This window comes from Homalodisca vitripennis, unplaced genomic scaffold, assembly GCF_021130785.1.
Source record: "Homalodisca vitripennis isolate AUS2020 unplaced genomic scaffold, UT_GWSS_2.1 ScUCBcl_2714;HRSCAF=7747, whole genome shotgun sequence".
Classification (NCBI taxonomy): domain Eukaryota; kingdom Metazoa; phylum Arthropoda; class Insecta; order Hemiptera; family Cicadellidae; genus Homalodisca; species Homalodisca vitripennis.
This window is the reverse complement of record NW_025778828.1, coordinates 1-65,247: the sequence shown is the minus strand read 5'-3', so window position 1 is coordinate 65,247 and position 65,247 is coordinate 1. Positions and strand designations below refer to the sequence as shown.

Sequence of the window (65,247 nt, the reverse complement as noted above, 5' to 3'; positions counted from 1 at the left end):
ACGAATCTGTAACTCACGAAATGAAAAATTAACCGAATCTATTAGCTGTTTGCTTCTACTTTCTTGAGCTGTCAAATCAATCTATTTGAAATGTCTGTACGAATAAACGAAAAATCTTCTACTCTACAAAATTGATAGTAACACAGTCTTTATCTTTAATAGTCTTTCTTTCCAGTAACAACCAAGTGTAATTTATCATGTTTATTCAATTCTTTAATCTTTTTTTCATCCAAAAACAGTCAAAAATCTGTTCGGTAAGTGTACTTTATAATCTTCCAACTCGGCAATTATTGTAAACCCGAATTTATCTTTCATTTTCTCCAGATTCAAAATTTTGTATTTCTTATTTTCTTCTAATTCATTCAACTTCTTATATTCTTTAAATCTTAGCTCACCAACTTCATTTAATTCCTTTAGTAGCTCCATTTACATAAGAAAAAATTTGAGTGTGTCAAGTTTCATATTTAGTAAAATATCTTTTTATTAAGGAAAAATTATCAACTTTTAAGCTTAAAGTTGGCAATAATTTGAGATAATTCAGTAGATAATCAAGGTTTTTTTAAGGTCCCTACACACTAGTATTAGAGTTTTTTTGAAAAATCCTGAAAATCTACTGAATTATCTCAAATTATTGCCAACTTTAGGCTTAAAAGTTGATAATTTTTCCTTAATAAAAAGATATTTTACTAAATAGTGAAACTTGACACACTCAAATTTTTTTCTATATAAATGGAGTGTGAAAAAATATCATGTCCGTTCTGCAAAAAAGAAATTTTAAGAAAAAAACTATGATCGACATTATGGCTCCAAAATCCATGCCAAAAACAAAGAAATTTACGAGAAAGAACTAAATTATTTGAGGAATTGGGCTAAAGAAAATCAAATTGTCGATCATGAAAAGATGTACGATATAGAAAAATTGCGTGAATTAAAGAAAAGCTTTAACGAAGATAAAAAAGATCTAAATCTATTTAATGATGAAAAAAATTCAATCAATCGCTGAAAAATTGTCCATAGAAACAAACGATAAAACTAAGTCTGAAGTGATCGAAGAAATTGATAAAACTCTTAACGAAAAACCTGAAAATATCATAGATGTAGAAGTTTTATCCTCAATACACGGTCTTTTCAAGCAATACATTTTAACAAACTTGAACGACAATTCCATGTCAATTTACAAATATCTATCATTTATGAGGCCAGAAATTAAAAGTTTAATAGAAAAATTTCAAGCGAATGTTAAAAATATGAAGGGTTATCTCTCTTTGGAATGTGAATATGAAAGAACTTTAGTGAACGGTGAAACACAAACGTGTCCAATGTATTTTTACTATAAAAGCAGACGAAATATTTGACAATAAAACGACTTTATTTCTAAACAATTTAATAAATTATCACATCGAGAACAGACAAATCATCCAAATAGGGGTTCAGGATGGACATTTAAAAGATGCAAACAACTAGTTTTGGCATTAATAAACACGAAATGATGAACGCAGGGATCATATTCGATTTACCAAAGAAAATCAAAGATAAAAAAGCTTGTATAAAATATCAAAAATAAAGATGACTATTGCTTTATTTATTCTATCCGATGCGCTATTGAAAAAAACCCGAAGGAGACTGCGAAGATCAAATCAATATGAAAAATTGTAAATGACGATATATTTTCAGGTTTCGAGTATCCAATGGCCTTATAAATGTATACAATCATTTGAAAAAAAACGAAAAGAGTTACATATTCCAAGTATAAGTTGTATCCTAAAAATGTCTATCTATGTCTCGTACTTATGGACGGGAAAAACTCAACATTGTTCCGTTACAAAATTTCTGATAAAATATGATTGCCGAGTTAGAAATCGATTTATATTTATTGTATGTTAAACAAGATGACAAAATATCTCATTATGTTTTGATAACCGATTTATTTAAATAAACTCGTGAGAGGGTGTCAGTTATCCCAGCATAACGGAAAGAATAATTTCTTTTGTAGAAGAAGATTGTTTAAGCCATTTCTACAAATTCTGGAGAATTTTTAAACAGAAGATCATTACGAACGTTGCAAAATAACACATGAAGTTTGTAAGCCAATTGATGCCCAGTTTCCAGGTCATCAGTCAAAAACATTCAAACCAAACAACATTTACTAATTATCAAAAGAAAATTTTCTCATCCTTACGTTATTTATATTGGATTTTGAAAGCATATTGAGAGAAGATTCCCACATGCAAAAAACAATCCGCCCAAAAAATTCAAAAATCGATCTACAATCAAGATTCAGAAGCATATTCCTTCAATGGTTTTACTCTCTATAAAGATATGTAGTGGTCGGCCTCCGATTGGGTGAACAAATCGCATGTATACAAAACTATCTGTTATTGAGACAAAAAATGTGAAGTCGTTTTGCCTAATGTTCCTACACAATTGTTTGTGAATGAGCTCAATAAAAATAATCAAAATACATAGCTACATTCAAAATTCTTAATTTCTAAATGAACAAAAAACCTATGAAATTGATCCGGAAGGAAGAAGAAGTAGCGTAACCAAAAATTCCAGTATTTGTCATATTTGTGAATGAATGTGAGGGTTTTTGATAATCAAACAAGATAAAAAAGTTCGAGAATCATTGTCACATTTAAACAGGTAGAATATTTAGAGGTTCAGCTCATTTATCTTGTAACTGGAAATCTCACAAATTGTCCTCAAAATATTCCAGTTAGTTTTCTGTCACAATATGTCAAATTACGATACTCATTTTGTACATATAAAAGAATTGGCCTCTCTAAACAATATGGAAATGTTGATTAGATCGCAAAACACAGATGGAAAAAAAATATATTAAATTATTCCGTAAATTCAGGATATAGGATATGGGTATATGAGTTTGAAGATGATAACTCAAGAAAGTTCTTCATGTTTCAATTCGTTAGATACGTTCTAGATTCATGGCCTGTCTATAGAAAATGTATAAAGTTATGCTCTCTAAAAATTAAAGAAAGAAAGACGTCAAAACCTACAAATCATTTTATACAAGGATGGAAGAATACTTGAACGCTCGAATTCTAGAGAGACAACCAATAATGCCGAAGAACGAAATCTTTTAAAATTCTTATCTGGATGGAAAAGGCATATTTTCCTACGAATTTATCGATAGTATTGGTTGAAAAAACTTGATTTACACACGAAGAGCTAAAAAAAAAAAAATTCAAGATTTCTATACACTTTTTAACAGATGAGAGCATATTGAGAGAAAAGAAAGATTTTCAATTGTGGGGGCCCATATTGAGGAAAGGATTTTCAACATTATTTAGCTGTTTTGGAATAAATTAATGGATAAAAATCTTGGTTAATTTACTCAGATCCTCTCTATTTAACATCCAAGATGTTTTATTGCTTTGCTGATTATCTTTTGAAAACTTCAGAAAGAAAACATTTGCTTGGAGAGTATTACACAACTCGATCCACAGCAACATTATCTGACTTGCTCAATGTCCTCGCATGGGACGCTTATGTTAAATATTAACGAAATTTGAGCTTCAGCTCTAATTAACACGATTTTTATAACATGGGTATTTGATGATTGGAAAAAGGTATTCGCGGAGGCATTTCTCAATGTAATTTTAAACGATTCTATGTGTTTAAAGCCAATAACCACTATTTGAAAGATTTTGATGAACGACTCAAAGCCTGGGGACAATGGAAACTATCTGTGGTAACGTTTCGATGCCAAAAAACCTTTATTGGTTACGGGCTTATGCAAAAAATTTACCATATAACGAAATCAAGTGGATGAATCCTAAAACAATACAAAAGAAGAGTGGCAAGAAACAATTTTGGAACTCACTGGCGACGAAGATTATGGCTATATTCTCGAAGTTGATCTTGGATATCCAACAAATTTACATGAACATCACAAGGATTTACCTCTTGCTCCCGAAAAATTTTAAAAACAAGTTGTGCACAACTTTATTAGATAAAACTGAATACGTTGTTCATTCGAGAAATTTGAAATTCTATCTAGAACAAGGTATGATTTTGAAACATGTGAATAGAGTTATTGCATTCGATCAGAAGCCTTTTATGAAAGATTACATTGATTTTAACACAAACATGAGAACCAAAGCTACAAGTGACTTTGAGAAAGACTTTTACAAGCTTATGAACAACTCAGTTTTGGAAAAAAGTATGGAAAATGTGCGAAAAAGATGTGATATCAAACTAGGAAATGAAGAATTTTCAATGAAAACAGGCCAAGAAAACAAACTTCAAATCTTTAATATCTTTGACGACAACTGTATAGCGAGTCACATGTATAAACAAAAGGTTAAATTTAAAAACCGATCTACATAGGATTTTCATTCTTGACCTATCAAAATTGTAATGTACGAGTTTTATTACGATAAATTAAAGAAGTTTGACCCAGATTTGAATCTTTGTTACATGGATACAGACAGTTATTTTCTAGAATTGAAACGAGATCCTTTTTAAAATTATTAAAGAAAATATAGAGGACTTTGATACGAGCGATTATCAAAATATCATGAATGTTTCATACTAAAAATAAGAAGGTAATAGGGAAATTCAAAGTGAGTTAAATAGCGAAGTTTTTAGAAGAATTTTTTGGGATTGAGATCGAAAATGTACTCGTACAAATATCTAGACAAAAATCCAGTAAGATGCAAAGGGATTAAGAGAAGCGTTGTAAATAAAACAATAAATATCGAAAACTTGAAGAAATGTTTGTTCGAAGATAAAGAAGAATTTAGGGAGATGACAGTAATCAAAAGCTACAAACATGAGTTGTACACCGTTACCATAAACAATTTAGCACTGAACGCTAAAGATGATAAGAGAATTGTCCTAGAAAATAAGATTGATAAAGTACGTTATGGCTATAAAAATGAAGCGAAATCTGATTATTAGACGAATTAAATAAACTTGGAAACTTTGATATATAAATGGAAGATGATTTAATTCACTGCCACAAATGTAAGAAAAAAAACGAAAAATATAGATTCTAAAATTGTTCAAACTCAAAACGGATTGTATAAGAATTGCAGAAAAATGTTCAAAATGTAAGACAAACAAGAGTAAATTTTAAAAGAATCCTTATGAAAAACAAGTAAAGAAAGAATCTAAGAATAAGGAAGAATAGAGATTGAAGCTAGAGAAATTCTGCACCAGTACGAAAGGAAATTTAAAAAGAGAAAAATTATAACTTTAGGAATTGACGATTTATGGGCAGCAGATTTAGTTATAATGTCTAACTATTCAGATCAAAAAAGATGGATTCAAGTATATGTTAAATGTTATTGATACTTTCTCAAAATATGCTTGGTCAAGAGCTATCAAAAGAAAAACGGCAAGGATGTTTCAAAAGCTTTCGAAGATATAGTAAAAGATGCTATAAAGATCGGGCATAAACCCCCGAATCTTCTTCATACAGATAAGGGTTTAGAGTTTAAAAATAAAGAATTTTAACGATGTTTTGAGGAAATACAACATTAAGATTTATCATACTGAAAACGAAGAGAAATCAAGTATTGTAGAGTGATATAACAGAACTCAAAAAGAAAGGATGAAAGTTATTTTTGAGATTAATAAAAACTTTAAATGGATCAATATTCTTCAAAAAATCGTAAACAATTATAACGATACAGTTCATAGCACGATCAAAATGAAGCCCAAAGACGTAGATAAGGATGCAGAAAAGGAGTTATTAGAGACCGTTTTCAAGTATATTCGACCAGAAATTCACACGAAAACTAAATTTAAAATCAATGATCATGTAAGAATTGTTAGTAAAAAAACAAACATTTTCGAACAAATATAAGAACAATTGGTCAAGAGAAATCTTTGTGATTTATCAAATTAATAACACAGATCCTGTAACTTATAGTATAAAAGATTTAAACAACGAAGAAATAACTGGAATTTTTTTATGAATATAAATTGAGAAAGTCAAAGCTATAATTTTTTGTATATAAATGGAGGCTCAAAAGAAATGTATAAAGTGTCAAGAATTTAAAGATTTGTCGAAGTTTTCTTAAGATAAGACTAGAAAGATGGATTATACTATTATTGTAAGGATTGTAATAAGAAATATAGAAAATAATTATTTAATAAAATGGAAAAATTAACTTTAGAAGAGAAAGAATGCACACGGTGTAAAAAAGTTAAGATATTTCAAGAATTTTATAATCTCCATTATAGTAAAGACAACAAACAAGCATATTGTAAAGATTGTGCTAAACAAATCTTGCTAGACCAGTTCATTGCGTATGCGGAAGGAAATTCAACAATTCTATAGTCTTAAAAGACATTTACAAACAAAATATCTTAATTCGAATTGTTTAGTAAAATTTAGAAACATTTTTATCGTGTAATTTAGATATTCTATAAATCAGTCGAGATTCTGCCATATTTGTAGTAAAATGATTTCCGTTGTATAAAATATTCAAAGATTCTTTCATTTGGTTGTAGAGATTTATACTATTTGGATCTCCATGTCTTAATAAAATATTTCCATTTCTGGGTAATCAATTTCAAGTTCTTTCAATCTTTTCGGTATTTCTCTCTTTTGAGCTCTGATAACGTAATAAGGATATTCCCACATGTGATTCTTTTTAATTAATACAAAAACATGGTGTTTTTTCTTATCAAATTTTTACATATCACATCTCTCTCTTCATTAATTTTCCATTCGCAATTCTTGATTCTCTATTTTCAAGGATTTCATTTGACCTGAAATTTGTAACTGTTTTATTTCATCTTTTAACTGCTTATTTTTCGTTTTCAAGTTTGTACACACCAAATTTACGAATACTTGGTAAAAATCTAAAACCCAATCTTGAAACATTTCTGCTATCTTCGTTTTTGATTTCAGTATTAAAGAATATATGCCCGGTTCATTAATAAAAAATAGTGTTTTTTTGAAAAAGTTTGAAGGTAAGAACGATTCGTTCCCCCCTTCTGAATTACGTTTTCGAAGCTTTTTTATATTTTTCTTTAACGTGATCTCTAATCGTTTTCATCGTATTTTTAAATTCCAATATTTCTGCAATATCTTTTGCTTTGAACCAAATTTCGTTATTTTCGTCAACAATCGTAAAAATTTCTGTATTATTAAATTTTGAGTTGATTATTTATTAGATCTACAAACTGTCTCCCTTTAGATAGAAAAGAAATTTAACTAGTAATTTTTTTTTGAGAATAAAGCCCAGATTCATTAATGAAAACAGTGTTTTTTTGAAAGTTTGAAGGCGGGGGCGAATCACCCCTACCTTCAGAATGTATGTTTTTGAAGCTTTTTCTATATTTTGGGGTCCATTTAAATCTTTTTCAATCTTAAATATATTGTTGTTTTACTCTTCATTATTTAATAAATTTCCCTCAGAGGTCTTGTATAGTTAGAACGATTTTTTGAATTCTTTTAATATTTTTTTTAATTGGAATAAATATTTGATTTATTCGGTCTTTCACTGATTTTTGATCCATAAGCAACATTTGGAAAAAAGTGTACAAAATTTCAGATTCTTTGTGTAAATGTTCGGTATGATTTTCAAAACTAGGTTCAACGAGATTGCAGTGCACTTCAATTACATTTAAAAAGGTCTAAATTTTTTGGCGTTTATTTCCTAAATATACTGATTTGGCTCAATAGTTTCTTGAACAAACCCTAAATAAATCTATATAATTGCTGAAAACATTATTCTTACTGGTGATTTTATTTGAAAATTTTTTTAGAGAGATATTTTTTTGCATTTCAAACTTGTTTTCGTCAAAGTTTAAAGATTTATCTGTTTGTTTGAATTTTATCAGATAATTTTTAAGGGAATTATTTATTTGATCGAAAGTATAATATCCTTTGTTTAAACCATAATATTTTGTTATGTTTTCTCACTAAATCCTATACAATAAGGAGAACTTTCACTAATATTTATTACAAAATTGTCAGAATAAAAACCGCTTAAACCGATAAAATAATTTGATTTCTTCCTCTAAGTGTATAGGATGTTCCAAGTTTAAAAATAATTGAGAGCTTTCTGAAGTCAACTTGAACAGCTTCATTTTCGCTATTTAATGGGAGAAATTTTTAAAGCAAAAAGATCAGTTTAAAACCTCAAACGTTTGAAGAAAATAAGAAAGATCATCCAATCAGATTGTTAATTGTTGGTTCAAGTGGATGTGGAAAAAAAAACAACTTTATTATTGGAATTTTATCTACAATAGGTTGATTCCTTATTCCAATTTGTATGTTTTTAGTAAATCTTTAGAACAAGACGCATACAAATAATTACAACAAAGATTCAAAAATATTGAGAAGAACTTAAGCAAAGAAATATCACATTTTTATAATGCTTCTGAGGACGTAGTTCCGTTAAGCGAATGTACAACCCAATTCGTTAATCGTTTTTGATGATTGTATTTTGGAAAATCAGGACTTTATTAAGGAATATTTCGTAATGTCTCGTCACAAAAACATATATTGTATCTATCTTTCCCAATGCTTTTCAAAGGTTGATAAACAAGTTATTAGAAATAATTTGAATATGTTGTGTGTTTTTAAGCAAGACGATCACTATTCGAGAAAGATTTACAACAATTATGTGGGATCTGATATGAGTTTTAACCACTTTTAATGAATTATGTGATAACATTTGGAAAGAAGACTATGGATTTTTAACTATTAATCTAACTTTGAAGCACTAAAAATGGTAAATATTTGAATAAATTTTCTAATATAAATGCCAGCTCAGTGGTACTGACAAATCTACTTGATAAAATATTTGTTACAATTATTTTTACATTATTTTTTACTTTTTATTTACAATATGAAAACAACTGAAAAACCGTAAATCTGTTCACGTTTGTGTTTACGTTTCACGTTCATGTTTCACGGTCCGTGTTTACGTTTCACGTTCGTGTTTCACGTTCATGTTTTTTACGTTTCGTGTTCACGTTTATACTGTTCCACGTTCACGTTTTACGTTCCACGTTCACGTTTTCAAAATTTTTCTAATTAAATGGTAAACGTTAAATTCTGAAGAAGGTTAAAAAACTTGATCAAATCGAAATAGAAATTAATCAATAGAATTTAAAGAAACAGATTCGAAATGATGAAAAAGAACTAAAATTTATTCAAAACATTAATCAACCTGTACCTTCTGCAATTAAAAAATGTTGAAGGTAACACACAAAAACGTTTTAAGTGATAATCAAAATTTGATGAATTTGGTTCCAGTTGTACGACAATTGCCGATATTTCAATTCCAGAATCTGCAGTGGAAAAGAGTTTGAATTGCCAAATTATTTCAACATACAAGCAGATAAAAATTCTTTAAAGACAAAAAAATAGAAAAAAAAAAACTAACAACCAATCCACAATCCCCCCACCCCACCCACAACCCACAACACTCACGTCATCTTCACCACCATTAAGACCACGAATCATTAAAGAAGACTACTACCAAAGTTTGAACCACTAAGTCCTGGCACCACGGATAATAATACTTGGTGAAATTGGTAAAAAAATTTCTTCCTAGAGCAAAGGATGATAAAATTGGTTTGAATTAGCGTCGGGACAGAAAAAAGAGAAGTTTTTATGATTGGAAATTTAACCATATATATTTTTGAACATAATGATATCATTATTAATGAAAAAACATATGAAGGACCTCAAGGTTTATGGAGATTATTAACAGACTATGACGCTTCCAAAATATAATTTATATTCATGAATGAATGAATTGGAAAAATATACAGAAATTTTATGGGAATCTGACTCAATTTTTACAAAAATAATGAATCCATCTACTAAGTTAAGCCGAAAGTCAAGTAGAGGTAAAAAATATATGAATTTAATTAAACCAATAGTGGGAAAAAAGAAACAAAGGATCAGGTTGTGCCAAAATACAGTGATTAATAAGATTGAATACAGATAAATCGACGATTTGACAAAACTCGATGGAATTATTATTTATATTTATGCTCAGAGAAGAGCTGGAAATAACATTTTTTTAAATGAAAAAGAAAGCAATTAAAAGATTTTATTACGAACAAACTTGACGAAATGATTGAAAAAACCTGATGGAATTAAATAATTAAAAACGAAATTTTATTGCCGCCAATAAGTCATCTATGATTGAGGGTAGTGGACTTTTGAAATGATTTTTATCAAAAATTTACCTTTTGAATTACACGTAGCCAACTTATCAGTAATCTGGGGCCTGGCACAAAAACTCGAAAAAAGACTAAAAAGAGGAGATCCTGGTATAAATAAATTTAGATCAAGCTGCTATGGAAACACGATATTTTTTATGCAAAACATAGATAACACAAATTCCCAGACATATAGCAGATAAAGTTTTGCAAGAAAAGGCAATGTAAAAGATTTTTATCAAAAGATGCTAGTTTAGTAGGTGAAAGAATTGTTTGCGCTTCCCAACAGCTGGAGCAATGTTTTTTGAAGAGAAAACTAGGAATTGGAATCGAAGAGAACTTGAAATTTTAACTATATAAATGGAGGCTATGAACTTAAATTTCAGCAAAAATCAGAAAGACAAAATAAAATCCCCTTTTAAGAAGAAAATACCCGTTAGTAATTCAATTTAAAATAGATCAACTAAAAAATGGCGAAGATAAGATATTTTTAACAAATAGAACAATACAATAAACCCAAAAACAAATAAGAAAAACAATAAAGGAACCAGAATAGAATTTTCTTATAATCAGTTGAAAGAACTTAAAAATGGTGGACCTTTTGAAAGATTAATTAGATTTTTGGAGAAAATATTCCAGTTGTTAAAAATTTTGTCCTGTATGTTCGTAAAGCAGCTCCAAAACGTTAAAAAAGATGTGGATTTCCTATGATTCGAAACATTTTAAATAGGTTAGATAAAGAGGTTGGAAGATGTTACAGGATCTGGATTAGATGAAAAAACTTTGAATTACTGGAAATCAAACATTAAAAAAAAAAAAATTGAAATCAAACCTTTAACATTCGGGGAAATTGGAATAAATCTGCAAAAATATTAAACATTTTAGAGGAATCTTCATGAGAGATTACATTACTTGAAAAAAGTTTAAGAAATTTTGAATGTGGACTTGTTAAATTTAGAACTCGATAATGGGAAGTGGAACGCTTTTGGATTTGTTATTATAAAAATGATAAGAATGCCCCCCATGTTATTTTGATTCGTATGGAAGAAAATTGAGGACAAACCACCTATAGAATTGATTAAATATTTGAAAAAATCACACGCGTCTAATACAATGATTCTTAGATTCAAGACTATAAAAGATCTCCCAATTTTGTGGTCATTTATGTGTTTTTGTGTTGAATGAACTGAGTGATGGTAAAGATTTTTAAAGAAGTTGTTAACAAAATATTACATGATAAATATGGATTCACAAAATATTTTTTGACGTATTTTGAACACTAATTAAAACAGAAAGTATTTCAAAATGTAGATAATAGTTTGAATTTTGATAGTTTGAGAAATGAGTTTGATAACAAGTTAGAAGATTTATTACAAAACCTTCCAGATTCAGATATGTTTGCTTTCCCGAGATTGAAGATTTTAAAGCAGAATATGATTTACAAAGCTTGCAAATTTCATGAGTTCAAATGAAGTAGCTGATAAAATAAAAACATTGAAAAAAAGAATTTGAATGATGGTGCAAAAAAAAATGTTTACCATTTTAATGTCTCATATCGAAAAAGCTGATAAAATTACTGAAGCGATCAAAAGTGAAAAGAATTATGTTAGTTTTGGCTAATAAAAAAAGAATTGGTCGGTGTTCGACCTGGCATTGACAAACCTGAAGTTGTTGTTAAAGAACAAATTTTAAAACACTCTAAAATTATCAGAAAACATCGATATTGTTTGATTTACATGATCCGAATGTTAAAAATGCCTTAGATTTTAAAGAATAAGGAATTAGCAGTTGTTAGTAAAGGAATTAACTCCATTTGATTATTGTTGTAATGAATTCAATTAGATGATCCTATTAAAATGTTTAATGAACTAAAACAAAATTATGAGAATCATAAACAGCATGTTAAAGATTTTACAACCAGAAGCTCTATGAAAAACTTGATGAAAGAAGTAAAAGATCATTGTCGACGCTGTTGGTGAAATTAATGAAAAGACTTACTAAATTTAAAGATAATTTTGATAAGTTTAGTTTAGAATGCTACGAAAACTTTTGAGAATATTGGTCATAAATTTGTTGAATACAATGATTGTTATGCTGACAAATTTCAAAAAATAGAAGAAAAACTTAATAAGTTGGGAGGAAGAAATCGTACTGAAATAGGTTAATCCGCGGTAGGGTTATTATGCACGATAAATTTTCCCTGAAATAAATGGCGCTCATATATTGTGTGAGTGGTAAGGCATCAAACAGAAAAACAAATGATATAAAATATCTATGCAAACATCAATGTAGTTAAGAGAATACCTGGAAAAATGTGCTGAATGTAACGCTAAAAAGAGCCATATTATAAAAACTTGAAACTTTTTTCTTAATAACATAGAGATGGCGGGGACATTACAGTGCTTTCGATCTTTTTATAATGCAACACGAAAGAGATTTGAAAAAAGAACATTGGCGATGATATTTTCTCAAAAGTATGAATTATCCGTAGATATGATGAGATTATACGTAAAACAAATTGAATTGGTATAAGACATTGCTAAAATAACAGACTTTATCATCAGAGTTCATCTCAAGAAAGATATTACATTATCAATTAAAATATCATATGTCCTGTTCTTTGTCTCTATCAACACTTGAGTATAAAGTTTTTGGATGAAAAAGTTATATGTTATTTCTCCAAACTTCTAATGGCTTTAAGTCAGATTTTAAATTTGAGTTGTTTTTGACAGCAAGCTGGAAAATTTATCTCATTTTGGATTAGGATTTTTTGAAAATGTTACTATTCTCGATCTATAAAAGAGGATTTTATCTTAAGTTTTTATAAGAGACAGACGAGACGATGATGTGATTCTGAAGACTGCATACTGGGAAATGTATTTATGTCTGTTGATGGAAAAATAACAATTTACAGATTTTTTTATTAGAGTTCCAATGATTGATTATAAAACCACGAGGTAAAAATTAGGTTGATTGATGAATATTACAAAAAAGTCAAAACATTGTGTTTAATTTTCTAGATTGGCAATGTATTGAAAACCAAAAAGGTGATTTCCGGAACAACTTTATTCGTTCCGATATTATACAAACATTTTTATAGATAAATATCTTCAATCCTAAGTTCGTTAATTATAAGGTATTTTCAAACAAGAATAGACAGAATAAATCAAGTAAAAAAAAAATCCTTCAAAAGTTTGATAGTTTGAATGTAAAAAATATCAGAGTAAAATTGAACGGTTTTCTTATTATTCCAGATGAATTACAAAATTTAAAACATTTCAGGACGGTCTTTTCAGAATCATGTTATCAGATGTAAATCAAGATTTTAAGAAAGTTTACATGTAATAATAAGGAAATGTGTTTACAAATCCTTAAAGAATTTTTAGCGAATATGACCCTTATTCTATGTCATTGATACAACAAAGAGTTGACAAATATTTCTGGACAAAGAACTCGATATAATTATCAATTATGGATTTTCAAAATTGCTGTTACAAACTCGACATGTTATAGTGGTTGATTGGTTTCTGTAGAAATTTTTAGATCCCTAGTGATGTGATTAAGAACGAATATTAGAGAAAAATTCAGTAAAAAATCGCGTTTATTTTCACTATTATTCATTGGATAATTTTTTAAAACTTTTACAGAATTGTTAAAGACATGATAAAAGTATACATTTTTAAATTGCATTAAAAAAATTTTGAAAAATAGGGATGAATATTAGGAAAAAAACTATTTTTAAGGTCATGGATCCGGAAGTGGTGATTTTAAAAAATACTTTAATATTTAACCTGATCCTATATACAAAATTTCATCGAAAAAAGCTCCAATAGTTCGCCCAGATATAAGAGTTTAAAGATATAAGGATGATGGTGGTAGATTTTTGAACATTTTGTTATTTTCATGAAAAAAAGATATTTAAGTTGAACTCGCCTTGTTTTTGAAGTTTCAGATTTTTCTGATAAATTTATTTTATTTTTTTATGAATATTAAGAAATAGGGGATGATTTCACCCTCATGGATAAGTTAAGTCGTAAAGAGTTTAAGTATTTAATATATGTGTACCAAATTTCATTAAAATTCGGTTAAGTAGTTTTATGAACCAACAAGGTTTGATATAAATATTGATATTTACTTATTTTAATATACTGTGGACATTGGAAAACTATAACCAGTTCTAATATCGATTGCAAACCATCGAATTTCTTATTATCGATAAAACTTCTGATATTCATAATCGTTTAATCGCACGGAAAAAAAATTTTCATCATGGGTGTTGGGCCACGTATAGCTAGCCATGTAATGAATCCTCCTCTATTTTAACGGAAATTTAAACAAATGCTAGTATCATTATTTAGAAGATTCTAATGTATTTGTGAGTTTGAGAAAGAAATATATGGACTTTAATAATGTAGAAGAAGATTGCTTGTGAAAGATCTTGTGTTTCTTGTTAAAAGTGAAGTGAAGTGTTCCACTGGGCGTATTTGCCATTCATAGTGTTATTAGTATTTTATAAGTTTACTATTTTATATTTTGGGACTCGAAGAAAGGAAAAATTTGCAAGATAGATTGTGAATTTGTGTAGACATTCTAAACTTGTGATAAAAACAATGTTGTGAAAATAGTGTTTCATTTGTAATACAGAATTAAGTGTTTTTACAGTGAATTTCATTTGTCACACAACAGCGTGAGCAAATGCAAGGTTCCATGTTGGTGTGAGCAAAGGCAAGGGTCATTGTTTCACGGCTGGTGAGCAAACCAAGGTCATGCGTGGAACGTCCGACGTCACAAATCATAGAGTTGAATTGAAATAAAATATATGATAACCTTTTCTTCTTCTCCCATATCCCCAATTTCTCTGAGAAGTTAAGTAGATATCGCAAAAACAGCACCACCACTAACAACACTCATTTTGTAAATGTCGTTTCATTATATCGTAATGAATTGCTTGAATGGCAAACGTTTCTCTTATTCTTCGTCAGAATCACCACACACACACACAATATTAATCTGTTTATCGTAAATGTTTTTTTCCATATAATTTATCCCAATCTACAACAAAAGCTGTGATCTCTTATAAAATTCCTTTGATAAACTCTTGTTGTTTTACAATAGACTTCTTAAAAAACTAGACTGTATGCATATTTCTTGGCCAGTATGGATATTGTCTTCTCAACATTTCAATCAAATAAACAATGAAATTTTAGCATAAAAGCGATGAAAAATGTCACGAGTGCATGGTGTTTTAGTTTATTTTTGTATAAATCGGAATATTTTTCTATATTTTTCTACTTATTTAATTTAAAATCTCTCTATTACCAATTTAACATATCTTATACTACTTATCTAAGTGTGTCTGTAATAAAATTGCATTGAACATTCTTTTTTAGTACTTAAATAGTTCTCTGAATTCCGTTTTCATTTAAGGATCGATTTTCAACTTAAGGAAATAATATCAACATTTGTTTAACATATTTAGGTAATTCAAAGAAGTCTTTATAAAACTATTTCCTGTGCGTTTTTTAAAAAGTTCTTTAAAAATGCTAGAAACTTGGAAGGAAGTGATTTTGGAGAGTTCATGTTGTTTGAAGATGGACTATTTAGTAGAATAGATTTTTATATTTAAGAAAAATAATTTGACTACAATTCATATTATTCCTCTTTCCATTCCTTCTAAATCTTTCAAAAGAATTATAAACTCTTTCGCTGATGAAAAATCTCTGATTTTCTTTCTTCCGGAACTAATCTTTGTTATCATAGACAAAATATCCTAAAATAGTTGAATAATAAAATATAAATCATTTCTTTTTATCTCGGTAGTTTGAAATATAAACATAAACATTTGCGCTGAAAAATTTATATCTCGGCACAGAGTTTAGTTCCATAATCTCCATTTATAACAAAGAAATCTTTTTGTTTAATGGAAGAGTATAATGCCAACTGTTTACAAGTGTTATAATAGAGGAGGAAATTATTTGATAAAGGATATTTAGTTTGTAGAGATTGGTAATTTAATTTTGTACGAAAGACCCTAAACCTAGAGAAATTTCGAAATAATAACTAACACATTTTGAATAACCTGCTTACAAAAATTGCAATATGGGAGGTAAAAAACAAACAAAATTTGTTACAGAATTTAGAAAACAGAATAAAATTTTTTTACTTATCTCTCTTAGAACCGTTGAAAAAAATATTTTCCTTTTTCAAAGAATACATTAGGTTTGTAGGTATCGATACACACGTTTATTATGAGAAGATTTAACCGGTATTTTTCATTATCTGGATGTTGAATTTGATTACGATTTTAAGCCTGAAATCGTTTGATGATTTTATTTAATTATATACATTTGGAGAAATATTTAAATGAAGAACGTCGTCAAAAGAATGGTGGTTTTACTCACAATCTCCCCGACTTCCTCGAGTGATTGTTAGCAAATTCCATCATTTCCGTTTATAAGTTTTAATTTATAGCTTTAATTCGTAGCAGACAATTTTTCAAATAGATTGATTTGACAGCTCAAGAAAGTAGAAGCAAACAGCCTATAACTATTCGGTTAATTTTTCATTCGTGAGTTACAGATTCGTTTATTGTCCCTTTAAAACAGGAATTTATATTGATTTTCCGGGTCGGTCTCCGAAAGTTCCGCTTAGAAACCCCATGTTCATATCCTAATTATTTATATACAGTAAATTGGTATAAATGGCAATTTTCCTTAATTAATTTCATATAAACACTGAATCGCAAAAAGTAGCTTGCTCCGCCGGGAGTCGAACCCGGATCTCTCACTTGCCGGGTGAATGTGCTACCATTGACACCACAGAGCGCTCACTTATTCCGATTACCAATTATTTTGTATTTAGCCTGTATCTGTCACAATACTGTGTTTAAATATGCAAACAAACATATGAATCGGAAAAGACCAAATACCTGTCAAACGACTTTTTATTTACATTAAATTGTATAACATGGCAATTGCCTTAATTAATTATATAATTAATATATATATAGATATATATAAAATATATATAAATAAATATATAATTTTCTTTCTAAAAGAAAAAAATTATATTTCGTATCAATCCAAACCAGGGAACAATGATTATGCACGTATTTTAACACTTTTCCATTACTACAATTTTATTGCTAGAAATATATATAACAACTCCCCCACCAATTTTTATTATTAATTGGGGGGGGGGGTGGGGGGGGGGGGATAGGTGTTTATAGTTTTGGTAGTTCAACCACTATAATTCAAATAACTGTTTTATTTTTCCTCACGATTTCATCTATTCAAAAAATATTTATTAAATTTATACAGAAGAAATTACGACAAAAGGTAAAATATTGGTAATCTGAAGTAAAAATTAATTTGGAAATATATTATTTGGTACATGCAATATATGAAAACATTGCCATAAACTGTAGTGGATATTGAGTATAAAATACCCTATAACATAACCTTTTTGTTATAAAAAGATACATTTATAAGGTAACTACTGCAAGGAAGCTATTCCTGAGTGCGTTTCAAGAATATGTACCGTTATAGTAAGCTCTAATACATATATTTAAAAAGTTTTTGAAGTAGTTACTGGATACTGAAACAAGTATATAGGCTAAATGCACAATATCTAGAGTTAATACATTACAATGTATTACTACAATCAGTGTGCATTTTAGCACCATTTGTTTTAGTCTTTCTTGAACTGTTATTTATATATTTAAGGAGGAGCAAACAAATAATATTAAAGAAACGTGTTTTCTAATTTTAAATTAACATATATATTTACAGAACGACAGCACATTTTGCAATCTTTGCTTTCATTAACACGGTATAATATATTACGCCTTTTATTCATTAATATTATTTTTATATGTATGTTATTTTGTATAGCAGATCATCATGCGTCATTTATTTAGATCAATTTCTGAATTATCTTGAATAAATTATATTCTCTGAGAGATTTTATAACAATGTTTCTTGTACGTTCTCATTTGCTACATCATTGTTTTGCTAATATAATTGAAAATGTTTGCATCTTGAGAATTTTATCACTATACATTTTTCTATTTCTTTGTATTTTCAGTTGGTAAAACTGAATTCAGAGCTGTCAGCTGTAATATTGGACAAACATAGGAGTTCTTACGTATAAAAAACGTTGAACACATTTTGTAGAATTCAAACCGTTATTCCTGTGTCACATTCCGAACGAAACAATTATATCTTACAAAACTATAAATGAGAATGTTTAATTGTGGCAAAATTGTTCATTACAATGGCTCAATTGTATAATTTAACAACTTACAAGAATAGAATAGTGACAGAACTCAAATAACGATACTCTAATTGGCATAGAGTGTTATAATCAGTAAGTGAACGAAACATTGGGCTAACTGGTACTGTTTAAGAAATAACATCTATGAATGGTATCAGCAGTGATGAGGAAGAAGTCTATAATTATTTACATAGTTACAAGGCAAACTATGGTTAGTGTAAGTGTAAACTAGATGGAGTGAGGATAGGAACTTAGAACTTAGGATCAATAAGTAGTTACTGACCTTGAACCCTATCAGCCCTGGACCTATCAGTAGGGATGTCCTTGACCTCAAGAGCCGGTGACCGCTGAGGCTTCTCACCCTCCACGCTCTCCCTCATTGCTTTTCCAGTAGACCGTAGCGATGGTCGCCAGGCACTTCAACTTCAGGTCACTTCGCCGGAAGTGTCTCGCCTCCACTTTAAACTCCAGACCTAAAGTTGCGGTTTCCAGACCCTCCCTCCCCACATATTCCACGGTCGGACCTCTCAGGTACGAATTGTTGACCTGTTATAACAAAATATCAAAATGTATGTTCACACTTCACAGTTCAAACATCTTTATTTCTACAATATATTACAAGAAAACTACATAATGTCCAAGTGCGGTGAGCACGTGTGACAAATCTGTACGCATATAACATAAAAATTGTAATATACTTTGGTCGGCTGCACATTTAATTAACAACCAAGCTTTAATTAATAAAAATATTTGTTTAAGTTATTATTATTTTGCTTGAACCAAAGCTTGCACCACACCTATTACCACAACCAACAATCAAAATAACGCACCAATTATATTAAATCTTGTTACTACTATTATCATAAAGTGTTTGTATAGTACTTAATTTATGCAATATTAAACGAAACAAATGCGAACAGCAAACTTCCAGCTCATTCCATTTCCAAGTTTCATATATCAAAACCATAATAATAAGTGTACATATTCACACATACATTCACAAGCTAATAATAAGTACACATAAAAGTATTAATACGAATAACAACAATATATATCTATATGTTATAATAACATCAATACATTCAAGTATAACAAAATAACAGTTCATCTGAATAACAATAAATAAAAAGATACAATTATAAAAATCTCTCATTATAACAACAATACGAATAGCTTTTAAATAGATATACAACATCCACTGTAAAAAGGTTATGACTAATTTGAGTGATAATAAGTTAACAAAACATATATTAGTATTGTGAAATATGACAATTTTATTTATATTTTAATATAAATAAAATATATATTTAATATTTCGAGAATTAATAATTGAAAGAATTGTTATAACAATTGGTCAGATTCGCATAATATTGTTATGAACATATTCTGAATTTGGGCTTTTATTTTGAATTTGGGCTTAATTGAAAAAAACAGATCATTACCACATTCCTTCGTAAATGTATTATAAATTTTAATACCATTACAATAGAATTGGTGGCTGGAGATTTCTTTCGTAAAATTAGGTAAGTAATTATGATATTTGACTTGATGATCTAAGATTTAGTATACTTCACTTAATACGCTAAGCTTTAATTCCTTCACGTAATTAAAGATATGTTCATGAATATAAATTAAAGTAGGTGACACATACAATTGTTTAATGTCCGATATACGTTGTTCTATAAAAAAATATGCGACAGGGTCAAATTTCTTTATATTGTTAATGTTTCTACCCGCAAATCTCTGATAAATTATAATTGATTTTAGGATACTTTCATATGTTCCTCCGTAGTTTAACATTCCAAACCGTATGCCTTCAAACCAGGAAGTATATAACTGCTTCAAATGTTTTTCTTTATTTAATCTCTAAAAATAATACAAAATATAATAGATTTTTCGTAATTTTTACTGCTAAATAATGTATGTAGTGATTCCATTTTAAGTTCCTGTTAATAATTAATCCCAAATACTTTACATAATCTCAATTTTCTATTTCCTTGCAAGAACACTTATATAGACATTGATGTTTGTGGCAACAAATTTTGCAATTGATTTGGAGGTCTTTACTTTCGTTTATTCCGATAAAAAACACATTCTGATTTAGATGTATTTATTAGAAGTTTATTATGTCCGATAGTATGTCTATTAAAAGACTTCAATTTACGGAGAGATTGTTCATGTGTTTCACACAAACCTGTTCCCCGTTGATGAACCACATGAGGGAGGCTGCAGGCTTGGAACTGCCAGAGGTACAGTTGACCCTCACGGTGTCCCCGACCTGGTACCTTGGCTTCCCTCCTGTAATGCGTGGCCCCTCCTCTGGTAGAGCTGTGGGCAAAAGTACAAATTATAATTCAGTACAAAATTATATATAATTTGATCTTCATAGTTTTTAATAACACTCAATTCACTATGAAAACCACGGGACTGATTGGTATTCTTTCCTATGTGTCTATTATGATTTATGCTAGAAATTACATATTTAGATTAGAAGTTTTTTTGGACGATAGAAGGATTGTGAAGGAAAGGGATTTTTCCGGACATTTGCCATATTTCAGTCATACGAAAATGTTTTTTAGTTAGTGAAGTTGACACACAACATGGTGGTTGTGATTCCTGACTTACGCGTCACAATTATCTGGTATTTTCGGCTTTATTTTAACGTAGTTTGTAATTATGTCTTAGGTTAGTTATTAACTCGAAGAAGAAATCAAATTGCAGATCCCGAAACGTAGTGTTACTTTTTTCTGTATCACTGAACAATGCCAAATGTCCCGAAAAATCCTCTTTTACGACATTTGTTTAGCTTTAAATCAGATTGATTATAAAAAAAGCAAAGAAGGTAGATTATCTTATAGACTAACGGCCATTTTTAAAACATTAGCAATCATCAACTAAGACGGCAGTGATCTTTTTAATCTACCCGCTTTGTTTTCGTCTAATTAAGAAATTAAATATATACATTTGTGCATCTTAATTTTAATCTACCTTTAATCTTTATAACCGGTCAAATTGAGAAAAAGTGTTCGATGAAAAACGTACAACCTTTAATCCCCTCCCATTATCATAAATCACAATAAAATATTAACATACTGGTAGGTGTTTATTCAGAGGCAAAATCTTTATAACAAATATGTAAAAAAAACAGTATATAAATGACTGATATGCTATTAGTGAACAATAATTAAATATTAATTTGGCAGGATCCTTAACTACCATTTTCAAGATTTTTTTACTTAAACATAAATCATATGTATATAACAGTGAAAGGACACTCACATACATCCATTTTCCATAGGGCAATAAATTACATGAAATATCATAACGATTCCCCATAGCAATAAATAGTTAGAATTGTAAACTAAAAACGTTTAATAAAACTGGAATTACCGATAAACTGTTAAATATATTCAGGTTCACAGCATATCGAGTCTATAACGGCCTTTGATTGCGGCTGAGTTTGAGGTGAGTTATTGTGAGTTAGTGAGGGAGAGCTGTAATAAAAAACCTCTCGGCTTGTATTTGCAATTTCTATGAGAGCTTGGGCATTGAAGAATGAACTCATAACTTATCTCAGTCGATATTTTATATCCGTCATTATTTACTGGGAGTGCTCGTTTTAATCGACCACTAATGAAACGTCTCATCTTTGAGTACTCCGAGGAGTAAAATATTAATATCGGAGTATCTTTCTGCTAAATATTGACAACTTTACAAATGTAGGTAACGAAATACTGATGTAAGTTCATTCCTCATAGAACAACGAAACAAACACGATATTTTCGAGCAATTTTGTTTAAGTCATAAAAATATTTCATATACATAAAAACATATACATAGAAATATATATGTACAATATGCAATATCTTGGTAGCGATATAAAATTTAAAATCCTTGAATAACAACATTACTTGTGAAAAATCGCAACGTGCAATAAGGCAATAACAAATTTCATTTTATGTTATCTATATTTTGAAAAATACTGTATGTATATTGTATACGCTCAGACCACCATATTTCTGAGAATTAATTTTTCTAACTTTTTTTCAAAAACAAATCTCAATTAAACAAAAAATTCTTTTTTCAAAGTATGTTTTGTATCTTTATTTAACTTAAAAATATGATTTCTTCCCTATAAATGATGAGAGACAGACAGAGGGTATAGTTAGTAAGTCAAGATTACATTTAATTTCCGCATTTCTTAACCTATTTTCACCGGGGAAATCTAATCTTATAGTTTTATAGAATAATCTATGAACGGTAAATGCTACTGTATGGTTATTAAATATTTAATTTCAATATAAGAAGATTATTTAAATGCATGAAATACTTTGACTACTTTAATGTTAGTGTACTTATATTTATAAAATATTTTTTGAAACATATGGTTTTGTAAAACTTGTTAAAATATGCTACTTATTTAAGTGATTTTGGTTACCATACACTTGTAATAAACAATAAAAGAAATTGCGAAATAGTCAAAAGTGATTTTTATATGATGTGCATTTGAATTTGTGAGACGAAAAATGTTTTGTGAATCAAGAAATAATACAAATTTTAACATTTTAATTTTCGCATAAGTTACCAAAATAGTTTATATATAAATAAAACATATCCAATAAAGTTTCAAAGATTTATGGCAAAATATAATACATATTTAACACATACATTAGTTTAGAATATTCTATTACCTATTAGGGAATTAATAGAGTAAGACAAAATAAATAATAAACCTAAATCAAATTTTAAAATCAGAGAGGATTTATTAAAACATGCAGGTAAAATCAGGCTGTAGGAAACTTGGTAATTATAGAGAAAGTAGACACCTAAAGACTAAAATTTCAGTTTAATTCAAAAATTCAGAATCGTGTCAAATAATTTTCAAAAATTTACCACACTGTGGAGTATAAAGTTTTTGGTAATTTAATATTAGCATATTATATTAACTAACTATTCATTGTATTTTGATTTAGTGAAGGAATACCTAATAAATAATCAAATACATGTCAAATCGACAGCAAATATTTAATTATTTTGAGGAAATTATATGGTAATATAGCATAGTGGTATTTTGTGGGCAGAGTGAAATAAATATTTTCATAACTATTACTCTTATTCGCCTAAGCATATACATAAAAATAAAAATATATGAATAATTCTCTATAAAGAGCTCAATATCTAAATATCTTGACTTAAATGTCATTAAATAAAAAATAACATCCAATGTATGTGAGGGATAACGATTGTTATATTTTTGGATTATATATTAAAATGGACTAATATAAAAATTACCAAAAACCGTTATTTATTTATAGTAGTAATGGAACGCAAAAATGTAGCATACATAGCATACATCTTTTATTGTTAACAGCGCTAAATGAGAGTGATAGACATGAATGTACATCTAATGTATTTAGACTTGGTATTCAGGTCTAGAACTTTCTTTCTGCAAATTTAACAAACATTTATTTTATTTTCTAGCTTTAAGGTATTTATTTTATTCTACAGAAGAGAAATATATACCTGAAATTTGCCTTACTGAGGGGGCTGCATACAGCACCCTAATTTATGAACTAATTCCTGGTACTTAATTATATTTAGATAAATAACGGCCCATTGTAATTTTACCTATGTTTGAAAAATTACGGTTATTTGTTTAGAGGAGTACAATTTTATTGATTTATTACTAAACAATCTTTTAAAAAGTTCTAAGTGGTAAAATAGAACATTTGGTTAGTTAAAAATAAATCTGATTTTACGAACAACTTTTGAAATTATTTTACCTACATCACCCCATGAAAAATTCATGATTTGACGTTTCAATCATAAATTCAACCTCAATTTTACATATCATATGCACATATACACATAATTTTATCCTCTTATTTCTTCTTAGAGCAACTTTTTAAATAATGTAACCTATATAACCCTATAAAAAATCATGAATTGACGTTCCAATCACACATTCACCCTCAACTGTATATTTTATATGAGTATATACGCATAGTTTTATCCTCTTAATTTGCCCTAAGAGCAAATTTTGAATTAATTTAGTCTAAATAACCCTGTAAAAAAGTCATAATTTAACGGTCTAATCACAAATTCACCCTCAATTGTAATTGTATATGACCACATACCAATAACGTTTAATTTGTTCTAAGAGCAAATTTGATATTACCCTACATCGCCCTGTGAAAAAGTCATAATTTGACGGCCCTAATCACAAATTCATCCTCAATGATGTAGACGAAGAGAATATATCAAGTTATAAAACGCATGATGATACAACGTTTTAGGAAGTGCAATGAAGTTAGAGAAGGACTTTTTCACAGAAATTGCAAATACTTCTAAAATGTTGTTCTTTAAAGTAAAATTTCATAACTTTGTTAGAACTCCCTTAGTAGACTCTAAAATAAGTATAATAGAAGTATAAAAACTTGGCTCGCTTTGGAAAGCAGGCTGAGCTCACGTAATAGTATCCCTTTACATTTTCTCAGAGAAGACAAGGAAATACGTTGCGGTGTGAAGATAAGGCGTCAGCGGACACTATATTAGCAATTCGTATATGAGGTGCCAGATATTGATTATATAATGGCGTAGAGGAGAAGCAGAAAGGGTTATCGCGAGAGATGTCTCATCCATCATCCCCTAATAGCAAGGTCGGCACCCCTAATAGAGACACAGCCACCGCTAACCACCGTCTGCCTTTCCGGGGCTTCACGCTCGTCAATGGCGGTTGTTTACGAGCTATAATTTTTATGGAACAGGTGTTTCCTGACTCCGAAGTTGTTTTTAAAGCTTTTAATATCATAAAGGATTATTATTATACGAAGAAATATTACCGACGTTTTATAGTTTTAAATCATTATTACTAATTTAAGACAATTATAATACGGGTAAACTTTTATCTTTTGGATAATTTAAAATTGGTATTGATATAGATTTGGATCTTCCCAAAAAAAGCCTTATAGATAAAAAATTAAACAGAGAATATGTTGCTAAGCGTCAAGATTACGAACGCCTGGACCAATTAGGGTAATTATTTTGTAAATAATTTTTTTGAATCCATGGAAGGTTTATATAAATATAAATATTTAAAAAAAGGAGTTGAGTTTTATAATCCATACTTAACTGACACTAAACGGATGTTGAAACTATCAAGTAAAGTTTAAATATTGGCTAAACACATCTGTTTATGCTTAAATTTGCTAAAGTGCTAGCAGTTACCCGCGACTTTGCACGCAGTTTCATAGTGTTTGCACCTGTAGGATTCTCTTCTGATTCGAGTGAATTGTATTTGCGACACAAATTTCAGTTTGCCTCCTTGCCTCGATCAAGAAAATATGTAAAAAAATTACATATTTATGGCCATTGCTATTTCATTAGGTCTTCGTACTTTTTAGTAAAATACATTAATTCTCACTTATTCCCGATCAAGAAAAATACACATATGTGTATCAGATCTGAGATGCGTAATTCATCAAAACACAACAAAGGTAGTGTCATAACATTATCAACAAAGATAGGTTTAATAATATTCTTTAAAAGTACACATAAATTTAGACTACCTTGCCTTTTATATCTGCATTACTAACAGTTACCCACTGCCAGTGGGGCGTGGTCCAGAGGGATTTTCTAAATAAGAATAGTCCAATATTCATACCAGAGTGTGTAACAATGCAGACCAAGTTGTACCAAAATTGTAGAACAATCGGTTGAATATTTTACCTATGAAAGCAAAACCCCACAAAATAACAATTTCGCAATTATTATGAGGCAAACTTTACTACGGTACTAGAAATATATTATACTGGAAGTATACGATAAAGAGCTTTAATTAAACGCTTTTTGGCCGAAGTAGGTATAAGAGATCTGTGTATTTGTATTTTCTTAAACGGGGTACCAAGGAAGAGTCAGCTATGACGTTGTAAATGTAATACAGTTTAATCAGAAATGCTTGCAAACGCAAAAAAAACATTGTATTAGTAAGGTTAATCTCTGATACTCTTAACTATGAACTCTTAAATAATATATACCTGACATACGCCTACTACGTCTGACACATTGCTTAGTACTCCATCATATTACATCATAAGTGCTTTTACTAGTATTTGACCAGTATTTTACTGGTATTTGAAAATTGCGTGTGAAGCCGCCGATAACAGCTAGTTAGGAATAAAACTTGTTTAGGAAAAAAAAACTAAAATCAAGGACCGAAGTACATTTAGGTGATTACCGCAAGGTTTCTTGTTGGGCATTCAACTCTAGCCTTTAAAACCCATAACACAGAAAAATAAAGAAGGCAACTCGACAGCAGTGCATAAAAATTCAAGTTATTCTAAAGAAGAATATTCAGTTTTACGTATTTTCGTGCTTGCACAATTGAATGGCAATGACGAAGCAATGGTCAAGTAACTTTGCGACTGAAGAAACATTACTTGATCTCTGTTACTTGATTGCTTCGTGTCGAGTGACTCTTGTATTGTTGACAACAATAATGAAATGGTGAAAAAAAGAAAATTTGTTTAGTGTTTTTTAAACCAATTGCTTTCGTTAAGGACTCCTGCAAGATATATATTGTGATTAATTTGATGTTTTGATAGTACAAACATTTAATACTAATCAGAATTTGTGACAACAGAAAAATTAAAACGTCTCATTGGAAAAATTTTTTAACAGCCATTTTTAAATGGCTACGTCTAATACTACCATTTGTTGAATCTATCTAGCTCAACATTAGTGAAATCTGCTATTAACTCTGGTCCTAGTCCTCTTTCAAAGCTCAGTGATATTCCTGACGGGTAGGTTTTGATTGTCTGTGGTTTGAAATTCACACGCGCAAATAAAATTATAAAAATTTCCAGAATCTGACGCTATCACAGACTTGAGTCCTGGAATCTGGAGAAAATCTCGTTGATAGAAAAAGACGGTGATGAAGCCCTAAATTAACTCTTTATATAGTTTTTGACAACAGAGACACGCAGAATTCAAATTATAAATATATAATGAAATCTAGATGGTCTAGTCTTTTTGTGTCAGATATACAATTGAACTAAAAATTCACATTGAATCAACCCTTCCCATCATAGCCAGGTTATGTGTTGTGATTGTATTGTAATGCTTCAAATTGATAGAGGAATAATCACTACCACAATGAATAATCACTACTCTGCAATCCATAGCAATCCCATCTGTTTGGTTGGTTGGTACATAAGTATAAAGTCATATTCTGACGATAAAATATAGGTAGGATTTCAAGTATGCTGGAATTGCTCTTTACTGGAACAATGTATTAATAAACTGTGACTATTCAGAGAATTGCAGTTGTATATCTATTAAACACTTTCCGTAAGTACACTGCCAACAAGTAGGCAGAAGTAATTGAACATCCATCGTCCTTTGCGTATGACTAAATTCTGGCAGTGAACATTTTTTTGCCTATGTATGTTCTGGAGTAATTTTTCAAATGTGCTCAACCAGCAATGTTTTCATAAAAGGATTTATCCACTCTATTGAAAACCAAGGAACTGGAAAGACTACTTTAAGTAAATGCCGAGTTAGTAAGATAACTTACCGACAGTGAGCATATCCCCATGGTCTGAGACTGTTTGGAAGGAGGGTTGCCTCTGCCGACACCTCACATCTATAACGTCCACTGCTGGACAGAGTGAGGTCCTTCAGCGTCACGTGAGATTCATTGGATCGTGAGATCTGCAAAGTCACGTGATCAAATTTAATCGCACCTAGTGTTTTCTTATGTTCCTTTCCTATCTTACTAACTAAATGACATAAAGATTCATTTGTTGAACATTGATAAAGAAATTGACACTAATTACTGTACTCACGATGCGTAAGGTTGGATTACATGAACCGTAAATATTAAAAAGAAAAAACATCTGATCGATATACATATTTATAGCGCTAACTAACATGTTAATATTCTATTCATACGTTGGACACTGCAAAACTACAAGTAAGAGCTATTTTTTTATATTATTTACCCATTCATATTTGGATTCATATTCCTAATAAATACAGTTAAATGCTTAAACATTACACCATTATGTATTCATGATTTTATCATTAATATTTTCACGGACATCATCTATTTCTCAACGCGGAATCTGTTATATCCCGTATACTACCACTGACGTACCATGCTTAAGGTAAAGACTGACACTATTTACTACTATGAGAAGATCAGAAATCGTGTTAACGTAAATAGAATATAATTCACTAGGGGGAGGCAGAATTTCAAAACGCTTAATTTTATTTAAAAACTGTTTGATGGATTAATAATTTCTAAATTTATGCACTAACACCCACTACCAGACAATTACTACAATTGCCTAAACTCGATAGGTGAAAGTAATTTAACATCTATCAGTAGTATACTTTGGCCGTTGCTGGGACAGAGCACCCGAGACCGGTTCTGGGACAAACCGTGTGAGACCGAATCTGGGACAGAATTTTTAGAGAGCGACTAAGAGTGTGAGTACGGGTAGTCAGAACCGCGCCGCGCGAATCACCACGCATGTCATCGCTGTCCCGCCACCGCAATTTTTTAGAGAGCGACTAAGAGTGTGAGTACGGGTAGTCAGAACCGCGCCGCGCGAATCACCACGCATGTCATCGCTGTCCCGCCACCGCCACCACGCGTTTTTATTTACCACAATTGTGAGTATGTATGTGTTTGTGATTTACTGATCAGATCTAAATAGACGATGTTGTTTGCATGGTTGTTCTGGAGCAGTTGGTTGTTTTGGTCTACAAGTGTGATTGTGATCTGTTGAATCTTTCGTAAACCGCTCCGAAGAGGTATGTAGTGTTTTTCTTGAGGTGATTGAGATATTTTGTAGCCGTGTGGTACATTAGGGGAAAAGGAGTAGAGGATTGCTGTCTCCAAATGTTTGTGAGAGTGAACATCATGATTGACAAGACTGTTGTTGACAATATTGCAGTGTATCTCGATGACATCAACGGCTCTGAGATTCGGTGGATTCGATGCAATTACATTTTCATTTGAGTTGAAGTAAGACGATTCTTTTTGTAAGTTTGTTGCATCAGATTTTTCAAAACCTAAGAGATCACTAACGGTTTTATCCAAGTAGAATTTAATTGGAGAATTAATTGATATTTTGTCACCGTCTTTAAAGATCTTGAAATCGTCAGAATTTATACTAAGATTCAACGATTGTATGTAATCTCTGAAACTCTTTTCAAGTTTTTCAATGGTCCAGTAACCGCATTGAAGTATCAGTGGTTTCGGAATGAAATGTATTTCCAAATCCCAAAAATAGACTTTTGCATGTTGCAACAAGTTGTATATGTTGTTCTCAGAGTAAAATCCAACAAGAGCCATATAATACTCTACGTTTGGATCCAAGTGGATGGGGTGTTCTAGATGGAGAGTCAGTACAGACTCAGTTCCAGTTAGTTTGAGTAATGGCATGGTTGCAGTTTTTTATATACTTATAATTCTATACAAGTTTTAGATGAAGTTGCTACCATCATGGAAGTCTTCAAAACCTCTTTCCATATATTTTTTATTTCGTTGTTGAATTTTTTCTGCATGATGTATATCTTGCCTTCTAATTCACTCAATTGAACTTTGACAACCACATCATATGGCTCCACTGCTTTGCTCACTTGACCAATTCTCTGGTGGTTTTTCAGTAGGAAGCTGCCCCATATCTTTTCACCATTTACGGTACTAGTGGGGACAATCTCGATCGCATTTATTATTTTTTCCGATTTTACCAAATGCGATTCCAATAATTTCTTGACTTCGAATAAATCTTGTGAGACTTTTGATACATCACTTGCAAGCTCAATTATCTCGTTAGGAGAAGGGTCTGAATTGGGTTGAGTTGGTATTGATCCAATTTCAATTTCGTCTCCAAATCTGTTGAAAATAAAACCACGGTTTCCATGCATTTTTATTGTTTCTTATACTACGAAGAATATGTTCCCAGTCCTCACCAGCTGAATCTCGTCGTAGAACCTCCAGGCACAGATGTCCACAGATAGGAGGATCGTCAAACCCCTGAATACGCTCTGAGTTATAAACCAACCCTTTTGGCCCCAAATACCTGACTACTTCTATTGGAGGATTGACATCACCATATGAATCAAAATAGAATTTCTTTTCACCACGTTTCACATAACACGTCCAGTGAGTACCACCAGATGAAAGGTCACCAAGATTTACTATACCGCGTTCGATATTTGTAGGTTTGTCTGGAAGTAACTGTCGCATGAAAACACCTCTAAACTCATTAATGTTTAATATACCTGCTAATTTTTCTATTTCACCAAGAGACAGCGGGAAGATCTCTTTTTTTTATTCACAGACAACAATGCATCAAGCTTCCGACCAATACGACGTTTCAACCCTCTACCCGTAGGGTCTTTTTCAATAATGGTGTCCAACTCCTCATCGACTAAACTCTTTAACCAAGGTATAAATTTTTCTCTCAGTAAAGGAGCCAACTTTCTTCTTATTAATGGAGAGATGAAGCGTTTACCTCCAGGAACTGACGAATCCACCATTTCCATAATTTCCTTCAAAAACCCTCCTTGTTTATTAGATACGAGTTGGTTGTAACTTAGAAGCAATTGTAAACCTTTTTTGTTCTTAACAGCTCTAGAAACGGCTTTGTGTTGCTCTCCAGAAAGAAGTATACGATCACTTCCGTGAGACAGCTGTTCATTAGATAATCTGATTACTGTAGGTTTCCGTCTTTTGTACGCTGTACGAAGCTTACGTTTTTGAGCTTCGGATAGCCGAACTGTATAATTATGCTGACTTTCCATTCTATACGCTTTCTTATATACAAAACACTGACATGAAAACAATAATTGCCGCCTACTAATGAAAAAAAAAAACATTTTTATTTTACTTTTTTTGTTTTTTGTTGTTTTTTTTTATTTGTTTTTACAGGAATTTGATTATGTTTCGAGTAATGTCATATGAGAAATGTGCCTCAGATACAACAACAACATATGCTGTGGTGCCGCTACTCCCCTGTGGAGATGCAATAGCTTTTACAAAATCTAATTCAATCTGAATGTCACTTCGAGATCTGTCTGTTGTTGGTTGATGTAGATGTGTGTCAATTACAACCAAAGGTGAGTTATCAATAAATTCTTTCAGGTTTACTAACACGTTATTGTCTCCGAAGTTTATTTTTCGGAACCCTAGGTACTGATCGTACATGATCCTGTATATACCATTAGTAATATCAAAATTCTGCAATTCCTGAGGGTACCTTTCTCCATTAATTTTCACAGACACATTTTTGATGTTGCAGCTGTCAAATCTACTGGGATCTTTTGCCTGGGTGTTTGTTCTGTTTGTCTGAAGTGCGATTATAACAAATCTAGGATTGTACACATTTCTGTAAACACTTGTAATATCGAAGCTGAATGATGAACCGAACACCCCTCTTTTGTCGATGCATTGCCATTGAAAGAAGTTGTAGACTAAAGCATCCTTGTCACTCAGATGTTTCAAACCATCAATTAACTGAATTTTGGAAGTGCTGGTATAATCGACTATGGGGACTCGTAACACAAACGACTCTATCACAATTTTCCCATCGCCAGGATCCGTTGCTGTGGACCCTGCCCCTTTCCAGTGAAACAACGCATCATTATCTTCATTCCTAGTAAATGTGATTTCAAAACCTCCCTTGTACATCGGGTAACGTAGGTGGTCAAAGAACCCTAATCCTAAATGCCCAAGTGTGCCGAGTGCTTCAAACTTCCCACCTCCTGTAAACGATGATGAGAAACCACTACTTGAGAGTGTTTGTTTTTCAGTGTTACTGTAACTAACAATCCCCTTTATAGTGCTGGTTATGCCGGGGAGTTCTACTGTGTCGATCAATGTATTGTGTTTCCTCAGCTCTATTCTTGAAAACAAGAAGGCCGCGAAGTTGTCTACCAGTTTGACGGTAGAGTTAGTTTGATAATCAGATCCATCAGATTTTTGCACATACTTTCCTTGAATGTGGTACATTATGCGTGAATCATAAAATGCGTCTCCATGATCCAGTTTGAATGTTGTATTGTTGTTGGGTGCATTGAAGTTGAGCTCTGAAACTGGCATTGCAGTTCTATACTCACTTCTTGCTATACCGCTCGAAAATTCAATATACAGTTTCTCCATCACTGGTTTTACCACTGATCACTGTTCTATTATATCCTCTCTTATATATAGGGTAAAAAATATTTGCTTTCATTGCTTTATATATCTGATGGGTAGATACATCCTGAAGTTCCTAACCCCATACCGAGTTTACGTTTCAACCACATTCCTCCTGTTGTTGCTAGACCGACCATACGCTCATTCAAGTCAGCATCATCTGAGGTAACCCTCTCCCAAGCTTTCTTTTGTAATATTTTGTCCGCCTCCCACCTGTCTTCTGTGTTTTTATGATCCCTATACCATATATCATGCTTCTTACAAGCTTCATCGAGGGGATTAATTCCCTTATCTCCCCTAACAAGTCTCTTGTCAAGCTGGGTGCCGGGCCCACAGTAGTTGTACGTATCAAGATTCCAGTTCTTGGGCGCATGTAACTCGAATGGTAACTTGTTAATGATGTCGTTCAAAAGCCCTTTACCTTCTATAACATGTTCAGGCAAAACAGACAAACATCTGACTAGGTACTTCAACCCTTTAGGTGTAGCAATTAGGTCTTCCATTTCATCGTGAAGGAAATCAACTACAGACAGTTTTTCATTATGAAAGTTGTTGTTTCCAGCTTCTTCCTGAGCTTGAATGTAGTGTAACCTGTCAATGAGGTCTTTGAAGTTCTTTATGTACTTATATTCGACCGGACTTTCATTGTAAACCTTTAACCCTGAACCAATTGTTGCCACTTTTCCATTCACCAACTCATCCCAAATAGGTTTTATCATATGTTTCCACTTTAGTCCTTGACTTGATTTGGGACGATTACTTTTGGGATTGTTTCTTTGGAAAAGCGAGTTTGTCCTCACCAATATGTCCTTGTAAGAGTTCCAGTCTTCATCGGTGTACAGATCCTTCTCTACTATATTGTTTTTCGTCAACAATCTCCAAAGACCCTCAGTCCCTTTGTATTTCTTTTGAGAGCTGACTAATATAATGTCATCATAATCAAATGTAATCGGTTCGGAACCGATCATCGGCTGCTCTAGATTTTCATCGTACCAAATACCAAACTGTTTGTCGTTGGATTTTGGAAGGTATCGGGCTCCTAGAGAACCAAGTGTTACTACTTTAGAATCCATCAACTGTTTCATCGATTGCTCTTGAGGTTGTACTTCTGCCTCATCATCGTAATCTACATCCTCAAACGTTCGACGATCTGATGCTTGAGGTTGAAATCTTACCAACTGTTTCATACGGTTTTGACTACGTATATTTTGTGTTTCCAATTCTCTATGTTGTTGTTCCCTAATGGCTCTGGTGATTGGTTCGTACTTTTTCTCATTTTCACGAACATCTTCTAACTCTTTAAAATGAGTCTGAGCAAACTCACTTTGTAATTTCCGGTTTAACTCATCCAACTTTCGAGCTTTAGAAACAGTGAGCGGTCGATCATGTGTTATTGATATGTTACGATTGGTAGACGTCTCATTAGCATTTGATGATATAGTATTTTTGTTTGAGAAGTTTTTTAATTCATCCTGTTCAGCACGTTTGAACTTTGCAGCCAAGACAGTCTGAATTTTTTCAAGTCGCCTTGCTTCTTTTGCATCTAGTTTATTCGCCATGTTGTATACTTATAGTAATAGATACAGCGTTATTCTTCAAATCTTTCAAGTCACGTTTACACTAGAACGTCAAATTACGTTTATGAACGTCAAATTACGTTTATACTTAAACGTCAAATTACGTTTATGAACGTTAAATTACGTTTATACTTAAACGTCAAATTACGTTTATGAACGTCAAATTACGTTTATACTTAAACGTCAAATTACGTTTATGAACGTTAAATAACGTTTATGAACGTTAAATTACGTTTATACTTAAACGTCAAATTACGTTTATGAACGTTAAATAACGTTTATGAACGTTAAATTACGTTTATACTTAAACGTCAAATAACGTTTATGAACGTTAAATTACGTTTATACTTAAACGTCAAATTACGTTTATGAACGTTAAATAACGTTTATACTTAAACGTTAAATTACGTTTATGAACGTCAAATTACGTTTATGAACGTTAAATTACGTTTATACTTAAACGTTAAATTACGTTTATACTTAAACGTCAAATTACGTTTATGAACGTTAAATAACGTTTATGAACGTTAAATTACGTTTATACTTAAACGTTAAATTACGTTTATACTTGAACGTCAAATTACGTTTATACTTAAACATCAAATTACGTTTATACTGGTACGTTGTACAGCGAAGTATTATTCAACACTTAGTTTCCTTTTTAAATTGCACATGTATTTCCTTTTTTGTGGTTTAGCTGTTGTATTAATAGATATGAACCCATGAGGTGTTTTCCAGCACTCAAAACAGAGAGCCTCAAATTGGTTGAAAGTCATGTCAGAACCTACAAAGTCCTGGAACACTCTCTTTGTATAGTACTTGTTCATTGTAAACAGACACAACAGATTAACATTGTTTCGTATGACCTGCATATCAACTCGACCATAGCTCTGACTCAGGTAGACACAAGAAATCCCTTTATGACGTCCTCTAATGAAATAGTCTTTGATTTTAGTTTGCTCTTCTAGGAGGCAGTCATCAAACACCACAAGTGAGTTTGGTTTGCAGTCATCGATAGAAATGAGATCTTCACAGGACGAATAGAAAAACGCTATTTGTCTTCTAAGGTTTTTTTCTAATCTACTGTATTGTTCACGCAGATCTACATATGCAGGTTGTTCTATTGAACGACTGAACACGTATAGATTCTTGAACGGAACTCCATCTTTGTTGTAAATGAAATTCAATAACAAGTTCGTTTTACCACTCCCAGACGGTCCTACAATAAGACACCGTAACGGTCTAGGTAAAAATTGGTCTTCGAATTTATCTTTACAATACACTTGAATTTCCATAGTATGTTCTCTTACATACATTTACAATTTAACAGTTTTCGCATATTCTATAATGACCCCATGCTAGGGTTCGGATATTGTCTTCGAGTACGAAACGCTTGTCGTCCTTTGATGAAAGTACCACTTTATGGTGTTCTACGCTGTAGAGATTGTGTGCTTGACTCCGAATTGTATTCATCGTTTTGTAGTGCTCGATGTTACTAAACAAACAGTCTTTATAGTTGCTAAAGGTAATTTCATTTTCAACTACAGCTTTTTTCACGCCCTTAGACCTCTTTATGAAATGGTTGTCTTCTATATTGCTCGCATACATCTTGGATCGTAGTCCTACAAACTCTCGCATGATTCGACCATTAAGTTCATCTTTCATTTTACCCAGAACTTTTTTGTTTACGTGGGGAAGCCCATATTGGTTGGGGTTGGGGTAGTCACTTGTATCAAATAATCCAATTAAATGTTTCATGTCTTCGTAGAAGTTTTTAGTTTTGATGTCATATATCAGGGAATCGGTATCGGTGTACACCATTTTTATATTAGACCCATACTTCTCTTTCATTACATTGTAGTGGAAATCATACATTAGTGTCTTTGATATGTCTAGAATACTCATACCTACGTAAATAGGTTTATTTAACAAAAGTTTTTTCTTACTAAAATGTACAGCAACTAGGTTTTCTGTGAAGATGGTTCGACTCTTAAAGTTCGGTTTGCTAACCCATCTTTCCACTAATTTGGACTTAGTACCCAAACGAATGTCCACACGATTTCTCATATTTTCCATAGTTTTTTCCAAAAACTGAGTTGTTCATAAGTTTGAAAAAGTCTTTCTCAAAATCATTTTTCGCCTTTGTACGCTCCATGGTATTCAGATTAATGTACGGCTGCAACCAATTGCTTTGACTGAAACTAAGAACTCTATGAACATGTTTTAGTTTCATACCCAGACTCAAATAAAGCTTTAAATTTTTGTAGTGTACGACATACTTTTCTTTGCTGTAGAGAGTTGTCAGAAGCTTTGCCATTTTCGATCCTGGTGGGACTCTACGTTCTGGAGCGAGAGGTAGATCAGAGTGTACGTCGTGTAGTTCTTCAGGATATTCCAAATCAACTTCTAATATGTAGCCTGTGGGTGAATCGTCACTAACTTTCATTACATCGATGTCTGTACTGCTCCACTGAAAGTTTGCATATGGTAGTTTTACAGACATTGCCCACCCATACAGGTTGTTTGCATCCAAGTACATGAGGTAATTGTTTGGTTTCGATTTGTCGTAGTCTTTCATGTAGGGATTGTTTGCCTTCGCATATCGATGAGAACACTGTGAAATACCACCACGAATACCCTTTTCAACCATGAGTACCATATCGATGTCAGTCAATAGAGACAGTTCGACTTTTGTAATTTTCAGCATTGCGTTCCAAGCCAACCCAGGTGCTGTGAAATACCATGCAGGATCTAATTTGTATGTATTGAGACATACATCCCTGAAGTTTTCCATAACATCTGCAAGCAGTAAGACATCGGTTTCGTTATATAGCATTGTATATTCTTTCATGTTCTGAATGTTAAAGGTGGTCCATACATCGCACGCATGTTTGTAATCTTCATTTGTTATGTGTTGTTTATTCAGTCTATTGTAAAATTCTTCTTGACTAGGTAGTGATGTTTCACTATATTTTTCTATACTGTCCATGTAGTCGTAAGGGTACACTCCTTTTCGTAGCAATAAATTGAGGTCCTTACCATTGTAATATGTTGAGATGTGTTTGAATTGAGATCTAGTCAGATTCTTTGCCAACCTATCGAGACTTTGTGACATGAACTTGAATGAATCGATGAATCGTAGTTCAATTCCACCTTCCACACTGACCGTAAAGGAAATGTACCGCTCCTCGTTGTTGGGTATCAATGATATGCGATTTTGGAACTTACCAAACTCTTTAATGAATAGGTGAGTGTCGTAACCTGCTAAATTATGAATGAAAACAGGAATGAACCTAGGTTTTTTGAAATTGATGTTACACTTGTTGTGAGCTGCTCCTCTAAACAAACCCGTCAAATGGTTATGGTCTCTAACACGATCATCACCAAGATAATTTCCACAGATATGACATGTAGTAGTAGATTCAAACATTTCCTGTTGCTCTTTTGTCATCAATTGCATGGGGACTATTGCTTCACTCTTGTAAAGTTCATTAATCCTTATCGACTCCTCAATCAATGATTTTACAAATACATGTGCAGCATCGTCTCCAAAGTATTTAATCGGTGGTTTGGAAAAGCCGTTCTCTGACACCCCATACATACAGAATGAAATGGCATTATGTTTCTGATATTTAATAGTGAACGATTGATGATTACCATTACAATCCACTTTACACGGTTGACATGTTGAAATAGGTGCTAGACAGCATTCAAAGTCTGCGTAATACACAAAGGGCACTCTCATTGAGCAATTGAAATCTTTAAATCTAATTACAGTTCCTGGCTCTGGTAGTTCCAATTTCACAGCATCGTGTGTGTTACAGTCTTCTCTATGCTTGATGAGTAAATCCTCTCTCGTAAAGTGTTGCAAACACCTATTGCATATCCACATCTTATGTCCATTTCGTGAGATCTGTGAACTAACCAAACGGGACATATCTTTGATCCAACAGTAGTGAGTGTTTGTTTTTTTCTCTGATAAACAGTAGATTAACATGTTTTTCCATCTCGTTATCAGTTATTCTCAGCGGGAATATATCGAACTTGTCATCATAAGCATAGACATTAACAGAAATTCCACTACGTCTTTCAAACTTTGCTATATCATCAAGTTTCATGGGGCATTCGCAAGTTGCTAGTGCATGAAGCAGCTCTCGTTTGAAAGGTTCGTAATTGCTGATTCTTTCTGGATGAACCTTAACCGGGTGTAAAGCTGCCAGAATAGACCACATAAAACATTTCTGATCTTCGTTTTTTACATTAATAACAGCCTTTTTGGATTGAATCTGTTTTGGTAGAACCACATAGCTGGATCCGTGAAAAGGAACGTATCGGTTGACTCTGATCTCCAAGTCTTTCACACTTTTTAGTGACCATTGAGAACCGTTTGCCTCAAACTCCTCCATCTCAACCAACATCTTAAGTTTTGCTGAGTTATAATAGTCAGACAGAGACGTTGTCGAGTAAAGAATTTCATTTTTCGTTTTAAAGTTCATGACTTGAGTCACCTCCACATCGTTTATTATTTTCTTGAATTCAGCATGATAAACCATGTTTACCTTAAGATTTTTTTCTGTTACAGCTTCCTGAAGTTTTTCAACAACGAGTGGTTTGCATATCTCAAGAAACATTTTTGGATCTTTGATCCCACGTTTGTTCATAATCACATACGTTTTCAATCTTCCCGTGAATGCCGACTGGACTTCTGATATTTCATCAAGTATTGTCTGTGACTCCTCTGGAGTACGTACCGGAACCAGATGAGGTGTTGAAGGCGATTCTGTTTCAGACAGAAGCTGTCTCTCTTCCATGGTAGGGCTAATCGAATTCTCACTATTAATTGTACTAGTCGGTGTCTCACTAATAATCTTTTTCACACCTGTAGGAATCTTTTGTGGTCTAGTCGGTTTTCGGATCATCGCTTCAAGAGCTATATCGTTTGTATTGACCTTCGGTACTTGTTTGATTTCCCTTGGTCGTTTTGGGTATTTCTTTACCAACATGTTGATGTCTGGAGTGGGTGCCGGCAGTCTTGGTGTCAGTCTCGTAATGGGTAATATTTCACTCCTGTATCGAGGACCTTCATGAAGTGCTGACAAACGGATATGGCGTTTCGATTGTTTGTGACGGTTCCAGTTGGATGACTCTATTGGTGTTTCACAAATCCAACACATTTTACTTTTAGGAGCTGGTTTGATTTCCATCTTTTTCAGACGTTCGTTATATGTCATACCATGCTGGTTGCTGGCACATTTCTTAGATTTTTGGTGCCGAGCCATGTTGGAAACCGTTATTTTCCTTACTACATTTTGGACATGGTTTCTTCTGGGGTTTTATTTGAGCACGTACATCGGTCGGACTAAGCACGTTGTATGTTGGACTCTCTGGGATATGTAGTGGTGAATGGTATACAGGACTGTATGGTATATGCAGTGAATAGTCTGACGTATCCGGAACTTCAAATGGTGGTGGACCAAGTATTGATATAATTTTCGATGAATCGGGGTGTATCCTTTTTACTGGTGGTTCAAACTTTGGAGCGTCGGCTGTAGATGGACCAATTATAGCTCTAATTTTGGAATAGAAATCTGGAGTGTCTAACATAGACAAATCAAAATCAGCAATCGCGTCTTGTTCTTCAGGTCTGAGATTTGAATAGGACTCTGGCAACATAGACATATCAAAATCAGCAATCGCGTCTTGTTCTTCAGGTCTGAGATTTGAATAGGACTCTGGCAACATAGACATATCAAAATCAGCAATCACGTTCTGGAATTGATTGTCACTCACAGCATCAGCGTAGTTTTCCAACATAGACATATCAAAATCCGGAGTTTGTCTGTCTAACTTGGACATGCATTTCTTTGTTTTTTTATGGCGGGACATGGAGGAGTTCCTGACTTCAGCACCACACCTTGAACATACTTGTTTCATCGAAGGAGGTTTTTCATTGAATCCGTTGGAAGAAGCATAAGCTGGTGGATTTGACGCTGACATACACTTCTTTGTTTTTTGGTGGCGGGATAGGTTAGATGCAGTAACCTCAGCTCCACAATTCGGACATTTCTTCATTGATGATCTTCGAAGACCATCCGTAGCATTGAGAAATGCTGTTTGCTTGCTAGCAGGAGAAGACGCCATTATTATAGAGCTGGCTACTCTCTTACTGTATGGGCGATTGACGATGGAAAAGGATGAGGTATGGATGCACTTCTTTGTTTCTTGGTGGCGGGATAGGTTAGATGCAGTAACCTCTTCTCCACAATTCGGACATTTCTTGACTGATGATCTTCGAAGACCATCCGTAGCATTGAGAAATGCTGTTTGCTTGCTAGCAGGAGAAAACGCCATTATTATAGAGCTGGCTACTCTCTTACTGTATGGGCGATTGACGATGGAAAAGGATGAGGTATGGATGGATGAGAATAGGAAGAGGAGTAGGAAGAGGGTGGGTGTGTGGGATGAGTGGAAGGAAGGATGAGAGCATTATTAATACATTTGACTCTGAACTAGAACATAGTTTTTTGTAACTCTTTTTCATAAAACGATCCTATTATTTCCTCACCAGACTGGTCTGCGATTTTGTAGGTAACGGGGCAAGTTTTGTTGACAGCCACAATCCGAAAAATTTCTCTTGTCCAATTTCTGCGGTATTTATTTCCAAATACATCTTTCTTTATAGTAATTCTTACGCGGTCTCCAACCGAAAGTCTGGGTCTGAATACTAGACATCGTCCAGTGTTTGCGTACATGTTTCTTAAAGTTTGTTCATTGCTTGAATTCACTTCTGATGGGCTCATCTTTATAGTGCTATGAAATTTACTGTTATATTGACGTAGAAGCTTCTGTAAATGTGACACCCATCTAAAAGAGTTTTGAATTTCAAAGTGCACTTTCATTTTTTCATTGAGAGTTCTATGGAAACGCTCTATAATGGCACTTTTTTCCTCATTTTCAGTATGGTATAACTTTATTTGATTTTTGTGTAAAAACTCTCTAAATTCCTTATTAACAAATTCTCGTCCTTTATCCGTGTGAAGAAGGTTCGGGGGTTTGTGACCAACCAATTTCGCTCTTCTTAATATTTTACTAAACGATTTAGTAACCTCTTGTGAGCTTTTAGTTTTTAATGGTTCTGACCACGCATATTTTGAAAACGTATCAATTACATTAAGTATGTATCTGAATCCATCATTTTCCTTTGAAAACCTAATCATTACAACAAGGTCTGCAGCCCACAAATCATCAATACCCAAAGTTACAATTTTTCTCTTAGGGAATCGCTTAACCACAGGTTTATGAACCTCTAATGCTCGAAGCAGGATTTCTTTCCGACTTTTCTGCTTCATTAATTCCTGATACTAACTACAATTCACTTACAGTATACCAAACTAGTAATTTATAAGGTGCGATGTCTCGCGCGGCGCGGCGGTGACTGGACAGTGACGAGGCGCGTAACGATTGTTTGTATACTTATAGAAACAAGACGCGGTGTCTCACACGGCGCGGTGGTGGTGACGGTTCAGCAGTCTCGCGGCGCGGTGATGACGAGGCGCGTGCCGATTGCTTGGCGGTGACGGTTCAGCAGTCGCGCGGTGCGGTGCTGACGAGGCGCGTGCCGATTGCTTGTACACTTACAGTAACAACGCGTGGTGGCGGTGGCGGGACAGCGATGACATGCGTGGTGATTCGCGCGGCGCGGTTCTGACTACCCGTACTCACACTCTTAGTCGCTCTCTAAAAAATTGCGGTGGCGGGACAGCGATGACATGCGTGGTGATTCGCGCGGCGCGGTTCTGACTACCCGTACTCACACTCTTAGTCGCTCTCTAAAAATTCTGTCCCAGATTCGGTCTCACACGGTTTGTCCCAGAACCGGTCTCGGGTGCTCTGTCCCAGCAACGGCCAAAGTATACTACTTCTATCTATAACCACTTTGTATGAATTTTAGCGTTGTGTAGGTAACTTTTTGTGCGTTTTCTGAACAATAGGACTTGGGGCATAAAAATATATACGTACAGTAACTACAAAAGTCAGATTTTAAATTATTATACTTATGAAATCCATTAATAATTTCATGATACGAACAAATTGCAATGAATGTGTATTGTACTCGAATACATTTTACAGATGTTCTTGTTGAATATCCAATATTCTATACTACCAAAGATCGTTTGACACGTCTGAAATAAACACATTTGTGTGACTAAACATGTACTAACATCAACTGCAACTCCTGGGAGAGGAAATATCTGGGCAGGCGGGCTGTCCCTCGGCAGGAAACGGAAGAACTCGTTACCGTCCTTGTACCACTTGACAGAGTACAGTGTCTCTCCTTGTAGGTCGAACTGGCAGAGCAGCTGCGAGCTGTTGCCGCGGACTGTGTGTTGTTCTATGCGGACTTCTGTCAGCCTTAGGCACCTCACACCTGCAACATTATATTTTTATCTTCTAGAGAAAGTTACAGGTTTAAATTTGGTATGCAAAATAATTTATATGCCTTATTTCAACAGGTATTCATAACATTAAAGTTTTAGGAGTCTTTGAGGCAGCACTGGTCATAATACATTACGGTTTTGTCTATATAAATGGTTATCTAAAAAGAAACAGACACTTTTGAATCAACGCAATAAAACGAATCCAAGCAAAATAAAAAAGTAATTAGTAGCATTTTTAAGATGTCTTCTACAATTTTTTGACAATGATAACAGGATTTCGGACAATTTCTATCGTTATCGTTCCAAATTTATAATATAACGTTTCGAGGATCGGAGTCTATCCTCTTCGTCAGGTGGGGGAAGTATTACTACATACAAAATTAAGAATAGAAAGAAGAAAAGAAGGAAAAGAAAAGGGTTCAAAGATACCCAAAAGCTGCTTGAAGTCTAGTTCAGCGTTGTCACTGCAGAGAATGCAAGTTCCGAGTATAAGTCGGTTACCGTAACATAGACCACGGCACTAAGGTCTATGACCAAGACATAGGGCCGGAAGTCACCCCTTTCTCCTCCTGACCACCGCCTTCCTGTCCAATTGTTTCAGACGACACGACGCGGTGCCAAAGAAAGAGCAAATTTCGTGATAGTATCCCACTTTCATCCGTGCCGGTGTGATGTTTGATAGTGTTTCTCGTACTCGTGACTTGTGCTCGGAACATGCATTCTATGCAGTGACAACGCCTGGACTAGACTCCAAGCAGCTTTTGGGTATCTTTGAACCATACTTATTTTCATTCTTTATTTTTGAATGTAATAGTAAACTCGTCTACCTGACGAAGAGAATAAATTCCAATCCTCGAAACGTTGTGTTATATCTTTTGTAACCACAAAGATGGAAATTGTCCGAAATCCTGTTATTCTGTCAAACCCTCCATCGTTAAAAACAAACTTTAAACAAAGAATTTTTGACAACGTTATAGATGTGCTATATGAGCCCCACGGATTACAGAGCAGACTGCAATGCAATAGTCAAGCTCTGACCAAACTCTGTTAAGGGTATTATTCTCATGAGCTTCCTTTTTTCAAAGAGCCTCAATAGTAATGAGAGAATGAAATATTTTTGTTTAACACAATCTTAAAAGAAGAAGCATGGGTTTAAAGTCCGGACAGCGAGGAGGCCACCCCATTCAGGTTACACATTGCTGTTATTTGCACAGCCCAGCAATGCGCGGTAATTGCCCATAGATGTATTCTCTTATACCGTGATGATGATGCACAGAGTTCCGTCTTCTACCTTCAACCAATATATGTGTACCGATTGTATTAAATTGTAATTCTGGGGTAACTGGATTACCGATGGAAGGAGTACGCCCAGAAGAATGATAAGGACTGGACTGTACAGAAGAGGCTGCTATCAGCGAGGCGCGCATCGCAGATGGCAGTGTTTGATAACAAAATTGAGAGGTGGGGTGAGGTAGACCGTACCTCCCGCCTCAGTTGATCGGAAGTTATAGTAACGAGTAGACTTTGAAAGTGCTTAGAGTTAATCTTTTGCTAATCGTCCTCAAACCTGCGGGTAAGTGAACCTTTTAACTAGAGTCCAGTCAATATTCATTCTTAGTTATTTTAAATAATTTTGGGGAAAGAAATATTGTAAAAATTAAATTTAATGGGAATTTAGGAACTTTTTGATCTGTGCAATATAAAACTTGTTGGTGCAGTGAGCACATGTATATAAAATGTTATGTAAAAATACTAAAAGAGTTTTGTAGTAGAGTGTTGTAGGTTTTACAGATGCTTTCAGCAATATTTTTTAATTCTCTAAAACTGAAGAATTTTTAAATCTCTAACACTGAAAAGAAGTAATATTTAAAGTAAAGTAAAGAAACTAAATAAAATTGTATTCTGAAGATAAATTAAAGTGAAGAATTGCCAGATCAGATTGGAGTGTGAAAGTTTTGAATTTTTAAAATTGAATAAAAGAGAAGCTGTAAGAACTATGTACATTTTTCGAGTGACGAATATATTACAAGTTTGAATTTAAAGTTATCAAGAAGTTTTTATTTTAATTTTAAATCCAGTAATTATTTTTAAGAAGAAGTTTTTATTTTAGTTCGAATTTTATTTATTTCAGAAGATTTTAATTTTCCATTTTTTGAACCTTCACAAACATTTAAATTTCAAAGCTAACCCCTTATGTGCCAGTAAAACGGTACATATGGTATACATTTTCCTCTAGTTGGCAGGTGAGCTATTCACTCACCATGCCCAGAGGAAGCAAACTATTCGTTAGCTTATAAGAACCCCCTTTTTATGTGAATTCTTTCCGTGGGCTTATGTTATAGATTAAGTTTTAAAGCCGATTGCTGTTAGAATTGCGTTATGCGAGAAGAAACCCTTAACTTAGGAACCCTAGCACCAAATACCTAGAAGCTACGTGAGCTAGAGACTCCATGGAACTAAAATTCTGAAAAATCTACCATTCGAGTACCACGAGGATAAGAAATATCCAGGAAGGCTTATTAGGCCTATAATGGAGAGCTTAAACCCAGGGTAACATGATATACGGCAGTTATCATAAGGGCAATCACAATATTTGGTGACCTCGGCCAATATATCACCCAGATACTACTCTAAAAGAATTGCAAGGCCTTCCAGCTTGCACGTCTTTATGGGGTGATTGCGTTTCGTTTCCAAAATAAAGTATTGCGTAATATATAATTACGCTTATAATGAAGTTGATTATAAACTTTATGGAGAATATAAACAATGAAGTTGTTTCCATGGCTATGTTTTGTTAATCCGATAAAGCAATGGCCAATCGATATAAAAAAGCTTAACTAATCACTGCTATAAAGATACTTCGTGCTATAGGGTAGTAACAGGAAGTATATACTGTTCTGGTAGCCAAACAAAATGAAGTAAGAACTGTACGATACGAAGTAGAGCAAGTACAGACAGGTGCCTGGAACGCCCTCAGGTCTCACAGTTCCCGCTGAACTGAGTCTGATGAACGTGTTATTTCAGGGAGAACTACCGGACCGAGTCACAGCAGCACTGTCAACTTGAATGTACTGTAATTTGTCCTTTGATACAGTTTTTTATTAGATGAGCTCAGAAACTGAGGAGAGTCTAGTACTTCACTGAGTTCTGTTTCTTCCTTTACTCCGACATGAAGCACTATTGAATTAAATTAAATATTTTGCTATTTCATATGTAAGACATTAAAAAATATGTATAATTCAATACAGGTGATGGTCAATAAATATTGAATGTGAATGTAGGATAAAATTTTAATTAGAAATCCAAATGTTCACGTTATCTTTAGCAAGGATTTTATTATTTTAAATTTTTAATAAAAAAAATCTAGAAACACTCAAAAATAAAGTAGGGCATATTGAAAATTAAATTCTTCCCTAATCGAAACTTTTAAACATAAAAATGTAGATCTTTTTAAATATACTATAAATTTCATCGAAATTCTTTAACATTTGTTATTTTAATATTTATTATTTATAAAAATATAAATATTTACTCATTTGTGAAGTTATCTGACAATGTAGTCTTTTATTGCCAAAGTCCCTGGTTATAAAAAATTAATATTGGACCATGTGTAATCATTTACTAGTGATATTAAATTTAAATCTTTCCAATGCTCCAAGAATCTTCATTCTTTAACTTTTTTTAACAGTAAATAATACTTTTAAAAACTAAAATTATATTCTTTGGTGATTAAAATACTTATGAAACGTTTTCATAGTGTATTCATTGGTAAGCGAAATATGTTTGAATCACAATTTCTTAGTAATTAAAAAAAAAAACAGCTAAATGATCAAAGCAAGCTGGTAATTGGAATGGCAATTGTAATTATAAAAAAACTTAGGGAATGTGACCTAGACAAATATAAGAGATTTGACCACTTTGAAGAACCGGAGGTAGTGAAACGTGTATGATGTCAGTCAGTTGTACGAAGATGAGATGGTGGAGTTATAAGGGCACTTGCAAGCAAATCTATGGGATTTAGAGAAAAGAATCTTTGTAAGGAGCAAGAATTGGTTGCGATTTTCTCACGGCTGTGCAGAAGAATAGATATTAAGAGGAAACTCTAGAAAACATTTGAAGCTGGGGATAAAATCTAAAGCTACGATACAGTAAAAATATTACTGGTGCGTGAGCGGTAGGCGAGGGGTGAAGTAAATGAAAGCAGACACGAAGAGTACTTAATAAGATTATTATAGGGAAATATGCAGATAATATAACGAATAATCATCAGTAGAGCGGCCAGGGAGTGGAAGGTACAGGGACTTTGAGCTCACACACAACTCACATTGGTTAATAAATAACGAGATGTAAAAAATGTAAAAATTGAATTTTTACAGATATTTACTATCTCAGACCTCAGGGCTATGGTCTTACAAGTTTAAATGATGAATAAAAAAACAAAACTAATGCAAAACAATTACATAACCCACTCTAACCCATGTGGAACAATTCAGAGCACTAAACAATATGTAACATTGCAGTCATACAGGATTTAACATGACCGTCGGTACAGCGAACTCGTAATGTTAAATAATCATCTTTTTACTTTACAAGTTATACAGTCGCTTAGTTACTTGTACTTTATGTAATTATCCTTTTAATTACCTCCTAGATACGGTAATTTTCCAATTAACAAAAGGTTTTAAATTTTTAAACAAAATTAACGTTTGCTTCTACTTTGAGAAGTATTTATAACTAACTCTGTGGACTTTCATTTAACTGAAATTTCATGATTTACATCGTACGGTATAAATTAAATCTAAAATTGGGACTAGTGAAATTTTGAAATGGTCTACGAACTCGCTGCCTATAATAATTTATTATAGTCGAATTATAAATATAGTTATTATTTTGCTATCGTATCATACTACAGAAATGATGCAGGAAAATTGAATTAGCATAAAAATACTTTCGTAGATATAGAATAGAATATTCTGAAAAAACTAAATCCCAGAACACACTGTGTTGAGAAGGAAAAGACCGTATTGGTTTTGGCTGTTCTTTGTTCGGTTTAATCGAATCTCTTGATCTAACAATCATGGAAGTATAACCCTAAATGGAATACACAATGAGCAAACAATCACAATCCCTCCTGGATCTGCGATTACTTGTTAGTGTAACTTCACTTAGAATATTACTTCTAACCCGATTAGTTTAATTCTTAGAATATAAAGATTGTCAGGAGTCATGTTTCAGACAATCGGAGATTGAGTAATCATTTACTGCAAATTATTTCGGAAAATATTATTTGGCACAAAAAGGCAATACTCTGATGATTCATTTTCTAACAGATTTATCTATGGTTTCTAGTTCAAGAAATATAATATTTATTATGTATATAGTTTGAACACGAAATGAGGATTACATTAAGTGCCTATTTGAAGCAAATAGAATACCAAACTGTCCTTACACTAAATACGTTTAAGATACGAAGCTGTAACTGTAACTAATCTAATGTGTTGAAATGGAAATACCTGGAAAACCTAGAATGGTAATGTACTATTTTAATAAACGATAGTCAACTCAATCTATTAGGTCCAATTAGTTTCCTTTTAACTTTTTTGATAATCCATTTATGTTCTAGATAGTAGATAGTTCTTCATAGTATAGAGTGACATAAGGTAAAAATTTGTCGTTTTATTTGGCATACGTGGCATTTTACCTGGCCAGACTATTAGGATTACTAGACATTTACTTTATTAAGAATTTCTATGAAGATGACAAAGCTTTCGTCTAATAATCTGAAACTAATTTGTTTATAAATTGTATAGCTGTTAAAATAATGAACTTACAAGTACATATTCTGGCGATTTTTCTGTAACGAAATATTGTATTGCTTCAAAATTGCCAAAAAACATAATCATTCTTTTAACATAAAATAATTTATTCTATCCAACCTTAAAATAGTAAACTGCCAAATTTTAACATAAAAACAGTGTATAAACTTTTTCAATTAACAATGACTTCCTCATTTGAAAAACGTTTGGCTAATCACATAATATCTTGATAATTTCAAATTGATGTGCTTAAACATTTTTAATGGTAGGATATGTCACGTTGTATCTCATTTTCCAACGCCCTAAAAATTTAATTACTTTATATTTAAATCACGTATCCATCCACATCAGTTTAAAGTAAGACATAAAAACTTTTTTTTATTTAAAAAAATTAAATGTGCCAAGTATTATTAGTAATGATTCTAATTATCTCTATCTGTGGTTTATAGGTGTTGTTATAGCCCTTATTTAGTAAGGTGCCATATCATCCGTCCCTTTGTCCGTCCTTCCCTTCAGACAGTCCGTATGATAATTCTTGACTGGAAAGTCCTGGAGACCGAGAAAAGTGTGCCTCTTGGTATGAGGAAAACCACTAGTGATTTTCAGGTCAATAGGTCAAAGGAGTGTTCATCTCACTGTCCCCCCGACATTGTGATAATCTTAATTTCAAGGTCATAGAGAATTCAAAAAAGGTACATTGATACCGTGTGGCCCAAGGACGACTCTTAATGGTTTGAAATGCCAGTCCGTCTATTCGTATGTTCTCTTGTGTTGCGTCATTTCGGGTCTTTCGATCCTCCTTTGCATCCATTCTAATCGTTCTTCAGAAGCGTTTAGGGCACGTTAGGTGACGCACTTTAGGGATTATAAGCAAACAGAACTCTCTCCACCGCTCTGGCATTCGAAAGCCGACTCCTCTCATATTTACATATCGGAACTGAACGTTAGCGTTCTATAAAAACATTGTCACGCATACTAAAATATGAATAGGTGGCTGTACCTTTATCACGTAAATATGAACATATACGTTATTCACAAACGTATTGGTTTAATTAATTTCTTACCCGAGGAGAGTATTTAATATAAGAAATGTTTACTCTGTTTACTCTGTTTATTAAATATTATAACCCCATATTATAATTATCAACATATTCTTTATTACCTGAAAATAATTGCTAAAGAATTAAATATGAAACACTTCTGTAGATTAATTATCTGTTGTGTATTCGCTATTCGAATTTTTATGCGATTTAAGACTTTCATAATGCTATATTAAAAAAGTTACATAGATATCTTAACTTATATGTTTTAATTATTATATTATATTACTACTCGTAACTGAAAAATAACATCAGAATGATTCATTACTGAAATTACGTTACAAAACGTATTTATTTTTCTTTTTATTTCAATATTCTGGCCAGTGTCATGACTGATGTAGGTTTACCGGTCACAGTATATCAAAACCTTTGAAAACACGTTAATTAAAATTAGCATATCATTCAGCTGCTAGATTTATATTTAAAATGTTGAAGTACACGTGTATTACTTTACTATTTTGAAGGGGCATCATTATACTGATACTGCAATTCCTTAACGGCTGAAATAGTGATGGTGAGCATAACTGCCTGTGTAATAGAGCTGCAGGATAATTATTTGCCATCGATACCAGATGTGCAGAACAGTTCTGCAGAAGCGTATGTCTACAAGGGAACAGTGCTCCGCGGGCTAAGCGTGGAGCTGACATCAAAGGCATTGTTGTGTACTGACTGCGATACATTCCTATGCAAAGTAGTCACACATAACGTACACTTACCCATTACTTATATACACTTCCTCTTTATGTGTTTTGTTCTCTCATTATTAGTGTTGCATTCCGCACATTACTGTTCTTTTAAATAAACTTATTTTTGAAATCCACTACTTTATGTTTAAGGATAATACAATAGAGATATAAACATATTAATAACTTCTGTGTGTCCACCGATGGTCCGCTGCAGATAAACAGACCAAAGCATTCTAAACTTAAAGTTTTTGTACATAACAATAATAAGGGTTATTAGAAGAAAACATCTATTCATATCTTATCTGACTTAAAACATGGCGAATAGGCGACACTCACATACATAACTATACTGAAACATCGATATGGAAAATAATCTCTTGATTTGTAATATAAACACAAACAATTTGGATAAAAAAAATCTATAATGACCTAATTAATTATTGAATGATGTACAGTACACTGCAGGGTTACTATGGATTTGGCTACTAGATCGATAACTTTGGCAAGTACCCAATAAATATCTTTCGCTGCCGGGTATTTTACTGAAGTGCATGTGAATACTGCTTATTCCTCACAGCACAATGTTTAAAATAATTGTCTAATGTGAAATCCAAAAATATTTTCCTTGCTTTACGAAACTTCGTTGTGTCAATATTGTATGTACCATATTGTGTCTTAAAAAAGTAAATAAAAGGTTTTGATTTGCTTTATTTTACTTGCGCAAGTAGTGGAAATATATATATATATATATATATATATATATATATATATATATATACATAAACGAAACATTAAAACAAAATTCTATAGACCTATATCGTACTTTGAATTATTTTTATTTTTTTCATTTTATTAGGATTACTCTTTTTCTTAATAATTTCACAAAAAATACAAACATATGTACAGCGATGTATAATTAATATATTAACTGTAGGATTTTTTGTTTTATGCACCTTTAAGGATATTATACCCATATAAGTTATTTTTAAAAGGGTTTAACGCCTGATATTCATGATAACAGATTTTTTAAATAGTGCCGATTTTACAGCCAAAAAGATGTGTAAACTAATTTTGTATGAAGCCAATGTTTTATGCCTGTTTTTTATGTAATGTTGATTGAATGTATAAAAACATACCTCAACATAGATTTTCCTAAAAATATATAAAACATCGGACGCCGGCAGTGAAAAGGTTTTATAATAAGCTGATGTAGTGAGAAACCAACTGAGGGTTATCGGATATATCAATGAATAGCTGTTAGTTTTGTCCTAGTTTTATGGTATAGCTTTTTCAATACACACAGTTTTATTAACAAAATTACTATTCTAATTGACATGAATTGAATATATTGAGGACAACATTACAAAAAAAATGTTGTATTGGTAAAGACCAAAAAGTGCTTTTCCGTTTATCCTCACAGTTTTCCTTCTGTCCAAAACTTGGAGATTTGTATATTAATTGCTTCAGTATACTTTTATGAACTTTAGAACATATGAGAGGAAAATTCGGGAATAGAAATTTATGGAAAGGTAAGATTAAAATGAAATGGTAGCTCAATAAAGTCCATAGCCGTTGTTAATGTGTCATTCCTAAAGACTTTTTCTTTTATAAATTGATATTACTCAACGTATTATTTGGCTTAGTTGAGATATTGCTCTCTCTTGCAACCAGGTATTTTTCAGCACAAATTAATATAATAAGATAACCATGATTTATGTAACTACTGCGCGGCACTACAGTATAAAAACGGCTAATATAGGCTGTTACAGATTAATCAATCTATATACTATCTACTATACTGAAGTAAAATTACAAATCGTTTAATGAAATTTGACCATAACAAATCGGTTGATTAAGATTTAGTTTGAACACCTATTATGGAACATCATCGTAACATCTGTGGGTGACCAGTCTTGGCAACAAATACTAAGAGATCTGTGAAAGTTAAGGGGAGGGGGGCGTTAGTGTAAGGAGAAGAGGGGAGAATGTAGTCACGTGATTATAACCAGCTGTTGTTGATTTACTGTCAGCAGTAAACCAGTAACGGCCGATGTGAACAAGCTCGCCCTTAATAGCAAATGGCGTCGTGCCGTGGTTTATACTGTGGCAAGGCCTCCTCATAGATTTCGTGATTTTTTCGTGATTAAAGAGATATATAGCAGGTACTAGTCCAGTTTAAAGAAATAGATACCTACAAGTTAATACTGCAAGGTAAAAATAATTTCATTGTATTGTAGACGATTTACAAGCAATAACTTAAACACTTTTAAATTATTGTTTAACAAGCCAAAAGCATCCACCATGAAACATTAAATAACTCATTTAAAATTTATTTATACTTTTGTAAATAAAATAATAATCAACTTGTATATCCTCGCGATGTAATTTTATTCCCTTGGATTGTAACAAATAATTGGAGTAATTTAAGTTTAAGTTAATTTTAAGTTTCAAGTTAAGTTGGGGAAATTAAGTTTATTTTATACTGTTAACAAAACAATTTTATGTTCTAATTTCACAATTCTAATAATCAACATTTAATTTCGTATTTCAAGAGAAAGTAACATGTTAAAGCCTTTACAAAAACCATCGTCTATATTTAATTTAGATAGAAAGAGAGAGGGGGAGGATATGATCCTTATACAAAACTCCGTTTCCTCCTATAGTAATTATTTCGATTATAATAGATATATCCTAGATGAACTTCAAGTTTTACCATAAAATTAGGCCTTAAAGAATTTTGGTGGGATGGGGAGAATGTCTTAATTTGCCAACACTTCCTAATCCAGAACGGTTAGGGTAGCGAAGTGTAGAGCAGTTGGTATATTACCAGATACAAACGATACAACTGTATCAAAGTTAGTGTTTATACAAGTCATGTACGTTATCTTTTTTTATTATAATATGCTTGTAATGTAATTTCACAAAAATGTATAATTTACATAATTTTATAAAGCGAATAATGTTTTACTTTGCCAAATATTTTAACTTTGCCCGAAATGCAAGTAGAAGTAAGCTATTTTAAAGATGTAGGAACGACATTTCGGAAGGGTGATGCTAACCACAGAACCGAACCCTGAACTTGAAAGAGACATGCTCTACCTGACTCCTCTGCAACCACACAACTTTATTTCATGTACATGTGCCAGAAAACATTAGTTGTGATTATACTAAAAAAAATCTACATAGCTGGCCTAACCTTTTTAAAAACTCATTAGTAGATCCTAGCTTTCTAAGAACTCCAAAAATTGAAAGCCAAAATCTTTTACGGACTTCAAATTCTAAATTGACCTACTTCTGCCTCAAGTTATCGTACACTGTGAGACAATTATGTTATTGGTCTCTATTGTGCAAGTCACGCAAGGTTTGTTGAGGCGAAAACCAATTACGGTCTACCAGATTAACCTCTCTTATGCCGGAAATAGGGGCAATTTATATCAGAAACTTATGTCAGAAACGAAATGTTATAGTAGGTGTTCACTTGCTAGTTAAATACCTAAAAATGTATAAGTGATACAATTACTAATGTTACTAGAAAATTCATTTTCGAACTATTTTCTATGACTCGTTCTTTATAGCTGTATCTGATATACTTTCTATTCATAATGGTTCTGTGTAATAAATGGAGTCCTATGTACTCTCATTGCATTTAAATTATACTTAAGAATAAAAAATAATAAGATTGCACCTCCAACTGATAACAGTCTGTGCCTAAAAATGAGATTTTGTAGTCAATTACATCCACTTTAGGACTACAACGAGAAGAAACATCTCATAGTCGTATGTGACATCTCTTACACTAAATCATATCCTCAATAGGTGCTATATAATATGCTATAATCGTAGATTTTTTTATTAAAGAGGATTATAAATTGACAGCATCTCATGCAGCTATCACTTCTACCCTACCCATCTATCATAGTTCATCGAACATGCATAGTAGCCTCAGGGGCGCGAACCCCTTTAATTAAGTTTTCTAAATAATATTACGAAATATTTTTTGGTTTAGATATAAAACTAAATTTTTTAAAACATAAAACTAATTTGATTTACGTAAGGGTGAAAGGAGGGATTGAGTTTGGGGCTATTAATGTAATTGATTTCCATAGAAAAAAAGTCTGAATTAGTTGATACTGTAAAATTCAGACGAAAGATAATTTATTTTTACGAAACCTAACAATTTGCTTAAGTTTTAATGTACAATTCGTATCATTACATACATATTGTGGGAAAGTATAAAATATTCAAATGCGTTCTATAAAATATAGCTTCACCGGTGTGGCGAGAACGCCTAGGCTAGCTTTTTATAATTTACGGCGTCGTTCCCACTTGGTCGTTATGCGAAAGTAGCCGCCGTACTCCGTCGTAATGCCTGGACATCAATATATTCGTAAAGCCATAGTCTGGTCGATAAACCATCAGTGTGGACTAAATTAAATTAGGTTAAATCACTGTTGCAATTTATGGTTTTATAACTGTTTTATGAGGACAACTTCTGTTGTAACTGTATAGTAATAGTAATAATGACATGCAAACGTGGGCCTACATAACAGTATTCATAAATAACGGGCAGCCCTATGTTTGCTCTTTTCAATGTATGTACTTATTTTGTGGCCGTACCACTGGTAGGGTCTGATATCAGTATTTTAAATAAAAAATCCACTGTCCATCTCTCTACAACTTCCTCAAGGGTCGTGAGATATTTTTTAACATTAATGAAAGAATTGATCATAAACTCATTATAAAACCTATTCTACAATCCCCCATGGCTAAAATGTTACTATCCAACATGGTTGAGACATTTATACCCTTTGAGGACCAAAGTACAACATATCCAACAATGTTTGGTCGAGAAACACCACTAGATGATATATCATTCATTCGTGTCGTCTGTTAAAAACGTGAAATTTTTTTTAAACATTCGTATTTCAAGGCCGTGAGAACTTAATTTAATAGATTTTGACTTTTTCTAATTAATTTGTTTTTTACTCTGCCAGTAATTGAAATCAAACGAAAGGTGATCATTAATGTTACAATAGTATACTTATCGAACAAGATAAAAATACAGATTTGAAACAATGCAAAATAGTTTATTTGTGTTATAATATTTTCAATTTATACTCCATTGAAATATAATTTGTGATACAATTCTTCAATTATACTTTAATATTCATCCGCTGGTGGAAATTTTTGTTTTTCATGCAATAGAGAAGCTAACTTACAAATTAATCAGGGTTTTATATTTATATATATTTACTTTTATACTGTTTAATCCTTAATGACAAAATCGTAATAATTAACCTGGTATTATACTCAAACATCAATACACAATTTAGAAATAAACATTTTATTAAAATAATTTGAATTCAGTTTGAACAGTTTATGTGTGGACCTATATTTTTTTCATTTTCACAACGATATTTCTTCTCTGTACCCAATGCTTAACTTAATAACACAGCAATTGTAGTGAATATAAAAAACTATTTTTCAGGATTTGTCAATGGGTTAATATGGCTAAAAATCCCTGTATGTTTTTGAGACAAGTGATTCTATATTTGGAAATTAACAAGGTCGCCCACTGCAATAAGCACATGAGATGGACCTTCAAGCAGGGACGCCCAATGAATCCCCGAAGGGATGGTAAGATGTATATAAGCTCCACATGGTAGGAATGACTGGGGACCTTAAGGTTAATTATAATTAACTGGCACAGTTGAGCAACTTGTAACATCGGTTTTAATTATTAGCTATATATATAAATGATAATTATGCCAATAATACAAGATTAACAATCTTTCAGCAATATAAATAATTATCGATCATAGATTCCAAATTTTCAGTTAAAATTGTACTTGTTAAATTTTTAAAATCACAAAATGTTTTGTATGGTCACAAAAATTGTTTTAATTACATTACCTGGAGACATTTACGAGTTAACTATAAAAATTATTATATTAAATTCAAAATATATATACACACACACATATATATATATAATTTTTATATATATTATAATATTATATTATATACATGTATGTATATTTTATGTATTATATATATATATATATATATATATATATATATATATATATATATATATATATATATATATATTATATAATGTTATATTTTAATCTTAATCCCATTGATAACCAAAAAGTGTAAATTATATAAGCGAATTTTGTAATTCCTTTGGTTGTATTGATTAGGCAAAGGGAATAGGTCCGCTACAGTTTGATTATTACGTTAATGGAACTTCGATGAGCGCCGCGTTTAACTTAAACCTCATAAGGTTAATTCACCAGGTTCAATTCCCCTAATGATGCGGTTCTTAACTCGCAACCAATAAAATCCTAATGTTCCAGCGTTTGGGATTCTGTGATACTGTTGGTGTACTATGACTACATTGAGGTAGATAGTAATTATAGTTTACCTTACATTAACCAGCAGCACCTGAAAAAAACTTATTTTTGTTATTTTACATCATTAATGAGCTCATTGAAAACTCTTTAGATGTATAGAGCTCTTTAGATGATGTGTGTTTGGGTGGATATAGGCCATCGACCAAGTAGCTATTCGTTTATGTAAGAAGTGCAACACTTATAATAATACTTCCACCTAATTTTTAGGTGTTCATTAACATTTCAAATTTAAAATATCGACCTATCGTGTGCAAGTTATATGGATTACCAAGGGTAGCGAATCAATCAGGGAGAGTGAAAAAGAAAATGCTCGCATAAATAGTCTCTTGTTGTTTTGATAACAATTTTTACAAAGTAGTTACATAGTTTTGGATGAACTTAATTGAATTCTCCAGCTCAGAATGATCTTAAATTTTTGCCTGTGGTTCTGATTATAGCACTGTATCTCGAGCAATGCTTGAACAAGATTGTTTAAACTTAGTGCTCATTTTTGTTTACCACACTAAGACACCTAATGATTTTTCAAATTTATAACAGTTTAGGAATCCGCCTGTGATTAGGTTTTAGATAACATAACTGTAATCGTAATTCGAGTAGCATATAAAGTTACTGACCTTGCTGACACACAAAACAATTGAAATAATAGTTTTCTATATGAAATATATTAATATCGGTAATTTTGGTCAAAGAAGTCATCTAGGATAAACCAATCCTGTTTATACAATGATAAGGCATGACAGTAATAACGTTACCCAACAAGGTGACAACAATATTGTTTAAAAATCTCCTTCCAAAATCTATAAAATTTGCAGTAGTCAGTTGAAAATAAACACAAGACATATGAAGTTGATTATCTTTTTACATTTAAGTATTATGATAGCTGTATTAACTTGTGTGGATTAATTAAATGATGTATCATATTTTAACAAAACAATAGTAGGTTCAATGTATCAATTAAAATAGCGATTTCAATACACCTTTTTATTGTAGAATTGTGGGGAAAAACATCTTTATCGTTTATAGTTTATACCGACTTCGGACGTAAAATAAGCAAAACTAGGATAGTGAAGGTAAATACGTTTCTATCATGTGACTTAAATAACCTATAGGCTAAAAATTATGAACGGGTATAATTTTGGCATAATATGTAAATCTAAATATATTAATTAAAACCAGTATCGGTCTTGTTCTTTTTTAATATCAAACGTTTTTCTATATCGTTGGTAAAACTATAAACAGACTTTTGTTAAAATATGACTTTTTCCAAATGAAAAAATCTATTAGTTCTGTGGATTTAAGCGCGCTAAACATTCAGCTACACAAGTTGGCTGTATGACCCCAAAAACTAAACCCGCCGAGTAGCAATAGGCCGGGCGGTGAACGTGTTGTTACGCGGTTAGGCTAGCAATGCCTTTGATGTCAGTACCACACATGCCCCGTTGTACTGTAGGTTCAGGCAAACTACAGATAAAACAATCGCCCCCTGAAATTACAACTGGAATGGCGCTTGGGGACAGCTTTATCTCATAAACGAATATAGCTCTCATAAAAATAAAATGGGTTGTAAGAGAAAAATTAAGGACGTTCACAGGCATATTGGTGCTCTTAAATGCAACACAAATGGTATAAGGTAATAATATACAAATGTGTAAGCTTACAGAATGTAATATTTATACACAGATAAAATTTCATGTGAAGATATATTTTGTATTTTAATGTTTTACCACCAATTGATATAAACTACCAATATTTTAATAATTTCTTCTAACTGTTTTTAAAATCTATATATATATATATATATATATATATATATATAATTTTAAAGTACGACATTTAAGTTTATTTTAAATTTTTGTACTATAATTACACAAAGTTATAAAAAAACATTACCAAAACATACATTAACGCCTGAAATTAAATTACGTTTGACAAAAATAAATATAAGGTACATATTATGTATGATAAATACAGTATTGTATATTTAAGCAATCACTTCAAAAGTTTCTTCATACAAAAAGTACAGAATAGTTTAAAGCAACACTGATCAGATACAGGATATAAGTAGCAGTTTAATGTATTAACCGACTTGATGCAGCAAATGGTTGAGTAGGGATATAGCGGCTTTAAGGATTAAAACTAATACCATTACTTCAATGCAGGGCAATTAACCTTATGGACATTTGGTTAAATGTTACATTAAACGAAAGGTCATCAAGGATAAACAAGTTAACAAACTTCAGCAATGGAAAGGGCTAATTACTTTGTAATTATTAATTCTTTTGGTCATTTCTGTTACACCTAGTGTTATGGGCTGTTTTTATTATATATTCAAAAATATCTAGAAACCAACTTAATATTATGTAGCAAATTTTTAAAATTACAAAAAATATAATAAATAATTAAAGCGATAGGTAATCAATAATGTATGAAACAAAGATCTTTGGAGCATTCATTTATAACATCATAATTTATTATCACTAGTCATGAATTACAGATTTTCCAATATAAATTTTAATTCTGCGAGGACTTACAAACATCAGTTAACGAAAACTTTTAAAAAGCATAAAAAACCTATCACTTGCAAAACAAACAAAAAACTACCCCAAAAATTAGGAAATCCCAAAGCAAAACACTAATTCGAAAACAGATCAGGAATGTATGAAATTAAAAGCAATGACTGTGAATAATTTTACATTGGCCAACAAGACACGATTCAAAGAACACTTTGCACATATAAAATAAAGAAAAACTGAAAAATCTACTATTGCGAAACACTGTATTAAATCTGGATACATTATCTCTGATAAACATTTACGATTATTATAATAAATTCAAACACAAGACACTTTAATGCTTTATGTTACAAAATCGAGAAAAACGTATCCATAATGAAGACGGACCTATTCAAAATTAAATTCTACTTTCATCACAATTTATAAAAAAATTAAAACGTAGCTCTGTTTAAATATTTTAAACAGGCTAACCGTACGTCTAAACCTTTTACTATATTTTATTTTCATACTTATTTTTTTAGATAAATGAAAAAAAATTTTCATTTGTGAAGTTTCCTGATGATAGTATATTCGATTTTGTAACGCCTTGCAGAAATAAAATTTATATTGAAAATTTTTTAATAATTAAATATTGATAATAAAAGTATGAAACTTAATTTAATAATACTAATACATTTCAATGTCTCTGCCTGCATATAAATGAATGATTACCTGTTCATTACTTATTTCCAATTCATATAATTAGTTATTGGACATAACATCTTTAGGAATAAGAGAAAAAAATTACAAAACGTAAAAGAAAATAAGAAATGATGAAAAATATACTCCTGCGTATTAACATGTGAACACATTTAATAATGGAAATGAATTATTTTAGCACGTTATTTATGTTTAAAATTAAAAAATCTGATATGATTTCAAATATTATTACACTACTGTATACATAAAATATCTATTAGCATTGGATTTTGCCTACTGACTATATCCATTCTGTATCAAGATGTATATGCACCTTGTCAATTTAATAATTATGCTATTCTTTTAATGGCTCTACTAAAAATTATGACTTTAACTATAATCACCTTATTCCTTTGTGTCGATATTTCGTTAAAATAAATTTGTATAACGTATTGAAGGTTAAAATGAGTGCCATACTACAATTATAAATTTAAAAAAAACATTTTTTTAGTTCAAAAACAATACTGAATTAAATACCTAATTTTGTAGGGAAATAATTATTTCGTAATAAGTCGTAATCCTTTACAAATCCACGAAATGTTTCTGGCTATGTGAGCTTTTGTAAACGTATTTCGTTATGAATAAAAGCAATACTAGTGAAATGGGTCTGATCAGAGAACCCAAGCGGACAGAAGTGAGAGAGGGGTGTATAACCGGTGATTACAACCAGCTGCTGTTGAGGTACTGTCAACAGAAACCCTGTAACGAGCGATGCAAGCAACCTATTCTAGTAAACATCTCGTTGCTGTCGTTTATAGCGACACTGATAAACTATGCCCTTGTATGTCCCTTAATGCTTTGGGCTTAAGTGGTGTGGACAGAAATAGTTACACCTGATTTGGTAATTCAAAAAATTTGAGAAACAAGGTTAACTAACAGATTAAGACAGAAACACAATTTAAATAATGATAGTACAAATTTAAATTTTTGTAGGAATTCTTTCAGCAGTCCTACCAGCAGTGTAGTGTAAATGTTATAAATCTGCTCTTTTTCTTTGAGGTATGCCGTAAAACCCCACATGTATCTATGACAGAAACAAAACTTCATTTATTTTAAGAAAAATAACTTTCTGGTCCTGGTTTCAAATAAATAAATCGCGTGTTGAATTAACATTTGGTTTATTAAAAAAAATTATTATTCCTCCAACTATTAAAAACAATATAAATACTTTATTTTAGGGTAAAATTTAGGGTATTACTATTATTTAAAGTCTCAAATTTCTATTTAAATAAGTAGTCTAAGGTATACCATTTTCAATGGCGGATTATAATTTTAAATTCATTTATTAAAATTAATCCCATTAGACCATGTCAATATTTTCTTTAAACAACACTTAGGTGCCATTTAACATGCTCTACTGACGTTGCATGAAAGTGTTCAAGCCTATAAAATATTTTGGTAGGCAGCATATGTTACTATTATGTCACATGGTGAAATGTCACATAAGTGTACACATTTTTGAAAGAGATTATTTTGTCCGCTTTAGTAAAAACACACGACATCAATTTAAAACATTTTCGCTAACGCTCAGCCAAATCTCAAGGATCTGACATTCAACATAATCAAAATCGATGTTTCAAATATAGAAATGGAGCTGCTTGCAAAATGTCATGACGTTATGAAACGGAACCACGTGATTCCTAGCAATAAGAGGCAGGTAGAGATCAGAACTGCTATGAGTAATTATGTGTATTTGAACCTGATAGGACGGTTCTAGTGACTTCAAACTAGGTCCCTCTTAGTCTAACGAAGAACTCTATCAGTATCCACGCTTTCAGTTCATTAGGTCGATCTTAAACTGATTTTTATAGATCCTTTAATTAGTACTTAATTAGATACTCACATATATGTGTAGTGTGTTTGGGTATTAATGATTTCAAATTAGTGGCAAGTTACAAAATAAAACAAAATTAGAGAATGATTGTTAACAGTTTTCATTTTTACATTTATTTCATTAATATTTTTATTCTTCATACGATCTTGTAAAGTTGAAAACGGAAATTTTAGCTATTAAGGTTGTACATAAAATGTGCTATAGAATTTTTGTATCACTCTAAGTTCTCAATTACATTGATAAAACATTTATTTATAACTGCTATAAATTAACAGAAGTTAAAATTAAAATACTACTTTGATTTATAATGAAACTTTTCACATTCTACGAAAATATTTATTCATAATACAAGGTATATTAAAAAATTTCTTAAATAACTAATTTTTAAATGTAATTATTACCAAAACTGAAACAGATATTTTGCCGTCAATTAGATAAACATTTTCATTTTATGGAATTTTCCACACTGTTCAGAAATGTCTTGTAAGCTTTTTATAAGTATCCCAAAACTATCCACAACTTAGTAGTTTTACTACAAAGTTTAGATTTGTATAAATGAAATCTAGTTAAAGTTTAAATTCGCATCAATTAAGTTAACTAAAAGCTTAAATTCATATAAATGAAGTATTCTAGAAGTTTATATTAGTATAAATGAAGTTTACTAAAATATTAAAGTTATATTAATTATTAAAAAGGCTAACTATTACTAATTAATAATGTTTTTACACGGTATTTTCCCCTCCTTAAAATTTCCTTGTGCTAATTACTAAGACAAAGCTCTTTGCTACACCAACACAAGCAATGTACAGCTGAAAGCCGGTGTACGAGGCCTGACTGCCGACAGTGAGCAACCTCTTGTGTTTACTTGCGATCCCTCTTGTTTACTTGTTCTCTTTGTTTACAGCTTGTTTCCTGTCCAGCCCACAAGCTGGACCATTTTCATTTTGGTGCACCCACATTTTGCAGTACACATTTTATTGCAGTCATCTTTCTACATTACTATATAGCATACACAGTGATCTAAACATCACTGGACTTAAACTCACTAAACGATTAACCTATTTTTTTACATTTATAAGATAGGTATATAATATAATGTGCTATTTTTTAATCGTACGATAACTATTCAATATTTTAAATCATTTATCTATAGTTTATAACATGTGGATTTACATGACTATAAATTATATTGCTATTAAATATAAACAAATGTATTTCTAACCTTGAAATTGGTTGCAATTACATATTCTTCACTTAAAATCTCAAAAATATTCGTGCAATATATCGTTGTTATCATAGAATTGTAAATAGCCTAGGAAAAATAACAACACATAAATCGTGAACATCATTGAATTTCCCTTTACTTTCGTAATAAAAACATGATATTATATCATGTTTATTTCATATAACTTGATACATAAATAATCTTTTGATGTTAAGCCTGGCATTTTCTGTACATTTTGTTAGCCACTAAATAAAAGAATAAAGACAAACTATTCCAAAGTTTTTTAGTATGTGGTTATTAGTAATTAGTAAGTTATATTATATATATATATATATATATATATATATATGTTACCGGCAATGTGTACAATTCAGGCATTGTATGGAATACCTAGGCATTGTATACATTGCCGAGTGAATCCAGGCAAAGTATGAAATAAAACTCATTTCTTAACAATTGTAACAAACTTTGCCTAGGCATTGTGTATAATGCCTAGGCATTATATAGAATGTCGAAAGTTTTGCAGGCAAAGTATAAAATGAACAACATTGTTAAAAATTGTTTATTGCAAATAACAAACATGAAATGTATTAAAACATAGGATCTGAAAATCCTCATATTTTACTAGAGTAAAATTTAAAAGTGAAAATATTAATTTAAGAAATTAACTTGTTACAGCAGGAAAGAGAACTATGGCACTTCGAGTTGCATTTTCGATTGTTTTTTAACACAAGCACATTGTTTGGTTTGACATTTAGTTTTGCAAGTGCATCTCACAAATCCTTGGCCGCTTCCTGTTTGACTGAGCTGTTTGCTACGGTACGAAGTCCTGTTTCTTGATCAGGCACGTCTTCTACTCGAACTAGGCTTTTTTGGCAAACTGTAAACTGTGACCTTGCGTACAATTGTTTCAAAACTCCGTTGGCGGTCCCTAATTTGTAAAAACCCCATCTTCTGTCGTATCCATGGACCACTGGCCAGAATATTTCTCAAGTCACCTCTTCCTTTTGTCAACGTCAGGGAATTTGGAACACGAACAGTGACTCCTTTGGTGACGGGGGGAAACTTTTTATCGGAAATTAGCTTTCATTTTCTTAGCTTGTTTTTCAAGACAAGCTTTTGACCTTTTCCTCTCTTTATCAATATTTTCCGAATTAAAACAAGAGACACACAACAGGGTTTTTTCAGTATCATCACACCCCTGAATTGAATTGGCCACATGAAATATGTATGTCCGCTAAACATTTTGTGCAGTTTTGTTTCTCATTAGTTTGCTGCAAACAAACGCTACACATTTGTAGAAGGCTAGAACTGACCGAGACATCAACGGTTGCCTCATTAACTTCTGAAGTGTTATGATTGGTTTGGAGTGGAGGTTCTAGACTTGACATTGTTTGTGTTTCTGTTGTGTGCATGTTATTAACCACTCTTTCCAAATCTTCTTCGCTCTTAATGGAATCCAAAATGTCTCGAGGCAGAGAAGATGTTTGTAAGACCGACCTTTACTTTACAGCCGAAGAGAGCCTCATAGGGCGTTCTTTTGATTCCTGAATGTAAAGCTCTATTTTTCATAAGTTGCACAAATCTCAATCCCTCACTCCAACGGTCAGTTTTTTCATCTTGCATCCAAAGTCGAAATCATGTTTTCAATATCTTGGTTTGCACGTTCTACACTACCCTGACTTTGAGAATGACGTGGTTTGCCATGAACGATTTTTAACGTAGGCCAATAATCTTTTAAATTGTAAACTATTTTTGTTTTGCAAACTCCCTTCCATTGTCTGACTGCAATATACTTGGTTGCTCCAATGAGAGTAAAAATATCAACTAGGTGATATGCTACTTCCTCGGCGGTTTTAGTTTTGAGAGGCTTAAGAATCACAAATTTTGTCAAATGATCCTGATAGACCATTATGAACTTAAACTCCCTGTCGGGCTGTGATTGGAAATCAATTAAATCTACTTGACAACGAGAATTAAATTCTGAATGAAATCAGGGGCTTTACTACCACTCCTCTTTTCGAACCCTTTTGTTTCTCTTCTGACATGGCTCACACACAAACTAATATATAGCTCAACATCATGATGTGTAATCATTTTTGTACTTAATATCTAGCTCTTTAACATTTCGCCCGATCTCTTCCACCATGACCAATAGCTACATGAGCTTCATGGAGAACAGTAAATAAATCTGAATCGTGGACATAAAATTTTACAACACTGTCTCCTTGTTTTAATGGGTGTATTAGTTTTTGCA

The 65,247-nt window shown here is 32.1% G+C and overlaps 1 pseudogene; it reads right to left on the bottom strand.

Moving 5' to 3' along the window:
- Positions 1-18,718: 18,718 nt before the first annotated feature.
- On the bottom strand, positions 18,719-49,286 carry LOC124372175 (annotated as a pseudogene).
- Between the last annotated feature and the right edge of the window lie 15,961 nt (positions 49,287-65,247).